The sequence below is a fragment of the Aquarana catesbeiana genome, linkage group LG11 (genome assembly GCF_042186555.1).
Source record: "Aquarana catesbeiana isolate 2022-GZ linkage group LG11, ASM4218655v1, whole genome shotgun sequence".
Taxonomy (NCBI): domain Eukaryota; kingdom Metazoa; phylum Chordata; class Amphibia; order Anura; family Ranidae; genus Aquarana; species Aquarana catesbeiana.
The window spans coordinates 154,589,258-154,661,346 of record NC_133334.1 but is presented as its reverse complement, the minus strand read 5'-3'; positions in this window follow the sequence as shown (position 1 = coordinate 154,661,346).

The window sequence follows — 72,089 nt, the reverse complement described above, 5'->3', positions numbered from 1 at the left end:
AGTGTCACTCGATCTCTGCTCCCTGTCATCGGAGCCGAGATCAGTGATGTCACCCACACAGCCCATCCCCCTACAGTTAGTAATCACTCCCTAGGTCACACTTAACCCCTCCCCGCCCCCTAGTGGTTAACCCCTTCACTGCCAGTGTCATTTACACAGTAATCAGTGCATTTTTAATCGCACTGATCGCTGTATAAATGACAATGGTCCCAAAAATGTGTCAAAAATGTCCGACATGTCCGCCATAACGCCGCAGTCACAATAAAAATCGCTGATCGCCGCCATTACTAGTAAAAAAAAAAAATTATTAATAAAAATGCCATAAAACTATCCCCTATTTAGTAAACACTATAACGTTTGCGCAAACCAATTAATAAACGCTTATTGCGATTTTTTTTACCAAAAATATGTAGAAGAATACGATCGGCCTAAACTGAAGACAAAAAATGTTTTTTTTATATATTTTTGGGGGATATTTATTATAGCAAAATGTAAAAAATAATGCGATTTTTCAAAATTGTCGCTCTTATTTTGTTTATAGCGCAAAAAATAAATATCGCAGAGGCGATCAAATACCACCAAAAAAAAGCTTTATTTGTGGGAAAAAAAGCACGTCAATTTTGTTTGGGAGCCACGTCGCACGACCGCGCAATTGTCAGTTAAAGCGACGCAGTGCCGAATCGCAAAAAACGCTCTGGTCAGGAAGGGGGTAAATCCTTCCAGGGGTGAAGTGGTTAAAATATCAGAAGATGAAGCTGTCCTTTAATCTGAGAGCTAGATGGCACCACTAACCATAATGCAGCTTCATTGCTCACACAACATCTCTCTTGCATTTTTCTCTTGCATCTCATTAAACTCAAAGCGATTGGATTGTTTATCTCGTTTACGCAACGCCTCTGTTATCTTTAGTGTGAAATTTAGCTTGACAACGATTAATGCTTTCTAAGCAGAGCTCAGTAAAAAGAGGGCTAGCATAATCCACAGCAGGAAGCCATAGTGGCTTTAAAGCTTCCTGTATGGCAAGAAAAAAATTCATACACTGTTTATTGGTCATACAAGAGTGTGCTTCAGTCTTAGCTACACAGAAGTAAAAGAATTGAATTATTTGTGTATTAATTATACACTTAGTTAATTGAATTCTGTAGAACTTTACGCATTAGGTTGGGCCTACCACAATAAACACAAAAGCTTGCAAAAGGAGAGTTTGAAATGGCCTATATCTTTTTAACCGAGTTTTTGAAATACGTGCACCTTAAATTCTATTTGTGTGTGTTTTAAACATTCTAATAATTGCTAAGTCTAAGCTTGCCATTATAATATTTAGGTGCTAGATAACATTTAGACCAGCAAACTGTCTGTTATTCATTCCAGGTTTGACAACCATTTAATGTAAAAACAACCAAGGAGAAAACTCCAAACTAATAAAACAGATTGTTTCTTGCAGTTGCAAGTGCCCTCAGTAACTATATTTTCCTATATGAGTGCTAGACGTGTGCGATTCGTTTCATAATGAATCAACATTCGGTCAAATTTTTCATCTTTTGGATATTCGGATGCATCCGAATGTCCGTAGAAAAAAAATAACAAATTTCAACTAACAGGAAAGAATATATAGCAAAAATAATGAATGGATTCAACATGATTCGTTCATTCATTAAAGGTCTAACGAAACAAAAGGTCAGTAAATCTTAGTGCCGGTTCACACAGGGGCGACCTGTCAGGTGACTTAGCCGCCTGACAAGTTGCGCTCCATGCATTGCAATCGATCCGTTCTAATAGGAGCGGGTCAAGTCACTCTTAAAAAGGTTCCTGTACTACTTTGGGGTGACTTTGAAGTGGCTTGCATTGACTTCTATACAGAAGTTGTTTTGCAAGCCACGCTAAAGTTGCGCTGTACAGGGCGGCTTCAGAGTCACCGACTTTGAAGCTTCCCCTGTGTAAACCGTACAGTCCAATAAGCTGATTAATTTTGTGCTGGAGGTTGGATTATTGGCAACGTGCATTCCTGAAAACTGAGGGAAAAGGGTGTTGTATTATATTTGAGCAGAGGAGAAGAGATATTGTCATTGTATGTGATAATGGATTCAATAAACAAACGACTTTTGTTATCATGAATATATATACATACATAAATATCAATTCAAATACAATATATATACGTACAAAATGAATCGATTCGGTATAACGAATATCAACACTCTACAGAAATAACAAATTATCCGGAAACAAATTAACATAGCATAACGAATATAACAGAACTAAATATACATTTTTTTACTTGTTTTCACAGATTTTATGGCCAACTTTAGGTATCCTGTATTTTTGCAGACTATCTGGGAAATTCTAGATGGACAGCCATGTTTCGACTCTCCAACAAAGTTATACAATAGTTTATTGGTATCTTGCAAACATGCATATACTGAGAATCAACATAGCAATATTATGAGTCGAGCAGTTTTAGTTTGACAGATTTAATTTAGTTCAGGGTGGGCCTTCTAAGAAAATTAGTAACACCCCATACACTACACTGGATAATGCAAAACAAAAATAATTAAGGTTATTATGTTCCCTAAGCTCTCTTAAAATCAACCCAGATGAGTTTTTTTTCAAATTTTAGAAAGATTCAGTAAAAGTATATTCATACAAACACCTATTATTTCAAGGGCTTTTGGCCCAAATATGCTATCGGTCCTTCTATTTCTGGGCAGTCCTTACTGCTTTGCATGGCACTCATGTTATGATATGTGGGTGTTGTGCAGTGCTATAATGCTCTGATCCTAGACAGCATGATGATTCCACCCCAAGGGAATGCTCCATGGCATCTTGGACAAAAGAGGTGAGGTAGTGGGTTGATTGATCCTACCCATTATTCAACACAAAAGACTTAGGACATCAAGTGTGTGAAAGGTAATGCAGGGAACAGCTCCACTTTTTTAACAATATTTTGGATTAGGTTCTGCTTTAAACTTTTATGTAAATTTCTGTACCAAAACCAGATGCACGTTACACAAATTACCTAAGAAAATGTAAAGTTTCCCAGTACACTGGAAAACCTTTTAGCCAGTTTCCACATATCTTACTAAGCCATTTTCATGTTTGCATCCCTTAATTGCTTTTGGAATTACTATTAGGGCTCATATTTCAAAACTGGCACCTTGCATAATTTGCCTGTAACCTATACATTGCTGTTCTGCTGTCAATATTGTAAATATCCTCCTGAATTCCAACTGAATTTAAAATAAGGAATGCAGCATTTACATGAGTCTTTGTAGAAGTCTGATCTGCATTAAGGTAATGCTTCCACTTTGTGACAGTGGGAGTCCTCTCCATTTATTTGTATTTATTTCAGGTACTTATATAGCGCCGTCAATGTATGCAGCGCTTTACATATACATTGTACATTGTACATTCACATCAGTCCCTACCCTCAAGGAGCTTACAATCTAAGGTCCCTAACTCACATTCATACATACTAGGGACAATTTAAACAGGATCCAATTAACCTACCAGCATGTCTTTGGAGTGTGGGAGGAAACCCACGCAGGCACAGGGAGAACATGCAAACTCCAGGCAGGTAGTGTCGTGGCTGGGATTCGAACCAGCGACCCTTCTTACTGCTAGGTGAAAGTGTTATCCACTACACCACTGTGCCGCCCATTACCATTTATCCAGCGGTTTTAATATTTGGTCAATCATAGATGAATATTTTAAATAGTAGATTTCCACCACTTTCCCACAGAAAGTATAATCCCAAATGATAAACCTTCTGAGCAGTTACTTTCTCTAAGAGGGACTTGGTGCTTCCCTGCCAACCACATGTAATCTGAATTCCCTTCCAGCCACTTGTTAATCTGACCATTTATATGATAACCAATATAAAATACAAACTCCTCAATTAAATTATAAAGTTTTGCAATTTGTGCTTCTGAGTCAGACGTATACTGAACCATGTCATCTGCATATAGTGATAATTTCAAGGTTTTGCATCTACTAATAAAGTAGGATTAACAATTTTTAAAACTTTGACAAATAAGAAATGAGGGAGAGGGGGGACATCCCAATCACACTCCCCTGTAAATCTCTATGGGTTCATAGGCTCTATTGTTTATTATTGTGTTGATGTTAACTTCTTTGTATTATCGCCTTATACACTGCAGGAAATTCCCTTTCAATTCAAATTTCCCCTTTGTATTACCAATATGTTTTCAGGAAGTGTTATCAATAGCATTTTTGGCTGAAGCTGGGAGATTCATTCTTCAAATACTTTTGCTATCCTATCCTGGGATAGAGTACTGCACTATCTTTATCTTTCATCCTTGAAAATTATCAATGTTTTTTTTTTTTTTTTTTTTACCAGCTCTGTTCTCATGTATTTGAAGTCTCACTTGCCAAATCTTTCTTTCACTGCCCATAGTGAACAACTATGCCTCCAGCTCATCCCTGACCTTTACATATTTATTATAGTTTTCCTTGATCTTAAATTTTTTTTCAACCTATAGTATTTATGCCTAACTTTCTCCCCCAACCAAGTGTAGTGCTGATTTCCTTTTTTTTCTATTGTAGAATTTCATATACAACAAACATAGTCCAACAACATGGATCTATGAATGTGGACTTTTGGGGTCCACCACTAAAAACATTTGTTTCTTTGGCTGACACTTTTACACACTACTTGCAAGTGTGACAACCATAAAAAACTTTCAGAAATGGGTGGGCACATTTTTATAGTCTGATAAGTACATACCATTAGTCCGTATGTTGAAATTTTGGCTCATCACAACAGGTAAGTTGCAGAAAATGTAGATGGTAATTCTATGTATTCCTTATTAGGAATAATAACTCGCTTGCTGAATCAAGGAATCTTCATTTTTCTTTTAAATATTAATAGATATTATGATAAATATTACAATATGTCAAAGGAATGCGACAAGGAGTTGTATTGGCTGAAATAAGCCCAGGTGTATTAGAAGCAGTAAGTCTGCTTTATACAGAATCCAAGCATTGTCTGCTTTTCCTCCGAGACTTTTTATAATGGAGCATCCAGCATTGTTCTGTAATCAGCTTGCTCTACACGCTTAACTTCCTAACGAGAGCCATGTTTATACAAGTGTATAAAACACATCTGTCCAGGCACTGGGACCTCAGTGCCTGTGACCGATTCAGCATCTGAAAGTTAAATTAATGGTAAAGAGTTTAATTGTGAGTAAACAATGCCATATTAACGAGTGTTAAGTACAGCAGTGGGGACTAGAAAGCGGCTGTTTGGGCACAGATGTGGCTTCTTTGGTGCGTTTTTCTTCCCCTCTTAATTATCCCATCTTGCTTTGTTTTTTTTTCTCATGACATACCAATTTATCAGAAGGTTTCCATAATTCTATTAACCATTCTATGGCTGAAGAAGCTACTGCACCCAATTTTTTTATATAGTGCCAGGGGCTTCACTCTAAAATAAGAACAAATTACATTTAAAAAAAATGAAAATGCCTTTATCCTAAAATATATATATAATTATTTTAGAAGGAAATTCATTTTTTACTTGATAGTTCATGTAATACATAAGACAGGAAGGTATGAACAAAATATTAAGCACAAAGCAGTGAATTAAGTTATAGTCGTTCAGTGCTAAAACACAACCAGTTAATGATGCCTATACTGTTCATTAAGCAGGCAGAACTGTAAACTTAAAATCAAATCATGGGGTATTAGCCTGCATTTTGTCCAATATATGTAAGTTCAGCACTCACACAAGAACCCTAGTGTCTGGAGGGTCTTACATCAACCTGTAAAGTACAAAAAAGGTTGTTTAACCCCCCTGGCAGTATTCCCGAGTGTGGCTCGGGGTGAGATTTCAGTACCATTGAGCCCATTAACCCTGAGCCACACTCGGGATTGCATTGCTGGATCCTGGAAGAGGTTACTTACCTTGTCCCTGGGATCCCGCAATGTACTTCCGCTGTTTACAGTGGCCGGATCTTCCGCCCGATGCACTGTGTGCCCTGGCTTCCATTCCCTGCAAGTGCCGCGACGCAGGGGGGGTGGCAAATTCAAAAAGTATAAAGCACAAACACACTGATACATTGTAATCCTATTGGATTACATTACTAAATAAAATAAAATTGACCTTAGTTTGCCCCCCAGAGCTTTCTCCAGTACCTTTGCCTGTAGTTTTACTGTACTTTCTGTCTGGAAACTGCAGAATGACCATGGCATCAAAAAAGTGCGCCTCTACCTCAAAAGCCGCATATGACCTGCTGGAAAACAGCGACAGCGATACAAAATCGCTTGCAGATTTGAGTGATAGCGAGTTCGCCATCAGGCACGGAAAGCGATTTCAGCAATGATCCTGCGACTGTGCCCAGTGATGTGCAGACTTGGTGCTCGATTGACTGCGGTACGGAGCACGTAGCATCCCCAAGATTCCTGTATACTGGAGCACCTGGTATCAAAGTGGAGGTTGAAGTTGACAACCCCTTGGCATACCTCCAACTCTTTTTGACCGATGAGGTTATAGAAAAAATTGTTACGGAGACAAATTGGTACCAGGAGCAACAAGCTACTACACATCAGAAGTTTGCAAGGAGCAAAAAGTGGGAACCAGTGACCAAAGAGGACATCTGGAAGTTTCTGGGCCTAATAATTCTTCAGGGAGTGGTGGGGAAACCTCTGCAGAAGTGGTATTGGACAACCAACAAATTATTAGCCACTCCTTTTTTTGGCACGGTCATGTCGGAGTACAAATTTTCTCTGATAATGAAGTATTTGCACTTTCAAAATAATGAAGAATTTGATGAGACTTCTCATCCAGCACCAAAACTGAAAAAGATTTGGGAGATATATCAAATTATTCAGAAAAATTTCCAGAAGACCTATGTACCAGATAGAGACATCAGTATCGAGGAAAGTCTAATGGCCTACAAAGGAAGACTCAGCTGGATATAGTATATCGCGTCTAAGAGAGCACGATTTAGTATAAAATCATTCATGCTGTGTGAACCATATTCAATGAAAGATTCAGTAATTATGGAATGGCAACTGCTTCAGTTCTTACTTTGATTGAGCCATTGCTGAATCAGGGCTACTGTGTAACCACAGACAATTTTTACACTTCTCCAGAGTTCCTTCTACAGCATAAGACGGATGCATATGGGACTGTTAGGGCTAACCGGCGTGACATGCTGCCAACCTTTGGCAATAAAAAGCTCAAGGCAGGAGAAATAGTTGCCTGGCAGAAAGGCAAAATGATGGCACTGAGATGGCTCGACAAAAAAGATGTGTGCCTAATGAGTACTCTTCACAGCACCTCTACTGTCATGGGACACACAAAAGGTGGAAAAGACATAATGAAACCACAAGTCGTGACTACAACAACACCATGGGAGGTGTTGACAGAGCTGACCAGGCCATGACATTTTATCCAGCGATGAGAAAACAACAAACAAAATTACAAAAAATTCTTCAGGCATCTTCTTGAACAGTGCCTGTGGAATGCCTTCATTCTGATAAAAAAAGTGACAAGCCTGTGGTTCATGCAGACTTTGTTTGGAAAGTTGACGAACTTATATTTCTCAAGCATCAAACACCAACGACTGTAAATAGATCTGGGCATCATGCTGCTGGCATTGTGAACCCAGAAAGTCTGACTGGTCGTCACTTTATGGACCACATTCCACCAACGGAAAAGAAGTCAGCACTCACAAGGATGTGTGTGGTTTGCTGCTCTAAGCGTGACGACACTGGAAGGAAAATCAGAAAAGAAACCAGGTTCTATTGTCCTGATTGTGACGTTGGATTTTGTGCTGTACTATGTTTTAAAATTTTCGATACTCGGGACGTTTACTGAAGCAATATGACTACTAATATTGCACCCTTGTTTGGCCAAAAAAAATGTCAGTGTTTTTGATTATATTATTTACTAAAATGTATTGAATAAAAAGTATTATTATTATTATTATTATTATATTATTTGTTATTATTTATAGTTATTTATTATATTATAATTTATGATTTTGTGTTTCAAACTTTTCATACCCAATATGTCTACTAGACTCTGGTTTGGACAGATTTAAGTGAGTTATTCCTATGAATTACAGGCCTACAATATAAAACGCCAAATTTCAATGCAAAATAATGGTACTGCTTTCAGCACCAAAAATCTGAAATAATCATACCGCCAGGGAGGTTAAATGCAATCTAATGCCTAATATTTAATATGTGTGTTTTGGTCTTTCGAGTAAAGTTTTTAATTATTTAAAGTGGGAGTAAACTTTCTTTGTTGTTTTATACCTACAGGTAAGCCTATAATAAGGCTTACCTGTAGGTACAGTAAATATTTCCTAAATGTGCACCATGTGCACCACTACGCTCTCAATTTACGACATGCTGTTCATTGAGAGAGCTGTGCTGCGGCTGTGACTCCCCGAGCATGTGCAGGAGTGATTTAATTGCGGCTGAGCCATTCAAATGGCCGGAAACTGCAAACCTGCAAGGAAGACCAGAAGAGGATTAATTCCCCATCAGCAGCGACATTGAACTACTTGAGGGGCCCATCTTTTAAGCAAGTCTGTCAGGAACTGCTATTATTGGGTTCACTTAGGGCTCTTGCACACGGGGCGGATCAGTGATGATCCGCCCCGTGAACACCCATTTGCTCAGCGGGGATTGCTGAGCAGGAAAATGACAGGTCCGTCGCTGCACACTGTGCAGCGACGGACCTGTCAGAGTGCTGCTCTCCCCTATGGGGGATCGGATGATGACGGACCGTAGAGTCCGTCGTCACCCAATCCGATCCGAAAATGGATGGAAAAGTAGGGTTTTCCTCTGTTACACTTTTCGGATCGGAGCGGGTCGGATGTCAGCGGACATGTCACCGTTGACATCCGACGCTCCATAGGGATACATGTATGTCCGTTTTTCATCCGAAAACGGAAGGATGTAAAACAGACATACGGATCCTCCGTGTGAAAGAGCCCTTACAGATTCCAAAACATCATGAAATGTGTTTAAAATTAGTGTATGTGCCAAAATTTGATGGTATCAGCATTTAGTATTTCCCTGCATAGCAGCATGCAGACTAGAACAGGGAAAGGCAGTCTAGGAGCCAGTCAATCATCACATCAGTCAATGTGCTGGCAAGGAATGATAGGACAAAAAAGTAAAGAGGTGACTTATACTGAAAAATTATATCACTCCTTGCTTGTCCTCTAACTGGCTAGGGGCATGGAGGTGACCAACTTGTATTGCTTAACTGCACAGAGAAAAGTAGGGTCACAAGCCTGGCTGTGTTATCTGCCAGGGCTGTGTAAATATCAGGACTGCACAGACAGAGATACAACACTTTTGACAGCTGTTAGCCTGGAATGAAGATGAACTATAAATTGTGATGAGTTATGTTTATCAGCAGGTACAGGTGAGCAACAACCATTACTGGCCTGTAGAACCCCATTGCAAGAGCCTCTTACCCTTATTCCCAAAGGTTTACATTATCGCACCACTTCCTTAAACTAAATCTCTCTAAAACTGAGCTATTAATATTCCCCCCCGCCCGTGCCCCCCTCCACGACTTTTCCATCAAAATCAACAATGCAACCATCTGTCCCTCCCCCCACGCCAGGGTACTAGGTGTAATCCTAGACTCTGAATTGTCATTTCAGCCTCAAATCCAATCGTTGTCAAAAGTTTGTAGAATTCACCTCCGTAACATCTCTAAAATTTGCCCCTTTTTAACAAATGAAACTACCAAGCTCCTCATTCACTCCCTTGTTATCTCTCGCCTTGACTATTGCAACTCCCTTCTCATTGGCCTGCCTCTCCATAGGCTATCCCCTCTTCAGTCTATCATGAATGCTGCTGCCAGACTTATCCACCTTACCAACCGCTCAGTGTCTGCCAGCCCTCTCCTCCAATCCCTACATTGGCTCCCAATCACCCAGGGAATTAAATTCAAAATACTAACCACAACATACAAAGCCATTCACAACTCTGCCCCAAGCTACATCACCAATCTTGTCTCCAAATATCACCCAAATAGTCATCTCCGATCTTCTCAAGACCTTCTACTCTCAAGCTCTCTCGTCTCCAGGATTTCTCCAGAGCCTCTCACATCCTCTGGAACTCGCTACCTCCGCCTGTCCGGCTATCCCCTACTCTTGCTACCTTCAGGCGGTCCCTGAAAACTAATCTCTTCAGGAAAGCCTATAATGTCTCTAACTAATCTTTTACCACTTCCATCAGCTCATTCCCCACATTTACAACCTTTTGTACCACCTGCCCCACCCTATTAGATTGTAAGCTCTTCTGAGCAGGGCCCTCTTAATCCTCTTGTATTTTATTGTATTATAACTGTATTGTCTCCCTTTTATATTGTAAAGTGCTGCATAAACTGTTGGCACTATATAAATCCTGTATTATAATAATAATAATAATAATAATTATTCCCTTCATTTGTACCAATGGAAGCAGTATTACTGTGTGTTTCAGAAGACTCATGCTCTCAAGTTAGGTTTGACATTTGTGTTTTATTCATATTAGGCTAATATGGATCTTATCCACATTTTGCCTTAAAGGATAAGTTCACCTTTTGAAACATGTGGACAGTCTTTTTAGGGGATCTCCATGTGGGAGGCCTTTTTTTCTTTTTCTGCTGGACACACATTATTGGGTAACTATACTGGATTTATGCACTATACGGTGGATGTAATTACTATTATATCAATGGAACCTATATATGTATACCAATTCTATCTATGTATATGTTTCCAGCAGGCTGACCCTCTGAAGAAGACCCAAAGCATAGGGGTCGAAACGCGTCAGGTTTAATATTCATGTTACCAAGCGTTGTTATGAATATATGTCTGCCAATGTATGTTCAGCTCATCTAATTTAATTGTATTTTAAGTGCCCCCCACTGGAGCTCATTGTTTTAGCTTTCATGGTACATACTTAATAAATTTGTTATACTTTTTTACATATTATTGACTCCACTTCGTCATTGTGCTGCCTAAAAACCCCACCCTGGGGAAACTCTTTCTTTTGTTTTCAGTCTTCAAGGGGTGAGCAGCAATCTTTTTTCTCTCTCTAGTGTCCCCTCCTTTTTACCTTTTGAAACATGTTACCTCTTCCACCCGTATTTAGGGTGGAACATTTAACATGTTCCAGCTCCTGCCCCCTCCCCCCCTTAGTGTGACAGCGGGTTCTTCTCCCTGTATCCACTGTCACTTTTCAAAAACAGCGCAGATGTGTGGGACTCTGCCCACATGGGAGCGTCATTCATTCACAGTTTCCTGTAAATGAATGAACTACAAGTATTGTAATGCCGCGTACACACGGGTGTACTTTCCGACCAGACTGGTCCGACGGACCGAATGCGGCGGACAATCCGACTGTGTGTGGGCTGCATCGGACTTCTGATGGACCGTTTCAGTCCGAAATCCGACGGACTTTAGATTTGAAACTTGCATCAAATCTTTCCGTCGTAACTCCGCCAGACTCAGTTCCTGACGAAAAGCCCGTTCGCCGCAATAGGAAATTTTTTTTTCCTATTGCAGCGAGCGCGAGATGCAGTACCCTGCCCTTGCGTCGTATCTGGTCCATCGCACCAGCATAGAGACAAATGGGCTTTCCGTCAGGAACTGAGTGCGGCGGAGTTACGATGGAAAGATTTGAAGCAAGTGTCCGTCGGATTTCCGACCGAAACGGTCCGTTGGAAGTCCGATGCAGCCCACACACGGTCGGATTGTCCGCCGGATTCGGTCCGTCGGACCAGTCCAGTCGGAAAGTCCGCCCCTGTGTACGCGGCATAAATGATTTTAACAAAGTTTAACTAGGCAGGGGTTCTCAAATACACTCGATGCTCAGCATTTCCTACATTTCATTTGTCTGACCACATATCTAGACTTGTCAAACAAAGATTTAAACTGTATTAGATTAAGCCAGCCATAAGTGGTTAGATGTCTACCTTAGAACAAAGGACAGGGAGGCATCTGGCTGTTCCCTCTACCGTTGAGACTCGCTGCTGTTGTGGGACTTGACAGAAGCAGAGCACATGCAGTATGGGGCTTCCTTCCCTGCTTTTACTGCAAAGAGAAAGAATAAACAACTTGTAAAACCTCTATAAGGGACAGTGGGGGAGATTTACTAAAACTGCTGCACACAGAATCTGATGCGGCTGTGCATAGTAACCAATCAGCTTCTAGGTTTTATTGCCAAACCCTAATTCGACAAGCTGAAGATACAGTATCTCACAGAAGTGAGTACACTCTTCACATTTTTGTAAATATTTTATTATATCTTTTCATGTGACAACACTGAAGAAATGGCACTTTGCTACAATGTAAGTAGTGAGTGTACAGCTTGTATAACAGTGTATATTTGCTGTCTCCTCAAAATAACTCAACACATAGCCATTAATGTCTAAACTGTTTCAGTATGTCACAGTACATGTTGGCATTCATGTTCCTTCAATGAACTGTAGCTCCCCAGTGCCGGCAGCACTCATGCAGCCCCCGGCCATGACACTCCCACCACCATTCTTGACTGTAGAGAAGACACACTTGTCTTTGTACTCCTCATCTGGTTGCCGCCACACAAGCTTGACACCATCTGTAACAAATACGTTTATCTTGGTCTCATCAGACCACAGGATATGGTTCCAGTAATCCATGTCCTTAATCTGTTTGTCTTCAGCAAAATGTTTGTGGGCTTTCTTGTGCATCATCTTTAGAAGAGGCTTCCTTCTGGGACGACAGCCATGCAGACCAATTTGATGCAGTGTGCAGCATATGGTCTGGACACTAACAGTCTGACCCCCCCACCCCTTCAACCTCTGCAGAAATGCTGGTAGCACTCATACGTCTATTTCCCAAAGGCAACCTCTGGATATGACACTGAGCACATGCACTCAACCTCTTTGGTCAACAATGGTGAGGCCTGTTCTGAGTGGAACCTGTCCTGTTAAACCACTGTATGGTCTTGGCCACCGTGCTACAGCTCAGTGTCAGGGTCGTGGCAATCTTCTTAAAGTCTAGGCTATCTTTATGTAGCAGCAGCGCAACAATTCTTTTTTTCAGATCCTCAGAGTGTTCTTTGCCATGAGGTGCACGTTGAACTTCCAGTGACCAGTATGAGAGAGTGAGAGCGATAAAACCAGATTTAACACACCTGCTCCCCATTTACACCTGAGACCTTGTAACACTAATGAGTCACATGACATCGCGGAGGGAAAATGGCTAATTGGGCCCAATTTGGACATTTTCACTTAGGGGTGTACTCACTTTTGTTGCCAGCGATTTAGACATTAATGGCTGTGTGTTGAGTTATTTTGAGGGGACCGCAAATTTAGACTATTATACGAGCTGTACACTCACTACTTTACATTGTAGCAAAATGTCATTTCTTCAGTGTTGTCACATAAAAAGATATAATAAAAATATTTACAAAAATGTGAGGGGTGTACTCACTTTTGTGAGATACTGTAGAAGCTGATGGGTTAATATGCACAGCTGCAACAGATTCTGTGTGCATCAAGTTTAGTAAATCTCCCCCAGTGTGTTCTTTCACCTTTTTTCCAATTAAATTGACATGAATCACAGCAAGCATAAAAGATGGTATTTCTAAAATTGGGCATCCAATAGATGTGGTTCTGTACCATGCCTATATGCCTTTCATTACCATTACTCAAGAGGTGAGCTTCAAACAATGGAGTTGTTTTACTAAAGGCAATTTGACTGATTACTTTGCGAGAGAATGTTCCCAGAACTTAGTGAAGGAGGTGAAGCTCTGCTGGCCTCCATCATCCAATCATATGCAAGCAAACATTTTTTTTTTTTTATTGTACATGTGTCAGGACTTGGTGGCACTGTGGTTACCTGGACAGAAGGGTTGTAGTTTCAGTGTCCACCAGCGGACCCCAGCAATCAGTTTCCACCTGATGTTGGCTGCTGAGAGTGTATTTAGGTCCTCACCTACTAAGTGCCTCTTGCTCCAGTGTTTTGCTGCTGCCAGATACTGTTCACCATATCCTGATATTCCTCTTTCCTGCTCCCCTTGTATGTGATCCCCATTCTATTTCCCCCTTCCAATCTGTTCCCTGCATGTTCAGGTTGCCCTGTTTATCCATGTTCCCCATTTTTGTATATATTGTATATAGTTAGTTGTTAGGCTTTCTGTTTGTTAATTGTTAGTCGTGTATTCTGTCACTGGGTTTTTGGCTCACTTATATTTTAATGTTTGCTGTGTGCTGGTGTTTGGATGGATTTTGTCTCAATGTAAATAAATCTCACTTAAAGCATATACTGTCTGGTCCCAGTTTCCTGAGTGTAGCAATGCAGATCTAGACAACTCTTCTGCTGATTCCTGACAAAATGATTTGGTATTCTGTGTAAAGTTAAATTTCACTAAGCTCTAGGGCAAATTTCCTTGTAAAGTGAACAGTCAGTTTGCCTTTAGTCATTAAACCTTAATGAGTTTGGCTGTCCAAACGAGCTTAGGAAGATTTTTGTTTTACTATTAAAAAATATACAGCATATATATATATATATATATATATATATATATATATATATATATATATACTGTACATGTCAGTATTCTTTTTCTTTTTTTACAAATAGACATTTAATACATGAAAAATAATTTCAACAACAAAAAAAAGCCCACAGAAGTTGTTGTGCCTGGTGCTGAGTCTAATTATGATTTTAGGGTTCCCTTATTGAAGCACCCATGTAATACTGCAGGGCATACAGGCTGGTATCAGCAGGGTGGTGTTCAAGGCCAATGTAATTCCAGGGGCAAAGGAGAGGAAGTGTACATTTTTCTCAGCTAATGGATATCTGGGTATCAGCCTGATGCACTATGGATCACTCATTTTTAAGTAGCAGTTTTTTCAAAGCACTTAAAACTGACCATGGGTTTCTAGAACATCTGATCACTGAAGAAGACAGCTTCTGTCACTGGCATATCTTGGATAAAGAATAGTGATCAGACAAGGTATTTAAGCTGCTCCAATCTTTGTCCTCCAAAGCGGTCAGCCTGGGGTTATCTGCTACAGCTGCTGCTATAGAAATTAGATCTTCATTTGATTATCTCCTGTCTTCTGACTGGGCTAAGATGATGGCTGTCTTACATAGGTATATATATATATATGTAGATTTAGTGATATTTTGGCCTTGCTGAAATGTGTGTTTTGGAGTGACTAGAATCCCTAAAAAGTATTTAGCAATAAACATAAATAAATCCATGTAAAGAAGAAGCCATGTATAAGAGCCCATTTACATTTTTGAGGTGCAATAATGCACATGCATCATGTTAACAATAATTAGCTGTGCATACACCAAATAGTTGCCAAAAATTAGATGTGTCATGTTTCCTCTAATGCAACACATTACCATGCTTTGCAATGCATTGTGGCACACTGCAAAGCAGGTGTGTTGCCTTAGGCCAGTGTTTCTCAACTCCAGTCCTCAAGGCGCCCCAACAGGTCATGTTTTCAGGATTTCCCTCAGATGAAACGGCTGTGGTAATTACTAAGGAAGTGAAACTGATCAAATTACCTGTGCAAAATAATGGAAATCCTGAAAACACGACCTGTTGGGGCACCTTGAGGACTGGAGTTGAGAAACACTGCCTTAGGCTATGCTGGAGTGTGTTGTGGTAAAGCTCCAGTTACATTATCAAAATGCATACCAATGCATGATTAGAGCATTTCCAGTGCCATTCATTTTGAATGCCATCCCAACACACTAAGGCAACACAGCACCAATGCACATGTGTTGCAGTCCACCACAATGCATGGCATCAGACTACCATGCATTTTGGTGTGCTACATTGCCAAAAATAATAATAATACATAATTTCTAGTTTTTCAGATGTTGTGGTGCATTGCCAGCCCATTCATTGAATAGGTTGCTTGAACACAAACCCCATTAGTGTGCAAAACAACATGCATGTGCATCAATGAAATCTACCCCAGGAGAAAAGTGTAAACCTAGCCTTATGCCGCGCACACACGATCGGACTTTCTGGCATACTTGGTACGGCAGACTTTCCGACGGACTTTGTCCGCCAGGTGCGCCGGACTTAAAAACGGACGGACTTGCCCACACACGACCGGACTTTCCAGCGGGCTAGGTCCGCCTGTCTTTCTGACGGACTTTCACCAGCGTTACGGCGGACTTTCAGAATGAACGGACTTCCCCACACATGGACAAGTCCGTTCATTTTGAACGTGACTCAGGTACGACGGGACTAGAAAAGGAAGTCAATCTTGCCGCTTTTATCGGCGAGATTGAAACCTTGCGAGCCCCGTCACGGGTCATACCAGGCCCTTAGGTCTGGTATGGATTATAAAGGCAAGCCCCTACGCCAAAAAAACGGCGTGGGGTCCCCCCTAAAATCCATACCAGATCCCGATCCGAACACGCAGCCCAGCTGGTCAGGAAAGGGGGTGGGGACGAGCGAGCGCCCCCCTCCTGAACCGTACCGGGCCGCATGCCCTCAACATGGTGGGTGGGTGCTTTGGGGGAGGGGCGCCCTGCGGGTGTGTTTTATTATTGACACTTTTTCCCTAGGTGAATGGGTAGGGGTACCATGTACCCCATACTCATTCACATAGGGTGGGGGGCCGGGATCTGGGGGCCCTCTTATTATAGGGGGCTCCCGGATTCCGATAAGCCCCCCACCCGCAGACCCTGACAACCAACGGCCAGGGTTGTCGGGAAGAGGCCCTTGTCCTCATCAACATGGGGACAAGGTGCTTTGGGGTGGGGGGCCCCGCAGGGCCCCCCCTCCCCCAAAGCACCCACCCCCATGTTGAGGGCATTCGGCCTGGTACGGTTCAGGAGGGGGGGCGCTCGTTCGTCCCCACCCCCTTCCCTGACCGGCCGGGCTGCGTGCTCGGATTGGGGTCTGGTATGGATTCTAGGGGGGCCCATGCCGTTTTTTCGGCGTAGGGGGTTCCCTTTAAAATCCATACCAGACCTAAGGGCCTGGTATGCCCCGCGCTTGCAGCAATAGGAAAATTTGTTTTTCCTATTGCAGCGAGCGCGAGATGCAATACCCTGCCCTTGCGTCGTATCTGGTCCGTTGGACCAGCATACAGACGAGCGGGCTTTCCGTCGGACCAGCACACAGACAAGTGGACTTTCTGTCAGAAACTGAGTCCGACGGAAAGATTTAAAACATGTTTCAAATCCAGGTCCGGCGGACGTTTGGGAAAAAGACCGCCGGAAAAGTCCACCTGAGCCTACACACGGTCGGATTGTCCGGCGGACTCTGGTCCGCCGGACCAAGTATGCCAGAAAGTCCGCTCGTGTGTACGCGGCATTAGTGTGCTGGGGTGTCATTTAAAATTAATGATGCAGCAAAGCATGTAACATTCCACACATTAATAAACTGCAAGAACATGTGCATTGCCACCACACAAAAATGTAAATGGGTTCCAATATATATCTAAATATCTGAAGCAGTTCAACGTGAACATTTCTATTTTTTCAAAAAAAAAATATGTTTTCCAAAAGAAAAATGTTATAAATAGCAATATCTTTTATAATACTAGTAGAAGAAAAAAGTCCTATAGCATAAAACAAACAAAAAAAGGTAATAGAGTCTTTAAAAAAAGATATAGTAATTAACACTCTTCAGATGTAATGCTTGTATTGGTTAAAAGCTCCTACTATCTTCAGACACTAAAGAAAACAACAAAAAGTGTTAACAGCTTTTACTCTGAAGCGCTGCACTGATACATTACCCATTATACTTATCTGCACACAAGGAAATGGCAAACAGGTTTGATCAATTAGATTTTAATGCAAAGTGGAACTGGGAAAGAAAGGCAGTCAGCTCAGAAGACCTTTGAGTTGCTAATGTGTCTGAAAAAAAGCACTTAATTGAGGTCATAATAATATTAGTGTTATCATCATCATCAATAATTTGGCTTTATTTATTGCTACATGGGAAAGCCTGTCGAAATCCAATGGTATGGTTTTTGTTCTGCGTGTTAACATGAAGCTAGCTGATGGATGAATGGGGAATATTTCAGCAGCTGCTTCATAAAGTAACACAGGACGGAATAAAAATGTTCATTAGCTGCCTTTCACCTTGAGATTATGAGATATCCATACAATTAAAATGCTTTTTGTTGTCAATAAGAATAGTTTAAACTTTACATCACATCATGATAATTATACATTTTGTTTACACTGTGTTCGAAATTTTAATGTATTAAGTATTTAATAAAAATACATGCATTTATTTGACCAATATAATGAACAAAATTATAATGTGGCAATAGATTTAAAGACAGCAACACATCCTATTCCCATATACACAATAAATGTTTCATATGCTTTGTTTAGGTCTTTTTTATAAGATTTAAAAATAATTTTTTTAGCTCTGAATGCATTTAAAAAAATATTCAGTTTTGAGTATACCTTCCTCTAACTTAGTCTGGATAAGAAGATTACACAATATGGACTTTTTTTTAACTGGTAGGTAAAATTTAGTTTTTTGCTTTGGATAGCGTGTGGGATTTTAGTCAAAATCTCTCCAAAATGAAGGGAAATCACACCTTTGGTATTTGTTATTCATCGGACTCTTTTTCAATGATAAACATAACATTTTGAATTTAACCTCACTTACCATCCTGGTGGCAAAGGTTACCATGACAAAGTGCAGCACAGCAGTTAAAACCTGACAGAGTGTCAGAGAGTTCCCTTGGGCAGATGCGCTGTTGGTGGGCATCGCGTGGGCGTTGGGGCGCGTCGGTGTGCGGGCGCGTGCGTGTGTGTGGGGGCGCGCGTCGGCGTGCGCGCGCGTCCAGTGTTTGGCGCCAACCTGCCTATTTAGGCCATCTGCACAGGGGGCTCGGTGCTGTCCGATCTTCAGCTCCCTGTATCCCTGCACCTGCTTCCTGCTTCCTGTTTCCTGTTGTACCCGATCTCCTGACCACCGGCCTGTCTCTGATTCTCCTTGCTTGCTGCCTGCCACTGATCCCGGACTGTCCAGATTACGAACCTGCCTGCTACTCTGTACTACGTTGCCCGCCTGCTGCCGACCTCTGCCTGTGACCCGACCTGCCTGCTCCACTCCTGCTCTGCATCCACTGCCTGTGCTTCAGTTGACTGGTGATCTCCAAAACCATCTTTACCGGGATCTTCCTGCAGCTAACCCACCAGGCTCTCATACCATTCTGTGCTCCCGTGCCTCCTGTCCATACTACCAGGGGCCGGTAACCAGATACGTAAGGGAGGCCTCCCCCTGCTACATCGGGCTCACCTGTCTGCTACGTGGAAGTCTGACAGTATCGGACAGCCATGTCCAAACCCGAGCAGGGAACCTCCCCCATGGAGGAACTGTGTAGACACCTGGCGGGTCTCACACAAGCTGTGAAGAGCCTCCAGGAAGGCTACACAAGGTTGGAAGAAGAAGTCCAGGTCCTGTCGGCTCCAACCCATCCACAAGCTGCTTCATCGGCCGGAGCGCCATCTGCAACCTCAGTAGTTATGCTACCTCCGGAGTCTAGGGTACCCGTACCTGAAAGATTTACTGGGGACCGCAGTAAATTTCGGGCCTTCCGCAATGCCGGCGAGCTATACTTTGCCCTGCAACCTCGCACTTTTTCCCTGGAGGCGACCAAGGTGGGCTTTGTGATCTCCCTCTTGTCTGGTGAACCACAGACCTGGGCTCACCGCCTCCTGGAACAGAAATCTGGAGCACTGGACAACCTTGATGCTTTCTTTACCATCATGTCCCAGCTGTATGAGGATCCCCAGGTGACAGCGACTGCCGAAGCCGCCTTGCACGCCCCTTCAACAGGGGCGTAGAGCCGCAGAGGACTATGTGGTGGAATTTAGGCGGTGGAGCTCCAACACTGGTTGGAATGATGTGGCTTTACGTTATCAATTCCGCATGGGGTTGTCTGATCCCCTGAAGGATGAGTTAGCACGGGTCGGTGTACCCCAAACCTTGGATGAACTCATCAATCTGTCTATCCAGATCGACCGACGCCTCAGAGAGCGTCGCTCCGAGAGGTCTACCAGCCAATTCCGCCCTACCTGGATGCTACCCAAGGTTCCAAGCTCTCCCAGCCAGTCCTTCCCGGCTCTGGCCACACCGGTTCCAGATACCTCTGAACCAATGCAACTCGGGCTACTCCGCCCCTCTCTCAATCCAGAAGAACGCCAATGCCGAAGAGTTAACAATCTCTGCATGTACTGTGGGGAGCCTGGACACTACGTGAGGTCTTGCCCAAACAAGACACGTAAGTCGCTTAAGTTGCTGCCCATCTCTTCAATTTGTGCATCTGCTCTCTCTAAACCTGTTAATCATCTTGCTCTCTCTATCACCCTACAGCTTCCAGGAAAGATTATTCCAGCTACAGTCATAATTGTTTCAGGAGCCTGCAGCTGTTTCATTGACCTGACCTTCGCTGCCAACCATCACATTCCTCTCCAGTCCAAAGTTCGGGGACTCTCGGTACATCTCGCGGATGGCTCCTCTCTTCGCTCCGGCCCTGTCACGCAGGAAACCATTCCTTTGTTAGCCACCATGGGCTCTAACCATCAAGAACTTCTGCGCCTGGATGCCATCTCCTCTCCCCTTTTTCCCATCATATTGGGGATGCCATGGTTACAGGCCCATAACCCCAGCATCGACTGGTCCAGTGGAAAAGTCAAGTTCTTTTCTGATTACTGCCGGCAACACTGCTTACATACAAATCCTGCTGAGTCCACCCAATTACTCTGTTTAGACACTGAATCCGAGCTTCAACAGGTGGTCCCTGCACCCAATTGGGACTTTCTGGACGTCTTTAGCAAAAAAGGAGCAGAGGCCCTACCTCCTCACAGGCCTTACGATTGCCCAATCGAGCTATTACCTGGAGCAGAAGTTCCCTTTGGGAGGATTTTCCCACTGACAGAGCAGGAGTTGGACACTCTAAAAATATACATCGACGAGAACCTGAAGAAAGGGTTTATCCTCCCATCTACCTCTCCGGCCGGAGCTGGTATATTCTTTGTGGAGAAAAAGGACCATTCCTTGCGTCCTTGTATTGATTATCGGGAACTGAACAAAGTAACAATCAAGAACCGTTACCTTCTACCTTTAGTGCCCAAACTCTTCCAGAGATTGGGATCCGCAGTAATCTTTACCAAGTTAGATCTCCGTGGTGCCTACAACTTGATCCGCATTCGAGAAGGAGATGAGTGGAAGACAGCCTTTCGCACCAGATTCGGACATTACGAATACCTTGTCATGCCCTTCGGCCTGTGCAACGCACCTGCTACGTTCCAACATTTTGTCAATGACATTTTCCGTGACTTCTTGGATCTATATGTTATTGTCTATTTAGACGATATCCTGATCTTTTCCTCCTCAGTCCCCGATCATCGCAGGCATGTTAGAAATGTGTTAGCTCATCTCAGGCAGCATGGACTTTATGCTAAACCAGAAAATGCCAATTCGAACTTCAAAGCATCCAGTTTTTAGGCCTAATCATTTCTGTTGATGGTATAAAAATGGATTCGCAAAAAGTATCAGCCATTCTGGAGTGGCCCGCTCCCTCCGATAAAAAAGGGGTTCAAAGGTTCATCGGCTTTTCGAACTTTTACAGGAAGTTCATTAGGGGCTTCTCTACAATAATTGCCCCCATCACTGAAATAACCAGAAAAGGGAATCCATTCCAGTGGTCCCCTGAGGCACAATCCGCCTTCGAAAAACTCAAGGAGCTGTTCAACACCGCTTCAATCTTAAAACACCCAGATCCTGCTCTACCATTCGTCCTTGAAGTGGATGCTTCAGAGGTCGCAGTCGGAGCTGTTCTGTCCCAACGGCAAGGCCCAAAGGCCCTTCTCTACACAGTGGCCTTTTTCTCCCGCAAACTCTCTTCAGCGGAGAGAAATTATGATGTTGGCGATCGGGAGCTTCTGGCCATTAAATCCGCCTTGGAGGAGTGGCGTTATTTACTGGAGGGTGCAGCACACCCTATCCTGGTCTATACGGACCACAAAAATCTGGAGTATCTCCGAACTGCCAAAAGACTGAAACCTCGACAAGCAAGATGGGCTCTATTTTTCTCCAGATTTCAGTTTCATATAACGTACAGACCTGGTTCCAAAAATACCAAGCCGGATGCTCTTTTTCGTATGTTCCCTGATTCCGGCAAACCTGTGCATCCGGACACCATTCTTCCATCCGGAAATTTTCTTTTACTCCAAGTGGATCTGCTATCCCGCATAAAACAAGCTTCTTTAAATTGGACCCCAAGTTCCGGAGAGGAGGTGAGGGCCCAGGATGGTCTTTTTTGGCACAAGGGTAAAATCGTAGTCCATGAAGATTTGAGGGTAGCAGTGCTAGAGCTCTGCCATGATCATAAGATGGCTGGACATTTCGGTGTGCTGAAGATGACGGAGTTAGTGCAGCGCACATTTTGGTGGCCTCTGTTAGTGAACGACTGCAAGAACTATGTAGAATCTTGTACCACCCGTGCCCGGAACAAAAATAGCCAGACTAGAGCCTGGGGTCTGCTAAAACCATTACCCGTCCCGGATAGACCATGGAAGATGATATCAATGGATTTCATTGTAGCGCTTCCCCAGGCAGAGGGCTTCGCTACCATCTTTGTCGTCGTAGACAGGTTAACCAAGATGGCTCACTTCCTGCCTATGAAGGGCACGCCTTCGGCCATGGAGACAGCAAGGGTCTTCATTAAAGAAATTGTCAGGTTGCACGGAGTCCCATCGAACATCATATCTGATCGTGGTGTTCAGTTCACCTCTCGGTTCTGGAAGGCTCTCTGTAATTCCCTGGAAATTGAGCTGGCACTCTCCTCCGCTTACCATCCCCAGACTAATGGACAGACGGAGAGAACTAATCAAACTTTGGAGCAATACCTCCGTTGTTTTTCATCCTTCTCTCAGGACGACTGGGTCTCTCTGCTGCCAATCGCTGAGTTCTCCTATAACAACTCTTTACATTCGGCCATTAAGCAAACACCTTTTTTTGCCAATTACGGCTTCCACCCGTCCTTTCTGCCCAGGTCTTTACCTGAATGTGCGATCCCTGTGGTCTCTGAGACCATGGACTTCTTTCTTTCTAACAACAAACTCCTGCAGGACACCATGGCTAAGACCCAAGAGTATAATAAGAAGATGTTTGACAGGAAGAGGCGGGGAGAGCTCATCCTGGAACCTGGCAACCAGGTTTGGTTATCCACGACCAATATAAGAATGGCCTGCCCTTCAAGGAAATTGGGCCCCAAATTCATGGGTCCGTTCTCAGTCAAGAAGAGAATTAACAATGTGGCCTACGAACTCAACTTACTCAATACTCTGAAGATTCATCCGGTCTTTCACATTTCATTGTTAAAACCTGTTGTACCCAACACCTTTGCTGGTCGAAGTACTGACCCACCGGAACCCATAATTGTCGATAGCAAGGAACAATTCGAGGTGGAGGCTATCTTGGATTGCAGGAAGAGACGCAACCAGTTGCAGTACTTGATCAAATGGAGGGGGTACGGACCAGAGGACAACTCCTGGGAGCCAGAGGGCAACTTACATGCCGAAGAGCTTCTGAGGTCTTTCAGGAGTACCCACGCTTCTAAATTGGCACAGTTGGACATCCGGAGGCTGCCCTTGAGGGGGGGCACTGTCAGAGAGTTCCCTTGGGCAGATGCGCTGTTGGTGGGCATTGCGGTGCGTTGGGGCGCGTCGGCGTGTGCGTGTGTGCGGGGGCGCGCGTCGGCTTGCGTCGGCTTGCGCGCGTGTCCAGTGATTGGTGCCAACCTGCCTATTTAGGCCATCTGCACAGCGGGCTCCATGCTGTCCGATCTTCAGCTCCCTGTATCCCTGCACCTGCTTCCTGCTTCCTGTTTCCTGTTGTACCCGATCTCCTGACCACCGGCCTGTCTCTGATTCTCTTTGCTTGCTGCCTGCCACTGATCCCGGACTGTCCTGACTATGAACCTGCCTGCTCCTCTGTACTACGTTGCCCGCCTGCTGCCGACCTCTGCCTGTGACCCGACCTGCCTGCTCCACTCCTGCTCTGCATCCACTGCCTGTGCTTCAGTTGACTGGTGATCTCCATAACCATCTTTACCGGGATCTTCCTGCAGCTAACCCGCCAGGCTCTCATACCATTCTGTGCTCCCGTGCCTCCTGTCCATACTACCAGGGGCCGGTAACCAGATACGTAAGGGAGGCCTCCCCCTGCTACATCAGGCTCACCTGTCTGCTACGTGGAAGTCTGACACAGAGGTTTAAACCCTTCCCCTGCTTTGCTCAGAACTAGAAAAAAAATGCCTTTGATTTTAGTGTGTTAGGTGTTTCTACATATGTCTTTTATCAAGCATAGAAATAATAATAACATAAATTCAAAACAATTTTAGATGTGTTTCTTAGCAAAGACAAGAAGACAATGTACACACATGCTCACACAACTCACACTTTGAACTGGATGGACTGAAGTCTTTATTCAACCTTACCAACTATGTAACGTACAGAGTATTGAGGTTGCAATGAGGATGCCAACATGGCCTGTATAGTGTTCAAACCTCTGTCCTATAGATGTCATTATTTACAGATGTTACAGGTGCAATATTTTCTATACTTTGTCCAAGTTTGTTCCAGTTTTTGTTATGATATACTCAGAACCCTACACATGTTTTATGGATGCCTGAACTTGTTAATAAAGCATTTTACAACTACTCTTCCTCCCAGACTACAGAATACAACAATATTGGTGACAAGCATGTCTGTTCTATCTCTACAGCAGCCTGAATATTTTCTTCCACACCCTGGAGAGCCTGTGATACCTTTTACTGCTTGAATGTATATATTTGAGAATGACATGCTTGATGCTAATCAGGATATTTCAGAGGTTTCATTTGATGCAGGACATTTTTCTTTTTTTTTTTACTGATTTAAAATCAAAATGGAGACCACTAATCCCAACCACCTAGACATAATCAAGGAATCAGAAGGTCTCCTGTGCTTACCAATGATTATACGATATAATTGAAATGCTGTACTGTTTTTGTGTATAATTCATTAGTTTGCTTGTAAGTAGATTATTGATGGATTACATGCCCCTTCCTGGGTCACTTGCTGTAAGCATATATTACCCTTCTACCTAAGGATCAGAAATATCCCACTCAATGCTTGAGTTTCCACCCAATCTCTTTAGTCAATGCTGATCTTAAAATATATGCTAAATTTCTAGCAGACAGACTTCAGTCGGTTATTTCTCCTATTATTAATTTAGATCAAGTGTGCTTCATTCCCACCCATGAAGCACGGGACAATACAATCAAAATACTGTTCCTTATCTCTTATTACCAGTCATGGAAGATCCCCCTTTGTCTTCTTTCACTTGATGCCGAAAAGGCATTTGATCGCCTCGACTGGGTATTCTTACAAGCAAAACTGGAACAAATTGGCCTGCCCCTGGATTTCACCCACAAAATAATGGCCCTTCACTCTTGTTCATCAGCCCACATCAGGGTGAATAGTTTAATCTTGGGCCCAGGCCATATTTCTAACGGGACCCGCCAGGGATGTCCTCTCTCTCTGCTTCTGTCTATATTAGCAATGGAGCACTTGGCAACTGCCCTGAATGATAATGACTCAATATGTGGTGTGGATATTGCAGGTAAGCAAGGTCAGCCTATTTGCAGACAACCTTTTACTCCACATTACTAACCCGTGAATAGCCGTCCCCTCGCTCCTAATGGAACTGGAACAATTTGGCACCTTTAGTAATTTCAAAATGAATGTGTTGAAATCATATTGCCTTGATATTTTACTTCCCCCAGGTGCTTGAGATTCGCTGTCCACTATACAGCAATGCCTTAAGAGTTGGTCATTAATGCGACATTCTTGGCTGGGACAGATGTTCCTCTTAAAGATGGATATCCTCCCTAGATTTATTTATGTCTTTCAAACAATCCTAATCTGGGCCCCATGCTCAGTTTTCTGATCTGTGCACTCTTCATTACTCAAATTCATTTGGCCCAGATCCTCTGGTAAATTTCAGTATGACATTTTGGTGAAGAGGCAGGACAATGGTGGTGTTGGTTTGCCTCATCTAGAACTATATCATTCTAAGGCACTACTTAGTAGGATGCTGGACTGGATTCATCATGATTTCCTTTAAGATGTTGATCTTGATTCAGATGTATCACTTGTTCACATCTATCCCGTGGGTGTTTCCCACCTTCAACACAGTTAACACCTTTGCTTTGCTCATTTCTATTCATTTGGGACAAGGCTAGTAGAGCATATAGGTTGTCATTGCGTCCGGGCCTTTAACACCAATATTGGGCAACCTGGGATTACCAGGGTTGTCCGAAAAAGTTTTTTTTTTTTTTTGTGTTGGCAACCACCATGTTTATCTCTCATTTGGCAAGCGCTTTGGTTATGTAATTGATGAAAAGTGTTTCTATTTCCGTCAATGTGCCATATCTCTCAATAAAACTTTATTCTATAAAAAAAATAGTTTAGATTGCTGATGGCTGTAATTTTTAATATTGAGGAAAAACACACTTTTTGTACCATGAGGGGAATGTGTTGTGTTCTTAGCGCTAGCTTGTAGATGTTATTATTTACAGTTGTTAATCTATAATATTTTCTATGCTCTGTACGAGTTCCAGTTCCTGTTCCTGTTTTAATATACTTCTTCTTTATTTTTTTTTTTTTAATATACTCTTAATAAAGCGCACTATGACTACTTTTTCCTCCAAGACTACAGGGAACAACAATCTGGGTCCTTTTCAATCACGAGGGGCAGGCTACTTAGCATGTTTTATTTTATAAATCTACTAAAGCAATACATGTATACAACTCTACTCATGATTGAAGAGAGTACCACATCAAACAGACATAATCTTTGATGCCTTCCTGCCTTTTGAAAAGATGTTGTTTGAGGCTAAACAAAAGACAAACCAGAAGTGTACAACGTTAAACTCTCCTTTGGAAATTATACAATTGGCGTGGACTCATTTTGTGTTAAAGTGGAATTCCAGGTTAATTTTTTGTTTTACTTTTTGTCCCCCTCCCCGTTTAAAAAAAAAAAAGGTTCCCAGGCTGTACTTACCCTCTCCATGCCCAAGCACTGTGCCCAGCTTGCAGCTGTGATCCCAGCCCATCACTGACAGACCCCTGGGGTGCTGCATCATCACAGGTTGAGCTTGCAGTACTCCAGGACTGAGCAGCACCAAGATGTGCAGAAAGTATAACATGTATTAATTTAAAGACCTTAGGAGCTTTAGGGGTTGGAGAGATCTCATGCTTAGTTGGACAATTAATGCTGGATTTTCACTTTAAATGATATTTAAGGTGTAACAAAAGCCCAAACTTTTTTTTTTTTTTTGCCAGGGGGATAGAGTAGGGATGGATTGTAACCCCTACTAGGTTTTTTTTTTGCGGCTGTGCTCTGGAAGGCGGATTCAGACTCTCTATTTGTTTTAAGGACCACTGTATCTTGGACTGAAAGTAAGATAAAATCCAAAATAATACCACCAGTACAGAAAAAGACTCCAAATCCTCCAAACAGACACTTGGACCAATGACAACAGGAAGTGAAAGATAATCTCCCAATGGGACATGTATGACAAAAAAATTATAGGGTTTAAAGTCTTAACCACTTAAGAACCAGAAGGATTTTCCCCCTTAATGACCAGGCCATTTTTTGCAATACGGCACTGCGTCATTTTAACCGACAATTACGCGGCCGTGCAACATTATACCCAAACAAAATTGACGTCTATTTTTTCCCACAAATAGATCAGCTCTGCGGTTTTTATTTTTTGCATTATAAACAAAAAAAGACTGACAGTTTTGAAATAAAAACAATATTTTTTTTCCTGTTTGCTGTAATAAATATCCCCCCACAAAATTTAAAAAAATGAATTTCTTCATCAGTTTTGGCCAATATGTATTCTTCTACATATTGTTGGTAAAAAAATTGCAATAAGCGTATATTGATTGGTTTGCGCAAAAGTTTTAGCGTCTACAATGTAGGGGATATAGTTATGGCATTTTTATTATTTTTTTTTTTTTTTACTAGTAATGACGGTGATCAGCAATTTTTAGCGGGACGGCCACATTGCATTGGGCAGTTCGGACACTTTTGACACTTTTTTGGGACCATTGACATTTATACAGCGATCAGAGCTAAAAATAGCCACTGATTACTGTATAAATATCACTGGCAGGAAAGGGGTCAACACTAGGGGCGATCAAGGATTTAAGTGTTCCCTAGGGAGGTGTTTCTAACTGTGGGGGCAGTGTACTGACAGGGAGTAGAGAGAGATCACTGTTCCTGATCACTAGGAACAGCAGATCTCTCTTTACTTCCCTGACAGAATGAGGAGCTGCCTGTTTACATTAACAGATCCCCGTTCTGTCTCTCTATGGAACGATCGCAGGTCGCTGGCAGACATTGCGGCCACAGGTCACGCGCATTGGCTCCAGCATCACGCGACATGTGCGTGCATGCCCCCTAGAGCACTTAAAGTGGCCAACGTACAGCTACGGCGATTCTCTGTGTTTTGAACACAGTGGAGAGGAATTAGAATACCTGTCAGGGATTTTTGCTTTCTGTGCTCCCTTTAAGGAAATTGACCCTCTCAATTTGTCATGTTTATTGTTATCATCAAAAGTCAAAGTAAAAGAAAATCCCACATTTTGGGCTGTCCTTGGAACAGGAATCATGGGGATATCTTCCAATAGGGACAATAGTTCTGGTGACCCTGGTGACAGCCCCGGATTCCCCTATTTTGTAGAAATTTTGTCTCACTTCCTGTTTAGGCATTGGAACAGGAAGTAAAGAGAACTCTCCTCAATGGAACACAGGAATCAAACTTTACAAGGGTTATAACCCACTTTTACACAGAAAAAAAACACCTTTAAAAGGATGTCAATATAGACTTTGTTTTTTATGTGTGTTTTATTTTGCTTAAAAGTTAACAAGAACTCCTAAGCAAATACTGAGAGACTTTCATAATACTAGGAAACATGAAAACAGTCTTTTCTTTCCATAATTTTTTTAATTGTATTAGGTTAGTTAATGTTATGTTTTTAGTAAAGTTAAAGTGGATGTAAACCCACCACTCACCCAGTATAAACGAATGGCACAGTATTATTGTATATATACATGCAAGCCTCCTGTATGTATCCCTACATTGCAAATGTCACCCCCTTCAGCAGTAGGAGCCCTGCAAAACTCTGGAATCAGTGGGTGGGCCTCTTTGCCGGAGCTCAGTGGGCAGAGTCATGATGTTACAAGACTCCCCACCCACCTCTACACTCTCCTACTCTCCTATTCCTGAGTTTTGAGTAACATCCAGTCAAAACTCACGAAAGGCACCACATGACTTCAGCATGCCCAATCATGCTGAGGTGTGGAGCAGCCAATTCTGGGAGAGCTGGAGAAGAAAGAAGGAGGGATGTGTAGCTGGAATCGTAACACACTCTCTCTCTCTCTCTCTCATGCTATTTATGAGATAAAGAAATCAGATGTCAGTCACAGCAGTGGTGGATGTGGCGACATTGGATGGATGTGGTGATATTGGGGGTCCCCCCCAATATCCATGCCAGACCCTTATCCGAGCAAGCAGCCTGGCAGTCCAGGAAAGGGGGGACGAGTGAGCCCCTCCTCCTGAACCATAACAGGCCGCTTGCTCTCAACATAGGGAGGGTGCTTTATGGTCCCCCAAAGCACCTTGGCCCAATGTTGATGGGGACAAGGGCCTCACCCTGACAACCCTGGCCATTGGTTTTCTGTGTCTGTGGACGGGGGGCTTATCAGAAACCCAAGAGGCCCCCAGATCCCTCCCCTCTTATGCAAAGGGGTATCATGTACATTGTACCCCTACCCATTCACCAAAAAAAGTAAAAACCACAAAAAATTTTTTTATAAAGATTCCTTTATTAAAAAGAAAATTAATAAAAAAGTGTCCCACGATGTCTATCCATCTTCAATCATGTTGCCTGATAGACCTGAAAAATATTTTAAAAAAAGCTCCGCCTCGATGGGAGGTGTCCTGCCGACAGTTGTTATATAGGCAAGGGCGGGGTCATCCGGTTACGTGATTGAAGATGATGGACATTGCAGGACACTTTTTTCTTTTTTAATAAAGGAATTGTCAAAAACTGTCTTTTGTGGTTTTTACTTTTTTTTGGTGAATGGGTAGGGGTATAATGTACCCCATACCCATTCACATAGGGGGGCGGGATCTGGGGGCCCCCTTGTTAACCAATGGCCAGGGTTGTCAGGACGAGGCCCCTGTGCCCATCAACATGGGGACAAGGTGTTTTGGGGGACCCCAAAGCACCCTCCCCATATTGAGGGCATGTGGCTTAGTATGGTTCAGGAGGGGGGGCACTCGCTTGCCCCCCCATCCGGTCCTCCAGGCTGCATGCTCAGATAAGGGTCTGGTAAGGATTTTGTCAGGGAGCCCCCACACCAATTTTCTTTTTATTTTGGCGTGGAGTTCCCCTTAAAATCCATACCAGACCTGAAGAGCCTGATATTGATTGGGGGGAATCCACGCCACTTTTTTTCCTTGATTTTTATCTATATTGCCGGGAGCCAGCAATATATTACAGCCGCAAGCAATTTTAAATGACATTTTTTTCCTTTAGAAATAACACAAATGTGCCACTTTATAGGCAGACCAAGGGGGCCCCCAGGCATGATATTTAAAGGAATATTTCATTTTTATTGTTTCACTTTAAGCATTAATAAAATCACTGCTCTTAAAAAAACGGTTGTTTTTAAAAAAAATTTTGCATTGATATATTTCCCCGGGGCAGTACCTGGGTCCCCATACACTTTTCTTTTTCGTACATCACGGGACACAGAGCCACAGTATTTACTGAATGGGTTATATAGGCACCTCTAGGTGATGGACACTGGCACACCGTAGACAGGAAGTTTAGCTCCCTATATAACCCCTCCCCTTACAGGGAGTACCTTGGTTTTTTCGCCAGTGTCTAAGGTGTTGGTCACGAGTAAAGATGTGCTGGGCTGAGCTCCGCTGGAGAAATCTTTGCTGGGGCAAGCCATGCAACTGGATCCATTAAAGTGTCTTTTCCTGGCTGAACTGAATGGTGCCCGTGCCTCGTGTCCAAATAAGAAAGGTTTTGCCTGTAACGCTTCTCTTTCTAGAGATTTGGACCCTGGAATCCAGTGTTTGGTTTTTTTCAGCCATATTTTCCTGGCGTGGTGCTTTACAGGCCCAGGAGTGTGGATCCCCCGATAAAAAGGGGCCCCAATTCCTGAAGGTTTTTTAACGGAACCGTGAGTGGTGAAGATTGGATCTGTTTGGTTTACCACAGAGCCCTGCAGCCGAATAAGGTAAGGGAGAATCCTAAGAATTTTTTCTAATTCTTGTGGGTTTTCTCCTTTAAAGTAAATGTTGCTATGCCTAAAGTCGCCACTGGGGGCTGTCAAGAGCATGTACTTGATTCCATGCTTGTCAGTCTTGCTCTGTGTCACAAGCTGCACGCTTCCTCTGAGCCCAAGCTCCAGGTAGGATGTGGGAAGGGTTTTTTTTTTCATTTTAGGAATATCCCCCCACAGCTTCCTTCCAGGCACTTTTTGCAGGTGCACACAGCTAAAGGAGGGACACAGAGCAAATGGATGGCATGTGAGTGTGGGTGACACAGGCATTCCCAGGCACGTTTACTTAGCATCAGACTGAGCCTTGATAGCAGCGGCAGTTGCTGAACTATTTTTCTCAGCAGTGGGTGCATTTCTGGTAGTACCTCTGCATTTGTGCTTAGTACTATGGGCAGAAGGGGAGGTACAAATACCCCGAAAAATAGGGGCTTAAAGGGATCTCCCTGAGGCTCTGAGGACCCCCCTCTGCAATGCCATCTCCCCCTGAAAGACCTAGGGAGGCTGGTCAGAGTGAGCCCTCGGGGTCAGGGGCTGCAACTGCTTCTGGCATTTCAGCCCCTGTATATATTACTCAGGAGGTTTTTTCCTCAACCATAAGTGGATTAGAGGAAAGATTAGTGGCCTTAATCGCATCTTCACAAAGTGGAAGAAAATGCATTAGGTTCCCTTCTACCACCCAGGACCCTCAAACAGAGGAACTCTGGGAAAGGGGAGACAAATCCCCCTCAGAGGACCGAGATGAGACTGATGACTCCTCTTCTGAGGAATCAAGTGGGGTGAACCATCTTCAGCTTTACAGGCTGAGAAATTGCTGGTGCATTCTCTTACTGAAATGGACCGCTCCACATTTAAGTTACCCGTAACTGAGTCGGTTGAAAAGCCCACTACTTCTTTGGGTTCACTGAAGCCTCCTCAAGCTGTGCATGCTTTTCCTGTTCATTGCTGAAAAAGCTTATTTATTCGGAGTGGCATCACCCAGATAAACATTTTTTCCCTCCTAAAAAGTTTTCAACACTTTATCCTTTGGAGGAAAAATTTACAAAGATGTGGGGTATACCAGCAATTGACGCTGCTATATCCTCTGTAAATAAAAGTTTGACTTGTCCTGTTGACAACGCTCAAATGCTTAGGGATCCAACCGATACAAAATTGGAATTCCTGTTAAAAAACATTTTTTCCTTGGCAGGTTCAGTAGCTCAACCTGCAGTGGCAGCAACTGGGGTATGTCAAACCTTGAGAGATTACTTGAAACAGGTGCTCAAGGATTTCCATGAACAGCAGGCCCAGGAGTTAGTTGAGCTGTCAGCGGCTTTGTGTTTTGCAGTTGACACAATCAGAGATTCTATCCTTCAGACCTCTCGCCTTACGCTTGGGTTAGTGCATATGCGTAGAATCTTATGGTTGAAAAATTGGTCAGCCGAAGCGCCATGCAAAAAGCTCCTGGCTGGTTTCCCCTTCCGTGGTTTAAGGTTGTTTGGGAATGATTTGGTCAATTATATCCAAAAAATATCAAGTGGGAAAAGTACCCTTTTGCCAGTTAAGACAAGGAGTAAATGTCCCTCATTTAAATTGGCTCTTTCACTAGTGCCAGGGGCATCAGCCTCCAGGAATTCGCGAAGGCCTCCACCGTCAGGTTCAAGAGGTAAAACTCAGAGTCAACCCCAGGAACAAAAGAAATCCTGGGGGAGGAAATCTACAAGACAAAACGCTAAAGCCTCTTTATGAAGGGATGCCCCCGCTCGTTCTAGTGGGGGGTGACTGCTACAGTTCTCAAGGGTCTGACAGGAGGATTTTCAGGACAGATGGGTGGTCTCCACAATAACGCTAGGTTACAAACTAGAGTTCAGAGAATTCTCGTCTCCTCGTTTCCTGAGATCAAAAGTTCCCAAAGACCCAGAAAAAAAGAAGTCTCTCTTTCAAGCGTTGGAGCGACTTTTGTCACAAAAAGTAATCACGGTGGTTCCCATGGAAGAGCAGGGGTTGGGGTTTTATTCAAACCTTTTCGCGGTGCCAAAGCCAAATGGAGATGTCAGACCCATTCTAGATCTCAAAGATCTAAACCGGTTTCTAAAAATTCGATCTTTTCGCATGGAATCAATCTGATCAGTAGTCTCCATCCTACAAGGAGTAGAACTTCTGGCATCAATAGACATCAAGGATGCATATCTGCATTTGCCTATTTTCCCAGCGCATCAGAAATATCTATGTTTTGAAGTGGAAAAACTTCATTTTCAGTTTGTAGCTCTACCTTTGCAGTCTAGCTACTGCATCTCGGGTATTTACAAAGGTCCTGGCCCCTCCTCTGGCCAATGAAGGGCCCAGGGTATAACGATTATAGCGTACCTAGACGACCTGCTCTTAATAGACCGGTTGGTAGCCCACTTAGACCAAAGCTTGGTCACCACAGTCAACTACCTGGAATACCTAGGTTGGGTCCTCAACCTAGAGAAGTCTTCTTTAAAACCAGTAAGGTGTCCGGTTATAGATAGAAACCCAGAAGAGGGTGTTTTTACCCCAGGCAAAAATCAGCACCATAAAGGAGCTGGTTCAGGTAATGAGGGCGAAGAAGGGTCCTTCTGTTTGCCTTTGTATGAGGTTGTTGGGAAAAATGGTGGCTTCATTCAAAGCAGTTCCCTATGCTCAATTTCATTTGAGACTGCTGCAAAACAGTATCCTGTCTGCCTGGAACAAGAAAATCCAGGCGTTAGATTTTCCAATGCGTTTGTTGCCAATAGTGCGTCAGAGCCTCAGTTGGTGGTTGGTACCCAAGAATCTGCGGAAAGGGAGATCCTTTTTACCAGTTACCTGGAAGGTGGTAACAACAGATGCCAGCCTTTTGGGTTGGGGAGCAGTTCTGGAAGAGATGACTGTCCAAGGAAAATGGTCCAAAACCGAGAGGACCTTACCCATCAACATTCTAAAGATTCAGGCAGCGTACCTAGCCCTAAAGGCCTGGACATTCAGGTTGCAGGGTTGTCCTGTCAAGATCCAATCCGACAGCAGTGGCTTATATCAATCACCAAGGGGGCACCAGGAGTCATGCAGCCCAGGCAGAAGTAAACCAGATCCTAACCTGGGCAGAAAAGCATGTGCCGTGCATATCGGCAATCTTCATTCCAGGGGTAGAGAACTGGCAGGCAGACTACTTGAGTCACCAGCAGTTGTTCCCGGGGAATGGTCTCTTCACCCCGACATCTTCCTGGCTATATGCCAAAGATGGGGGATCCCGGACATAGATCTGTTTGTGTCCAGGTTCAACAACAAGATCGACAACTTTGTGTCAAGAACAAGGGATCCACTCACATGCAGAACAGATGCGTTGGTGACCCTGTGCGATTCGTTCTCACTGATTTATGCATTCCCTCCTATTCTGCTACTACCACGACTTCTTCGCAGGATCAAACAGGAAAAGAAGTCAGTACTTCTGGTGGCCCCAGAGTGGCCCAGAAGATCTTGGTATGCAGATATAGTAAAGATGGCGGTAGGGCCCCCATGGACCCTACCACCACGTCTAGACCTGCTATCGCAGGGACCAGTGTTCCATCCTACCTTACAGATGCTAAATTTAATGGTTTGACTATTGAAACCCACATTCTGAAGAATCACGGGCTTTCAGGCTCAGTAATATCTACCTTGAATAATGCAAGGAAGCCAGCTTCCAGAGTCATTTATTATAGAGTCTGGAAGGCATATGTTTCCTGGTGTGAATCCAGTGGTTGGCATCTCAGAAAGTATGTCATAGGTAGAATCCTTGCTTTTCTGCAAATGGGGTTAGACATGAAGCTGACCTTGAGTACTATCAAGGGCCAGGTCTCGGCCTTTTCAACGTCCGCTTGCTTCGCATTCTTTGGTCCGAAGCTTTATACAGGGGGTAACGAGGCTTAATCCACCGATTAGAGCTCCCCTGAACCCTTGGGACTTGAATTAAGTTCGGTTGGCATTACAGAAACAGCCTTTTGAGCCGATACAACTTATTGCCTTGGTCCTTTTGACAAGGAAGCTAATTTTTCTGGTAGCCATTTCCTCTGCAAGAAGGGTATCACAATTGGCGACTTTTTCTTGTAAAGAGCCATATTTGACTATTCACAAGGATAGAGTAGTATTGCGTCCTCATCCTTGATTTCTACCGAAGGTGGTTTCAGGTTTTCATCTAGACCAGGATATTGTTCTGCCTTTATTTTTTCCAGAACCCTGTTCTATAGAAGAAAAGTCCCTACATTCTCTGGATGTAGTGAGAGCGGTCAAAACCTATTTGGAGGTGACTGCTCAGATTCGGAAAACAGATGTTTTGTTTGTGTTGCCTGAAGGTCCTAAAAAGGACAGGCAGCATTGAAATCTACTATTGCTAAGTGGATTTAACAGGTAATTATTCAAGCTTATGGTTTGAAGAGGAAAGTACCACCTTTTCAAATCAAAGCGCACTTCACCAGGGCTGTTAGTGCTTCATGGGCAGTGCATCACCAGGCCTCCATGGCTCAAATCTGCAAGGCCGCAACTTGGTCTTCAGTCCATACATTCAGCAGATTCTATCAGGTGGATGTGAGAAGGCATGAGGATATCGCCTTTTGGGCGCAGTGTGCTGCAGGCAGCAGTATAAGGTCCTCAGGTCTGATTGCACCCAACTTTTTGTTTGTGACTCCCTCAGATAGCATTGCTCTGGGACATCCCATTCAGTAAATACTGTGGCTCTGTGTACCATGATGTACAAAAAAGAAAATAGGATTTTTATAACAGCTTACCTGTAAAATCCTTTTCTTTAAGCACATCACGGGACACAGAGGTCCCTCCCCTCTTCTAATACAAGTATATTGCTTTGCTACAAAACTAAGGTACTCCCAGTAAGGGGAGGGGTTATATAGGGAGCTAAACTTCCTGTCTAGGGTGTGCCAATGTCCATCACCTAGGGGTGCCTATATAACCCATTCGGTAAATACTGTGGCTCTGTGTCCCGTGATGTACTTGAAGAAAAGGATTTTACAGGTAAGTTGTTATAAAAATCCAATTTTTATAGCAATAACTTGCATATAAGCCTTTAAAATTAGCACTTTTGATTTTTCATGTTTGTGTCCCATAGACTTTAATAAGGTTTGCATGTTCGCACAAATTTTTTGCCTGTTCGCACGTTCTGGTGTGAACCAAATGGGGGGGGGGGGGGTGTTCGGCCCATCCCTACTTAAAAGTTAACAAAGTAATCATGTCCTTCATTCAAACTTAAAAATTTAACTTTAATGGTGGGGAAGCTAAAGTGTAAGTTTGATATTGTTCCTTGGAAATGTTTGATGTGTAAAAGGTAAATTAAGGTTAATTAAGGTAGATTGGTTAAGATAATACAGTATTTTATACAGTGTGATGCACCTCAGGCAGACCTGTTCCACATATTCTAGTCCTGCCCCAAGCTAGATAACTTTTGGACCCAAGTGCATTCAATGTGCGTACATCACAATTAATGTGTCTCTTCCTACCAATACCATGGATATTGAGATACTGTAACTGAATACTTTTCAGGCATTTAATGCTGAATGAAAGACATTGAACGTAATGAGGCTATGTGGGTATGAAGCTGTATAAAATTTTCTTTAACTTATTAAAAAGTGGTAATGTGGGGGGGCAGGAGGTGGAGCCTAGCGGAGCAGACATGCATTGTTAGAGCTCCACACCGCTGAGGAGAGAAGAGAAGGACAAAGCGGAGCCTGCGGTATCCATTTGAACCTTTTTGCCCCTGGGAACAAACTGTGAAAGTTTGGGCAGGAAATATGGTACTGGGAGGAAACCGTGGCAGAAATAAAAATCACCTCACAAGAGCTCACAGGCACTCACTGCAGCTGAAGCAGCTCCAGTCACCTCACAATATACAGCATCAGGGCGCTCTCACAGACAGAAAATGTCACAGCAAGACTCTCCATTTGAGTCAGATACAGAACAAATCCTCTCACAAACTTCTCCACAAGCCTCTTCAGCATCCCCAGTAATATTATTACAATTTGAAAAGATGCTTCATAAGGCTTTAAAACAAACCTCAGACCAAATAACAAAAAGCCTAACCAAAGAAATAAGAGAGCTGGGAAACCGCACCGCAGCCCTAGAAATAAAAATGGATGAAATTGAAATTACAACCCAAGAAAATATAACAGAATTGGAACAATTAAAAAAAGAGAATTTAACCACTTGACGACCGCCTCACGCCGATTTACGTCGGCAAGGTGGCACGGACAGGCAAAATCACGTATATATACGTGATTTGCCTTCCGCGGGTGGGGGGTCCGATCGGACCCCCCCCGGTGCCCGAGGTGGTCGTCTTTGGTCCCACGGCGATCGGAGGTGAGGGGGAGGCCATCCGTTCGTGGCCCCCCCCTCACGATCGCCGCCGGCCAATCAGATAACTTCCTTTGCTGCTGTATGCTAAACAGCAGCAAAGGAAATGATGTCATCTCTCCTCGGCTCGGTATTCCGTTGCAGCGCCGAGGAGAGAAGACATCACTGTGAGTGCACTAACACTACACACACAGTAGAACATGCCAGGCACACAAAACACCCCGATCCCCCCCCCGATCGCCCCCCGATCCCCCCCCAATCACCCCCCCCCTCCCTGTCACAAACTGACACCAGCAGTTTTTTTTTTTTTTTCTGATTACTGCATTGGTGTCAGTTTGTGACAGTTACAGTGTTGGGACAGTGAATATTACCCCCCTTTAGGTCTAGGATACCCCCCTAACCCCCCCTAATAAAGTTTTAACCCCTTGATCACCCCCTGTCACCAGTGTCGCTAAGCGATCATTTTTCTGATCGCTGTATTAGTGTCGCTGGTGATGCTAGTTAGGGACGTAAATATTTAGGTTCGCCATCAGCGTTTTATAGCGACAGGGACCCCCATATACTATCTAATGAATGTTTTAACCCCTTGATGGCCCCCTAGTTAACCCTTTCACCACTGATCACCGTATTACGTGTTACGGGTGACGCTGGTTAGTTTGTTTATTTTTTTTAGTGTGAGGGCACCCGCCGTTTATTACCGAATAAAGGTTTAGCCCCCTGATCGCCCGGCGGTGATATGCGTCGCCCCAGGCAGCGTCAGATTAGCGCCAGTACCGCTAACACCCACGCACGCAGCATACGCCTCCGATCAGATCTATACTAGCGTCCCCAGCAGTTTAGGGTTCCCAAAAACACAGTGTTAGCGGGATCAGCCCAGATACCTGCTAGCACCTGCGTTTTGCCCCTCCGCCCGGCCCAGCTCAGCCCACCTAAGTGCAGTATCGATCGATCACTGTCACTTACAAAACACTAAACGCATAACTGCAGCGTTCGCAGAGTCAGGCCTGATCCCTGCGATCGCTAACAGTTTTTTTGGTAGTATTTTGGTGAACTGGCAAGCACCAGCCCCAAGCAGCGTCAGATTAGCGCCAGTACCGCTAACACCCACGCATGCAGCATACGCCTCCCTTAGTGGTATAGTATCTGAACGGATCAATATCTGATCCGATCAGATCTATACTAGCGTCCCCAGCAGTTTAGGGTTCCCAAAAACGCAGTGTTAGCGGGATCAGCCCAGATACCTGCTAGCACCTGCATTTTGCCCCTCCGCCCGGCCCAGCCCACCCAAGTGCAGTATCGATCGATCACTGTCACTTACAAAACACTAAACTAAACTGCAGCGTTCGCAGAGTCAGGCCTGATCCCTGCGATCGCTAACAGTTTTTTTGGTAGCTTTTTATTGAACTGGCAAGCGCCAGCGGCCTAGTACACCCCGGTCATAGTCAAACCAGCACTGCAGTAACACTTGGTGACGTGGCGAGTCCCATAAGTGCAGTTCAAGCTGGTGAGGTGGCAAGCACAAGTAGTGTCCCGCTGCCACCAAAAAGACAAACACAGGCCCGTCGTGCCCATAGTGCCCTTCCTGCTGCATTCGCCAATCCTAATTGGGAACTCACCACTTCTGCAGCGCCCGTACTTCCCCCATTCACATCCCCAACCAAATGCAGTCGGCTGCATGAGAGGCATTTTCTTTATGTCCTCCCGAGTACCCCTACCCAAGGCCCCCCAAAAAAGATGTTGTGTCTGCAGCAAGCGCGGATATAGGCGTGACACCCGCTATTATTGTCCCTCCTGTCCTGACAATCCTGGTCTTTGCATTGGTGAATGTTTTGAACGCTACCATTCACTAATTGAGTATTAGCGTAGGGTACAGCATTGCACAGACTAGGCACACTTTCACAGGGTCTCCCAAGATGCCATCGCATTTTGAGAGACCCGAACCTGGAACCGGTTACCGTTATAAAAGTTAGTTACAAAAAAAGTGTAAAAAAAAAAAAATATATATATAAAATAAAAAAAAATAGTTGTCGTTTTATTGTTCTCTCTCTCTCTCTATTCTCTCTCTCTTGTTCTGCTCTTTTTTACTGTATTCTATTCTGCAATGTTTTATTGTTATTATGTTTTATCATGTTTGTTTTTCAGGTATGAAATTATTTATACTTTACCGTTTACTGTGCTTTATTGTTAACCATTTTTTTGTCTTCAGGTACGCCATTCACGACTTTGAATGGTTATACCAGAATGATGCCTGCAGGTTTAGGTATCATCTTGGTATCATTCTTTTCAGCCAGCGGTCGGCTTTCATGTAAAAGCAATCCTAGCGGCTAATTAGCCTCTAGACTGCTTTTACAAGCCGTGGGAGGGAATGCCCCCCCCCCACCGTCTTCCGTGTTTTTCTCTGGCTCTCCTGTCTCAACAGGGAACCTGAGAATGCAGCCGGTGATTCAGCCAGCTGACCATAGAGCTGATCAGAGACCAGAGTGGCTCCAAACATCTCTATGGCCTAAGAAACCGGAAGCTACGAGCATTTTATGACTTAGATTTCGCCAGATGTAAATAGCGCCATTGGGAAATTGGGGAAGCATTTTATCACACCGATCTTGGTGTCATCAGATGCTTTGAGGGCAGAGGAGAGATCTAGGGTCTAATAGACCCCAATTTTTTCAAAAAAGAGTACCTGTCACTACCTATTGCTATCATAGGGGATATTTACATTCCCCGAGATAACAATAAAAATGATTTAAAAAAAAAAAATGAAAGGAACAGTTTAAAAACAAGATAAAAAAGCAAAAAAAAATAAAGAAAAAAAAAAAAAAAAAAAAAGCACTCCTGTCGCCCCCTGCTCTCGCGCTAAGGCGAACGCAAGCGGCGGTCTGTCGTCAAATGTAAACAGCAATTGCACCATGCATGTGAGGTATCGCCGCAAAGGTCAGATTGAGGGCAGTAATTTTTGCAGTAGACCTCCTCTGTAAATCTAAAGTGGTAACCTGTAAAGGCTTTTAAAGGCTTTTAAAAATGTATTTATTTTGTTGCCACTGCACGTTTGTGCGCAATTTTAAAGCATGTCATGTTTGGTATCCATGTACTCGGCCTAAGATCATCTTTTTTATTTCATCAAACATTTGGGCAATATAGTGTGTTTTAGTGCATTAAAATTTAAAAAAGTGTGTTTTTTCCCCAAAAAATGCGTTTGAAAAATCGCTGCGCAAATACTGTGTGAAAAAAAAAAATGAAACACCCACCATTTAAATCTGTAGGGCATTTGCTTTAAAAAAATATATAATATTTGGGGGTTCAAAGTAATTTTTTTGGAAAAAAAAATATCTTTTTCATGTAAACAAAAAGTGTCAGAAAGGGCTTTGTCTTCAAGTGGTTAGAAGAGTGAGTGATGTGTGACATAAGCTTCTAAATGTTGTGCATAAAATGCCAGGACAGTTCGAAACCCCCCCAAATGACCCCATTTTGGAAAGTAGACACCCCAAGCTATTTGCTGAGAGGCATGTCGAGTCCATGGAATATTTTATATTGCGACACAAGTTGCGGGAAAGAGACAAATTTTTTTTTTTTTTTTTGCACAAAGTTGTCACTAAATGATATATTGCTCAAACATGCCATGGGAATATGTGAAATTACACCCCAAAATACACTCTGCTGCTTCTCCTGAGTACGGGGATACCAAATGTGTGAGACTTTTTGGGAGCCTAGCCGCGTACGGGACCCTGAAAACCAAGCACCGCCTTCAGGCTTTCTAAGGGCGTGAATTTTTGATTTCACTCTTCACTGCCTATCACAGTTTCGGAGGCCATGGAAAGCCCAGGTGGCACAAAACCCCCCCAAATGACCCCATTTTGGAAAGTAGACACCCCAAGCTATTTGCTGAGAGGTATAGTGAGTATTTTGCAGACCTCACTTTTTGTCACAAAGTTTTGAAAATTGAAAAAAGAAAAAAAAAAAAGTTTTTTCTTGTCTTTCTTCATTTTCAAAAACAAATGAGAGCTGCAAAATACTCACCATGCCTCTCAGCAAATAGCTTGGGGTGTCTACTTTCCAAAATGGGGTCATTTGGGGGGGTTTTGTGCCACCTGGGCATTCCATGGCCTCCGAAACTGTGATAGGCAGTGAAGAGTGAAATCAAAAATTTTCACCCTTAGAAATCCTGAAGGCGGTGCTTGGTTTTCGGGGCCCCGTACGCGGCTAGGCTCCCAAAAAGTCCCACACATGTGGTATCCCCATACTCAGGAGAAGCAGCTAAATGTATTTTGGGGTGCAATTCCACATATGCCCATGGCCTGTGTGAGCAATATATCATTTAGTGACAACTTTGTGCAAAAAAAAAAAAAAAAAAGTGTCACTTTCCCGCAACTTGTGTCAAAATATAAAATATTCCATGGACTCAATATGCCTCTCAGCAAATAGCTTGGGGTGTCTACTTTCCAAAATGGGGTCATTTGGGGGGTTTTGTGCCACCTGGGCATTCCATGGCCTCCGAAACTGTGATAGGCAATGAAGAGTGAAATCAAAAATTTACACCCTTAGAAATCCTGAAGGCGGTGCTTGGTTTTCGGGGCCCCGTACGCGGCTAAGCTCCCAAAAAGTCCCACACATGTGGTATCCTCATACTCAGGAGAAGCAGCTAAATGTATTTTGGGGTGCAATTCCACATAGGCCCATGGCCTGTGTGAGCAATATATCATTTAGTGACAACTTTTTGTAAATATTTTTTTTTTTTTTTTTTTTGTCATTATTCAATATTCAATGGGTTCAACATGCCTCTCAGCAATTTCCTTGGGGTGTCTACTTTCCAAAATGGGGTCATTTGGGGGGGTTTTGTACTGCCCTGCCATTTTAGCACCTCAAGAAATGACATAGGCAGTCATAAACTAAAAGCTGTGTAAATTACAGAAAATGTACCCTAGTTTGTAGACGCTATAACTTTTGCGCAAACCAATAAATATATGCTTATTGACATTTTTTTTACCAAAGACATGTGGCCGAATACATTTTGGCCTAAATGTATGACTAAAATTTAGTTTATTGGATTTTTTTTATAACAAAAAGTAGAAAATATCATTTTTTTTCAAAATTTTCGGTCTTTTTCCGTTTATAGCGCAAAAAATAAAAACTGCAGAGGTGATCAAATACCATCAAAAGAAAGCTCTATTTGTGGGAAGAAAAGGACGCAAATTTCGTTTGGGTACAGCATTGCATGACCGCGCAATTAGCAGTTAAAGCGACGCAGTGCCAAATTGGAAAAAGACCTCTGGTCCTTAGGCAGCATAATGGTCCGGGGCTCAAGTGGTTAATACTTTAAACTAAGCTCGAAGATTACGAAAATAGAGCCAGACGTTCAAACTTGCGCATAAGGGGAATACCTGAAACTGTGACAGACCTGCAATCTACTATTACTGCTCTATTACAAGAACTAAAGCCAGATATCCCTATTGAACGTTTAGAACTGGACAGAGTACACAGAGCCCTCACAGCCAAAAAGAAAGATGGACCCCCACGTGATATAATCACAAAATTTCATTATTACAGAACGAAAGAACAAATACTAATTGCTGCAAGAGAAAAAAGGAACTTAATTTTCAAGGACACAATTATCAAATTTTTGCTGACCTATCCCAACTTACTATTACTAAAAGACGATCCATGAAACCCCAACTAATGGAACTGCAACGCCACAACATTATGTATCAATGGGGCTTCCCCTTTTCAGTCAGATTTAACTACCAAGGTACAATTTACAGAAGCAGATCAGCAGATGAACTACAACAAACCCGTTTAAAATTAAATCTGACAGAACCCACAAGCAGCAACACTCCCACACGCAGAAGAATGGCATCATCTTCACCTTCAGGCAGCACCCAGAAAATTTCAAAACAAAATGGGAATCATCATTCTCACAAAAGAGGCCGTTATGCCACACCATCCATGGACCAAGAAGATTCAATGGACTGACATCCTAATTCCTGATATCTCTTCATTTATTATACTAAGAGATGGTTCTCTATAAAAAACCTGTATTTATAACTGAATGTAACTGCATTCTGATAGTCACACACTGTGTGGGATCATGTTACATTCCAGTTATATTTCTTATTACTTCTGATTCATATAGCCTTAGAATATATAAGTGAAATAAGGAAATTCTTGTTCAGTTATATATTATCAGGTAATAACAATAGATTTATTACTTTTTAGGACAAATATGTTCAATAATCCAGAAGTAATGGAAGCTTTTTCTTTCTTTTCTTAAAACAAATATATTATTACCTAAGTAGTTCCTAGAACTATGTTTTTGTTTATTCTAATCTGAAGCAATACAACCTCAATTTTATGAGTTAACATATCTAAACAGTTACATATGAATAAAATATGTAATTGTTTACTCTAAAAGGGTTAAAATCCCAAAATAATTCAAACTATCTTCATCAATACCAAAGTTATTAACAGTACCTTTCTAACTGAATTATTTAGCCTAGGGCAAGACTAACCATATACAACCACCCTGGAATAAATAATTTCAACAAAAACTATATTCTGCACTCCAATTAATGAAACATCATTTTGATGTCTTTTGACATAGCACTTCTCTCCTGTAAGCGGAAGATCCGTGTACCCCCATTAGCCCTCCTCATTCTCCCAACCATATTATGTGGGAGTGTGACGAAGGCACTTATTCCCCTGAGAGAGATATTTATTCTCTTTCACGGGTAAATTGTGATTACTTGCAAAAAATAATTTATACAATGTATCATCTAATCTCATATGTTTTTTGTTTACTCTTTACTCCAGAATTCACTGGTTTCTTTTCTATCTATTCATCTCTTCAGTCCACACAGGTTGATCTGCGCAGTCAGCTCTGCATAACAAAAAGTAAGTCAAAACTATTTGATCTATTGCCATGGCACCACTGAATATACTTTCCCTGAATGTTCAGGGAATAAATGTCCCTCAAAAAAGGACCAAAGCCTTCCGTACTTTCCATAACAAGAAGGCTCACATAATATGCCTCCAAGAAACACACTTCACCAAAGATTCTACTCCAAAATATATTTCTCCTTTTTATCAACAAATTTACATGGCTTCTGCCTGTACCAAGCAAAGGGGAACTCTAATTGCATTTCACCGATCCACACCATTCACCTTATCATCAGAAATTAAAGACCCAGAAGGTAGATACTTGATACTCATGGGTTATATAATGGATACAGCAATCACGGTGATTTCCTACTACGCTCCTAACAAACAACCTACACCATTCCTCTCACATATATTACAAGTGATTAATACACACAAAATAGGAACAGTGATAATGTGTGGGGATTCGAACCAGGTCCTCCTCCCATTTCTAGATAAATCACCTTTTACACCATCCAAAATAACCTCTAGATTACCTTTTTCTCAACTTCTTTCCAAATACAATCTAGTAGATTCGTGGAGAGAAAGTAACCCAATGAAAAAGAAATTCACTTATTTCTCGCACCCTCATCAAACCTTCACCAGAATAGATCATATTTTTCTAACAATAGGAATGATACCAGAAATTATTGCATCAGATATAATTCCGATTCCGTGGTCTGACCATAATGCAGTATACACTACTATAGCCTCAGCCATACCAAAAGCGCATGACCCAACGTGGTACTTACCAGACATAATGCTCAAACACCCACTACATCAGATGGCCATTGAACAAGCTTTAAAGGAATACATATCAATTAATAATACAACAGACATCTCCCCAATAACACTGTGGGAAGCTCATAAGCCTGTCTTGCGTGGTACAATACAAAGACAAATGGCACTATTTAAACGGGAACGCAAAAATCTAGCAAAAAAACTAGAACTCAATTTTAATGCAGCCTACATATCATTTCAAGATAATCCATCTCAGAGTACAAAATCTCATCTGGAAAAATCTAGATTGGAATACGATCTATTTCTCACTGAGTCAGTTGATAAATCCCTCAAACGCTCCAAACACAATTTCTACATGAATACAAACAAACCAGGTACATATTTGGCTCGGGCATTAAATTCAACTAACAAATCTTTCAAACCAATACGTTTGAAATGATCAAAAAATGTTTACACTTGTAATCCAGTTAAAATAGTCCATAAATTTCACTCACATCTCGCAACTTTATACAAGACAAACAATGAATTTAATCCTACAGAGGCTGAATCCTTCTTCGCAAAAATAACCTTACCTGAGTTATCTCAGAATCAAAAAAGCAGTTTGGATGAGCCTATAACTATAGATGAAGTTGCTAACGCCATAAAAGACCTAAAACTTAACAAAAGACCAGGCCCAGACGGCTACTCGGCTTTATACTATAAAACATTCTCAGAAATACTCTCTCCCATTCTCACTGAAACTTTTAACAAACTTCTAGATGGACATTCTTTTCGGCAAGAAACACTAATGGCAATTGTTTGTATGATCCCAAAACCCCTTTCTGATGATACTTCCTGTGTGAATTATCGGCCTATCTCTCTGTTAAACCTCGATATTAAATTATTAGCAAAAATAATAGCAAAACGCCTTAATAGCATTATAGGAAAATTAATACATAGAGATCAAGTAGGCTTCATGCCAAATAGACAGGCAGGCGATAATATACGCAGGGCAGTGTTATTGGCACATATTGCTAAAAAACGGAAAATCCCTTTATGTTTTCTATCTCTCGATATTAAGAGGGCATTTGACACAGTATCCTGGCAATATATGCAATATTCATTACAAAAATGGGGTTTTGGACCCCACTTTTTAACATGGATCAAAGCATTATATAATAAACCCAAAGCCTATATAAAATATGCTGGATACAAATCTGAAGCCTTTAATATCGAAAGAGGTACCCGACAGGGTTGCCCATTATCTCCCTTATTATTTGCCCTTATACTCGAACCCATGGCCCAATACATCAGAACAAACCAAACTATAACTGGCATTGAAGTAGGAGGTATTACACACAAATTATGTATATTTGCAGACGATATATTACTTTTTCTATCATCACCACAGGTCTCTGGTCCTAACTTAATACCAGCTCTTGATGGATTTGCAGCCCTATCCGGCCTTATGATTAATCCTAAGAAATGCCTAATGCTTAATATTTCACTCACAAACATGGAATTGATCCCGGCTAGGGCTGCACTCCCATTCACATGGGCAGAAAAATCAATCCCATATCTTGGAATTCATTTAACAGCCTCTCATTCTGACTTATTCTCAACCAATTATCCTCCTGTATTAAGACAGATCACAAATCTAATAAAACAATGGTCGCAACTTCCTTTATCCTGGATAGGGAAGATTAATGCAATCAAAATGACTATTCTACCCAAATTGCTTTATCTATTCAGAGTCCTCCCTATTCCAATTCCTTCCTATTTTTTGAGAATAGTACAAAAAAGAGCAACTTCGTTTATATGGGGCTCTTCTAAACCACGTATACCTATACACACACTACATCTTCCCAAAAATAAAGGAGGCCTGGGATACCCTAATTTTACTAACTACTACAGAGCAGCACATTTGGCCAGTCTGTCCAAATACCATGCAAAACAGGAAATCCCATTATGGGTATTTATAGAGGCTTCAGAAAATGATCCTCTATTAATATCAAATTTATTATGGCTTGATCCTAAAGACCGCTTTAAAATTCATAATCCCATAACTAAACACTTCTTATCTCTCTGGGATAAACTAAAAACCAAATATCAGTTACAATCTCCACACAATCCTCTCCTTTCTTTTATCAGAAATCCGGCCTTTTATCCGGCATGGATCTACCCAAATTCTTTTAAAGCTTGGACAACATCAGGCATTCAGACACTAAATGACTTCATAGCATCTAAATCATTCCTTTCATTCCCATCGCTTAGAGAAAAATATGATCTACCAAACTCTGAGATATTTAGATATCTCCAAATCAAAAATTTCTATACACCATTCCTAAAGGGGGATACACCATTATCCCAATTATCCATTTTTGAATCAATCTGTACAAAAGATCCATTTGCTAAAGGTACAATTTCATCACTTTATAATCAATTATATGGAGTAGCAAATCTTAATAGACCCTCTTACGTTCAGAGGTGGGAGGAGGACCTGGGACGAACTTTAGAAGACACGGACTGGTCTAACATATGGCTCACATCTAAGTCATCTTCACCCAACATCTTAGCACTGGAGACAAATTATAAAGTCCTAACTCGCTGGTACCTTGTACCCGTTAGAGTGGCAAAATATTCACCTAATACCTCAGCTCTTTGTTTTCGAGGATGCCCAGAAATAGGCACATATTTACACATATGGTGGACGTGCCCAGTAATCCAAACCTTCTGGAAGGAAGTCTTCGTGATTGCATCTAAAATATTTAAAAAAATAATACAACCAGATCCATATTTAACTTTACTTAATCTAAAACCGGAATGGTTAACACTCTCTCAATTCAAACTTATGATCCAACTAATAACGGCTGCAAAACAAACAGTGGCCAAGGCATGGAAATCTCCTACATTGGTACTAGCAGAAACAATTCACAGAATGAATAATACAATGTCCCATGCTAAGATGGTAGCCATCGATCAAAATCAAATTCCAAAATTTGAAAAACTTTGGCATCCTTGGATAAAACAACAGTTCCTGTCAAACTTCAATGACTCTGTCCTGTTGCCATGGTAACAGATTAAATGACTTACAGAGACACCCATTCTAAGGCTTCAAAGAGAACTAAAAAGAATAATAAACTGACGAGCGGGACAACCTTGTGGACCATACCTCTACCTTTCAACCCTTTTTCTTCTTTTTCTTTCCTTTTCTCCACCTTACGATTAAAGCTCATTATCAGAATTTATTTGACCTATATACACTCTACTTGTAAACAATATGTATAGTAGGTATAAATCATTTAAATACCTACAAAAGTAACTAAGGAAATGATATATATCTTTAATTTACGTAAACCCAATGTTCAATATTTGAAATTTCATGATATTTACCTATAGAAACCCTACTGTAAAACAATGAGCTTACTTTATAGATCCTTGTAAACTTACTTTATGTATCTTTATAACATTGTATACTCAATAAACTTCTTTTGACAAGGAAAAAAGTGGTAATGTTTCTGTCCAGACATACTTGTTAATCACAGCCATCTGATGTTCAGTCTCTTTTTGAACAGCTCAATATTAAATATTATCTATTTTCATCTAGCAGGTAAAGGTCTAGGCACCTTGTTGCACATTTAGAAAACTATTTTTAGCTGAATTACTGAAAGATACTGTTTTTACAAAGTTTAATGGTTTAATTTCAGATTTACCTGTGAGGAGTGCCCTATACCCTTCTCTCCCCCTCACTTCCTTCCCCATATAAACAGGAAACTTCTTTGAAAGTAGAACTTAGAGAGTCTAAAAGAAAACAGCTTCTGCTTTTCTGTCTCTTTAGAAAATCCATTCCTTCCAGTGTCATAGATGAACCTTCTTTGTCTGTTGATAGGACTTTTAAGGTTGCCAAAATACATCTCTTACACAAAAAAACAAAAAACAATTATGCTTTTTTTTAGTCTCTAAAGATGATCTATTGATCCTTAAAATACACACATTCCCTTGTATTAATGTGACTGTTTGGCTCTATTTTGTTCTGGAATAGAGTTGGGCCAAACGACCCCCTGTTCGGTTTGCGGCAGAACTTTAGAACAACGCAAACATTTGAAACCAAATAACGAACCCTATTGAAGTCTATGGAACCCAAACTGGAAAAATCCAACATGCCCATTTTTACTTTTTTTTGCAATTAATTGGGCATCCAATGGTTATGGGGGTCCGGGTACTGCCCTGGGGGACATGTGTCAATGAAAAAAAAGTTTCTAAAAAACATAATTTTAACCATTTCAGAGCCGAAAGAATTTACCCCTTTCCTGACCGGGCCATTTTTTGCTATACGGCACTGCGTCGCTTTAACTAACATTTGTGCTGTCATGCGACGCTGTACCCAAACAAAATTGATGTCCTTTTTTACCCACAAATAGAGCTTTCTTTTGGTGGTATTTTATCACCTCTGCGGTTTTTATCTTTTGCGCTATAAACAAATAGAGCGACAATTTTGAAAAAAAAACACAATATTATTTTTTACTTTTTGCTATAATAAATACCCCCAATTTAAAAAATATATATATTTTTTTTTTCCTCAGTTTAGGCTGATATGTATTCTTCTACAGATTATTGGTAAAAAAAATCACAATAAGTGTATATTGATTTGTTTGCGCAAAAGTTATAGAGCCTACAAAATAGGTTATTGATTTATGGCATTAATATTATATTTTTTTTTTACTGGTAATGTCAGCGATCTGCGATTTTTTTATTGTGTCTGCGACATTGCGGCGGACAGATCGGACACTTTTGACACTTTTTTTTAAATAGCCACCGATTACTGTATAAATGTCACTGACAGGGAAGGGGTTAACACTAGGGGGTGATCAAGGGGTTAAATGTGTTCCCTCACTGTGTCTTCTAACTGTGGGGTAGGGATGAGCCAACACCCCTGGTTCAGTTCGCACCAGAATATGCGAAAAGACAAAAAATGTTTTCGAACACACGAACACCGTTATAAGTCTATGGGACACGAACGTGAAAAAAGTGCTCATTTTAAAGGCTTATATGCAAGTTATTGCCATAAAAAGTGTTTGGGGACTCGGGCCCTGCCCCAGGGGACATGTATCAATGCAAAAAATTTTTTTAAAAAGGCCATTTTTTCAGGAGCAGTGATTTTAATAATGCTTAAAGTGAAACAATAAAAATGAAATATTCCTTTAAATACCGTGCCTGGGGGTGTCCTTAGTATGCCTGTAAAGTAGTGCATCTTTATAATAGTGCCACAGCAAAATTGAATTTCTAAAGGAAAAAAAGTCATTTAAAACTGCTCACGGCTGTAATGTATTGTCGGATCCCGGCAACATAGATAAAAAATAAATAATAAAAATACCAAAAAAAAAATGATGTGGATGTCCCCCCCAAAATCCATACCAGACCCTTCAGACCTGGTATGGATATTAAGGGGTACCTCGCACCCAAATTTTTTTTAAAATGGCGTGGGGGCCCCCTGGCACTATATACTCTGAACAGCAGTATATATACTATACGGCTTGCCCTACTTACTCTGCAGAAAATTGGACCTTAGGTGTTGGTGGTACCAGAACACTGTAAGCCCTCACAGTTACTTTGTTGGGCACAGGAACGGGCCCTGCTGTGAAATATCATGTCAAAATATGTAACTACATGCCCCTGTTAAACAGGGGCAGAAAAATTGGGTCTTGAGTGGTGGTGGTGGTGGTGCCACAACACTGTAACCCCTCACAGATACTCTTGTTGGGCGCAGGAACGGGTCCTGCTGTGAAACATGACTGCCAGTTTTTTGTCCTTCTGTGGCACCCCCTCTCTCTAGGCTCACGTTACTCCCCTCCTCAACACAGGAACCAACATCAGAGCCTTCAAATAGCTGCGCATCCTTCAGCAGCATATAACCGACATGGTCAAATAACTCTAGGGACTCCTCCGTGCATGATAGTGGGGCTACGAAAGGAGTGACTGTGGACAAGGAGCCGGTGGAATAGGCCGCTTTGGCAGCTGTGTTGGAAGGCAAACTACTCTGAGCCTGGGTGACAGAGGATGAGGATGACTTTGTTATCCACTCCACCAACTCTTCTGCATGTTGTGGCTCAATAAAATAGCCAGCAGAAGCAAAAAGGGACAAGCGTGCCCCATGGCCACCTGCAGAGGATGCACCATGTCCATGACCACTACTGTTGACTGTAGACACAGAGGCTGCTTGACCTCTTTTAGTGGCCTCTGAGCATCTGCCTCTCCTTGGTGGCTTTCCGGACATGATGTATTTTTTGTTTTGCAACACCACACTACACTGTATTAGATACTGTGTACACTGCCTGAAGTGTATTAGAAACAGTACACCACTGAATGCACTGTAGATATAGGCTACACTGAATGCAGAGTGTGTATATATATATATATATACTAGACTGTGTGTGTGTGTGTATATATATATATATATATATATATATATATATATATATATATATATATATATATATATATATATATATATATAATAATACACTACCTGATGTCTATTAGAAACTGTACACACTGTATTAGATACTGTGTACACCACCTGTACTGTATTAGTAACTGTACAATGGCTGCACTGTACTATATACTGTGTATACCATCAGAAGTGTATTAGAAATTGTACACATTGTATTAGATACTGTGTACACCAACTGCACTGTATTAGCAACTGTACAATGACTACACTGTATTATATACTGTGTACATCACCAGAAGTGTATTAAAAAACTGTACATACTGTATTAGATACTGTGTACACCGCCTGCTCTGACTGAATACCTGGGACACCCTGCATTATAGCATCATCCCTGTCAGTGGGGGCTGCTGAGAGGTCATGAATTATAGTGAGGGTAGACCTGAAAGGTGTGGAGTGAGGAGGAGCAAAATTGCATCCCTTTTGTGCGGCTTTTCAGGTGCTCATGCCAATGTGCTCAGTGGTGGGAGGTTAAATGCCTTGTCAAGCATGTGGTACCCAAATGGCTGCTGTTTTTGCCACACTTGATGTGCTTGAGGCAAAGTTTGCAAATTGCAACAGTGCAATTAGTTGCAAATGTGCTAATAAAGGCCCAAAACAGCTGTGCTGTGGGGGGTGGGCTGGGGGAAAAGAGCTCCACAATCTGGTGGAATAGGGTGGCTGCTCTCTACTCTTCCATGATGGCTGCCTCTTTGGGGTTGAGCCTCACCCTCACTGCCTGATGTCTATTAGAAACTGTACATACTGTATTAGATACTGTGTACACCACCTGTACTGTATTAGCAACTGTACAAGGGCTGCACTGTACTATATACTGTGTATACCACCAGAAGTGTATTAGAAATTGTACACATTGTATTAGATACTGTGTACACCAACTGCACTGTATTAGCAACTGTACAATGACTACACTGTATTATATACTGTGTACATCACCAGAAGTGTATTAAAAAACTGTACATACTGTATTAGATACTGTGTACACTGCCTGCTCTGACTGAATACCCGGGACACCCTGCATTATACCATCATCCCTGTCAGTGGGGGCTGCTGAGAGGTCATGAATTATAGCGAGGGTAGACCGGAAAGGTGTTGAGTGAGGATGAGCAAAATTGCATCCCTTTTGTGCGGCTTTTCAGATGCTCATGCCAATGTGCTCAGTGGTGGGAGGATAAATGCCTTGTCAAGCATGTGGTACCCAAATGGCCGCTGTTTTTGCCACACTTGATGTGCTTGAGGCAAAGTTTGCAAATTGCAACAGTGCAATTAGTTGCAAATGTGCTAATAAAGGCCCAAACAGCTGTGCTGTGGGGAGTGGGCTGGGGGATAAGAGCTCCACAATCTGGTGGAATAGGGTGGCTGCTCTCTACTCTTCCATGATGGCTGCCTCTTTGGGGTTGAGCCTCACCCTCACTTTCCTCCTCTGCTTTATCTGGAACCCAAGTTGCGTCAGTGACCTCATCATCATCATCCTCCCCTCCATCCACATTACCACCTTATCACTGGAGACATCTTGACAATATGATCATTGGACCATGGGTATTACAATAATGTATCTCAAATACATAGACGCATAAGGGCTCACTGCACATAAATACAGATGCACATATGTGATGTTTTTACCTTTTTTTGATTATTCTATGTAAATCTAAATAAAATTAATTGTTTGCAATAGATTTTCTCTTTATTATTTCTTAGCCTAAAAAGTCCGCTATTTTGGTAATACTCAGTACTACCTTATTTTTGTTCCCAACTTGGCAACACGCTAAGGCTGTGGGAACATGACTGCCAATTTTTTTACCAGTGTTCACCCCTCTCTGTAGGCCCATGTTCCTATCTCCCTCAATCTCAGAACCAACATCAGAATCAAGTAATGTTGTACATCATCAAGGCGCAAGTGGCTGACGCTGTGTTCAAATAACTCAGCTGACTCATCAAGCCTGGGGCTATGGCAAAAGTAGCTGTGGACAAGGAGGCAGAATAAGCCACTCTGACAGCTGCAGTGGACTGCGCACTAGTCTCTGCTTGGTTTACGGAGGATGAGGAGGATGATCATGATTTAGTATGCCAGTCCACCACCTCCTCTGCATGTTGTGGCTGGATGGCATGGGCAACATCACTAAACAGAGAAAATGATGCCCTGCCTAAAGACAGACTATGTCCACCTTTGCCTGTGAACACATACGCTGCTGGCCCCCTCACAGTGCTATTGGAACATCTGCCTCTCCTCGTTGGCCTCCCAGAGATGATGAGGGGACACTTATTACCAAAATGTAATAAAGATGTATAAATGTGTAAGTGCATGCACTTTATTCAATAGAAAGTGGTGTTTGGTGCAATTTAACTTGAGTACTCACTACACAGACACACGCCACTGACACACTACAATATACTGCAGTAAAACTGTATTGACGCACTGCAATATACTGTGGTAAACGTGCACTAACGCACTGAAATATACTGCATTTAATGTGCAGTAACGCACTGAAATATACTGCGTTAAACGTACAGTAACACACTCAAATGTACTGCAGTAAACATGCAGTAATGCACTGATATATACTGCAATAAACATGAATTAACGCACTGAAATATACTGCGTTAAACGTGCAGTAATGCACTGATATATACTGCGTTAAACATGCAGTATTGCACTCTTGTATACTGCATTGAACATACAGTAACGCACTGAAATATACTGCGTTAAACGTGCGCTAACACACTGATATATACTGTGTTAAATGCGCAATAACGTGCTAAAATATACTGCATTAAACATGCAGTAATACACTGAAATATATTGCATTAAACATGCAGTAACGCACTGATATATAGTGTGCTAAATGTGCAGTAACACACTGAAATATGCTGCGTTAAACGTACAGTAATGCACTGAAATATACTGCATTAAATGTGAAAAAACACACTGATATATACTGCATTAAACATGCAGTAATGCATGCAAATTTGCTGCATTAAACATGCAGTAAGGCACTAAAATATACTGCGTTAAATGTGCAGTAACTCACTGATATACAGTATAGTGTATTAAACCTGCAGTAACACACTGAAATATTATTAAACATGCAGTAATGCACTGATATATACTGTATTAAATGCGCAGTAACGCACTGATATATACTGTGTTAAGCGTGCAGTAACACACTGAAATATACTGCGTTATACGTGCAGTAACGCACTGATATATACTGCGTTAAATGTGCAGTAGTGCACTGAAATATACTGCATTAAACATGCAGTAATACACTGAAATATACTGCGTTAAACGCGCAGTAACGCACTGATATATACGGTGTTAAGCATGCAGTAATGCACTGAAATACACTGTGTTAAATGCGCAGTAATGCACTGATATATACTGCGTTAAACGTGCAGTAACCTACTGATATATGATGCGTTAAATGTGCAGTAACGCACTGATATATACTGTGTTAAGTGTGCAGTAATGCACTGATATATACTGCTTTAAACTTACAGAAATGCACTGATATATACTGCATTAAACGTGCAGTAACGCATTTATATATACTGCGTTAAATGTGCAGTAATGCACTGAAATATACTGCGTCAAACGTGCAGTAACGCACTGATATATACTGCGTTAAGTGTGCAGTAACACACTGAAATATACTGTGTTAAATGTGCAGTAACGCATTGATATATACTGCGTTAAATGTGCAGTAATGCACTGAAATATACTGCGTTCAACGCACAGTAATGCACTGATATATACTGTGTTAAGCGTGCAGTAACGCACTGATATATACTGCGTTAAATGTACAAAAATGCACTGATATGTACTGCATTAAACGTGCAGTAACGCACTGATATATACTGAGTTAAATGTGCAGTAACGCACTGATATATACTGCAGAAAACCTGCCCTGATCAAATTACTTTAGTAAAAATGAATGGTAACACTACACTCACAAAAACTGACACTAAAGTAAAAATGAATAGTCACATTACACTCACACTGAACTATCACTAGATTCACACTAAACTGATACTCTACACTGACAATAGACTCACAATAGTACACTATAGCACACTAACTCGCTAGAAGCACTGAACAAAGCCCTGTTCTATCTCTCTCTATTCCAATACTCCAGAGGTGGTTCTGGCAAGCTCAGTAGATTGCTTTAAGAAATAGTAGATTGCTTTAAGAAATGTACAAATATAACTGGGTACTAACATTCATAGGTAAAGTTGATCCAGGGAAAAACCAATTGCCTCTCACGGATCAGGAAGGAATTTTTTCCCCTGCTGTAGCAAATTGGATCATGCTTTGCTGGGGTTTTTCACCTTCCTCTGGATCAACTGTGAGTATAGGATTGGGTAAATGGGATTGCAAGATAATATTTTTTTTATTATTATTTATTTATTTATTTATTTTTATGGTTGAACTAGATGCACTTGTGTCTTTTTTCAACCTGATTAACCATGTAACTATGTAATATCACACTGCAAATGGCTGCTATGGGGAGAAAATTTTTATAGTGTGGGGTGAGACAAAGAGTAATGAGCCATGATTGGACAGAGTCATCATTACTTTCTCCAATCATGGCTCTGACAGTGCTCTGTGCTTTGGTTGGGCAAAGCTTTCATTGCTTCAGCCAATCAGGGCTTCCAATGCGCAGTGCATTGTGGACATTGGGCGGGCTGAACAACAGGTCGAATGCCCTGATAATTCGGGTGTTCATCGAACAGGGGAACAGCCAATTTGCGGCCCAAACTCATTTTTGCTACACTTAATGAGGAAGGTCAGGATGAAAGTCAGGATGTGACTTTCATCATATTCACAGCAGAATCTTATCTGTGGGTGCCAGGCACTGGATGTCCGCCGCCACCCAACGATCAATGGTAATACACACAGATTGTTGGTAATAGTCACAGAACTGAGATCTGCCCTATGTAAACAAGTCAGATATTAGTTCTGACAGGAGGGAAGGAATGGATTTTGTGTTCCTGCAAAGCAGGGAATAAAATCCATCTCTTGCCTTAGAAAAAGCACATAACACAGTACATAAAAACACTCGTTGGGTGCACTGTTAACCTTTTAATTACCCTAGATGTTTAGCCCCTTCCCAGCCAGTGTCATTAGTACAGTGGCAGTGCATATTTTTAGCATATTATTTCTATTATTTTTCACAATATTTCAGTCCTGCATTAAGTTGCTGATTGCCGCCATTACTAGTATAAAAAACAATAATTAAATAAAAAATCCATTGATATATCCCATAGTTTGTAAATGCTATAATGATCGTGTAAACCAATATACGCTTATTGGAATTTTTTTACCAAAAACATGTAGCAGAATACATATTGGCCTAAATTTGTAAAGAATTTTTTTTTTTAATTGGATGTGTTTTATAGCAGAAAGCAAAACATATAGTTTTTCTTTGTTTAGAGTGCAAAAAATGAAAAATGCAGTGGTGATCAAATACCACCAAAAAAAAAACTCTATTTGTGGGAAAATGAAGAAAATAATATTTTTGTGGGTACATTGTCGCACAGCCACGCAATTGTCAGTTAGAATAACTCAGTGCTGTCTCGCAAGAAATGGCCTGGTCATGAAGGGGGGTAAATCTTCCAGAGGTCAAGTATCAGTTAATCATTTTACAATTATAATAATTGTTTTAAAATGTTCTTTTGCATCAGAGATATGCAGTATATTGGCATCTTCAAAGTTCTATCAACAGATATTGCATATATGTAATAACAGTTTAAACACACACATATATATGTATATTGTGCATACAGGGCTGGCGCTACCGCTAGGCGAACTAGGAAGCGGCGCACTGCTGCCTAGGGTGAAGCAATGGCTGCTGGTTTCCCTACTCTTTGCCTGCTTCGTAACATTTTGCCGATGTTCCCCACACTCTGCACCAATGTTTGGCATACCACTGCAGGATTGGATGATGTTAGCTGGAGATAAAGCCATCTCCTGCAAACTTCAGCCAATCTGTGAAGAAGCGGTATCCAGCCAATAAGTTGTCGCACAAGCCGTTCTACGCGCAACATCACTTCCTCCCAGTCAGTCTCCACAAGGAGCCAATGTTGGCAAGGGTTTGAGAAAGCATCCCTGTGGGGGCAGGAGGCGGAGCCTAGCGGAGCAGACATGCATTGTTAGAGCTCCACACCGCTGAGGAGAGAAGAGAAGGACAAAGCGGAGCCTGCAGGCTCAAAAGGTATCCATTTGAACCTTTTTGCCCCAGGGAACAAACTGTGAAAGTTTGGGCAGGAAATATGGTACTGGGAGGAAACCGTGGCAGAAATAAAAATCACCTCACAAAGAGCTCACAGGCACTCACTGCAGCTGAAGCAGCTCCAGTCACCTCACAAGATACTGCATCAGGGCGCTCTCACAGACAGAAAATGTCACAGCAAGACTCTCCATTTGAGTCAGATACACAACAAATCCTCTCACAAACTTCTCCACAAGCCTCCTCAGTATCCCCAGTAATATTATTACAATTTGAAAAGATGCTTCATAAGGCTTTAAAACAAACCTCAGACCAAATAACAAACAGCCTAACCAAAGAAATAAGAGAGCTGGGAAACTGCACCGCAGCCTTAGAAATAAAAATGGATGAAATTGAAATTACAACCCAAGAAAATATAACAGAATTGGAACAATTAAAAAAAGAGAATTTAACACTTCAAACTAAGCTCGAAGATTACGAAAATAGAGCCAGACGTTCAAACTTGCGCATAAGGGGAATACCTGAAACTGTGACAGACCTGCAATCTACTATTACTGCTCTATTACAAGAACTAAAGCCAGATATCCCTATTGAACGTTTAGAACTGGACAGAGTACACAGAGCCCTCACAGCCAAAAAGAAAGATGGACCCCCACGTGATATAATCACAAAATTTCATTATTACAGAACGAAAGAACAAATACTAATTGCTGCAAGAGAAAAAAAGGAACTTAATTTTCAAGGACACAATTATCAAATTTTTGCTGACCTATCCCAACTTACTATTACTAAAAGACGATCAATGAAACCCCAACTAATGGAACTGCAACGCCACAACATTATGTATCAATGGGGCTTCCCCTTTTCAGTCAGATTTAACTACCAAGGTACAATTTACAGAAGCAGATCAGCAGATGAACTACAACAAACCCTTTTAAAATTAAATCTGACAGAACCCACAAGCAGCAACACTCCCACACGCAGAAGAATGGCATCATCTTCACCTTCAGGCAGCACCCAGAAAATTTCAGAACAAAATGGGAATCATCATTCTCACAAAAGAGGCCGTTATGCCACATCATCCATGGACCAAGAAGATTCAAAGGACTGACATCCTAATTCCTGATATCTCTTCATTTATTATACTAAGAGATGGTTCTCTATAAAAAACCTATATTTATAACTGAATGTAACTGCATTCTGATAGTCACACATTGTGTGGGATCATGTTACATTCCAGCTATATTTCTTATTACTTCTGATTCATATAGCCTTAGAATATATAAGTGAAATAAGGAAATTCTTGTTCAGTTATATATTATCAGGTAATAAACAATAGATTTATTACTTTTTAGGACAAATACGTTCAATAATCCAGAAGTAATGGAAGCTTTTTTTTTTTTTTTTTTTTCTTTCTTTTCTTAAAACAATTATATTATTACCTAACTAGTTCCTAGAATTATGTTTTTGTTTATTCTAACCTGAAGCAATACAACCTCAATTTTATGAGTTAACATATCTAAACAGTTACATATGAATAAAATATGTAATTGTTTACTCTAAAAGGGTTAAAATCCCAAAATAATTCAAACTATCTTCATCAATACCAAAGTTATTAACAGTACCTTTCTAACTGAATTATTTAGCCTAGGGCAAGACTAACCATATACAACCACCCTGGAATAAATAATTTCAACAAAAACTATATTCTGCACTCCAACTAATGAAACATCATTTTGATGTCTTTTGACATAGCACTTCTCTCCTGTAAGCGGAAGATCCGTGTACCACCATTAGCCCTCCTCATTCTCCCAACCATATTATGTGGGAGTGTGACGAAGGCACTTATTCCCCTGAGAGAGATATTTATTCTCTTTCACGGGTAAATTGTGATTACTTGCAAAAAATAATTTATACAATGTATCATCTAATCTCATATGTTTTTTGTTTACTCTTTACTCCAGAATTCACTGGTTTCTTTTCTATCTATTCATCTCTTCAGTCCACACAGGTTGATCTGCTCAGTCAGCTCTGCATAACAAAAAGTAAGTCAAAACTATTTGATCTATTGCCATGGCACCACTGAATATACTTTTCCTGAATGTTCAGGGAATAAATGTCCCTCAAAAAAGGACCAAAGCCTTCCGTACTTTCCATAACAAGAAGGCTCACATAGTATGCCTCCAAGAAACACACTTCACCAAAGATTCTACTCCAAAATATATTTCTCCTTTTTATCAACAAATTTACACGGCTTCTGCCTGTACCAAGCAAAGGGGAACTCTAATTGCATTTCACCGATCCACACCATTCACCTTATCATCAGAAATTAAAGACCCAGAAGGTAGATACCTGATACTCATGGGTTATATAATGGATACAGCAATCACGGTGATTTCCTACTACGCTCCTAACAAACAACCTACACCATTCCTCTCACATATATTACAAGTGATTAATACACACAAAATAGGAACAGTGATAATGTGTGGGGATTCGAACCAGGTCCTCCTCCCATTTCTAGATAAATCACCTTTTACACCATCCAAAATAACCTCTAGATTACCTTTTTCTCAACTTCTTTCCAAATACAATCTGGTAGATTCATGGAGAGAAAGTAACCCAATGAAAAAGAAATTCACTTATTTCTCGCACCCTCATCAAACCTTCACCAGAATAGATCATATTTTTCTAACAATAGGAATGATACCAGAAATTATTGCATCAGATATAATTCCGATTCCGTGGTCTGACCATAATGCAGTATACACTACTATAGCCTCAGCCATACCAAAAGCGCATGACCCAACGTGGTATTTACCGGACATAATGCTCAAACACCCACTACATCAGATGGCCATTGAACAAGCTTTAAAGGAATACATATCAATTAATAATACAACAGACATCTCCCCAATAACACTGTGGGAAGCTCATAAGCCTGTCTTGCGTGGTACAATACAAAGACAAATGGCACTATTTAAACGGGAACGCAAAAATCTAGCAAAAAAACTAGAACTCAATTTTAATGCAGCCTACATATCATTTCAAGATAATCCATCTCAGAGTACAAAATCTCATCTGGAAAAATCTAGATTGGAATACGATCTATTTCTCACTGAGTCAGTTGATAAATCCCTCAAACGCTCCAAACACAATTTCTACATGAATACAAACAAACCAGGTACATATTTGGCTCGGGCATTAAATTCAACTAACAAATCTTTCAAACCAATACGTTTGAAATGATCAAAAAATGTTTACACTTGTAATCCAGTTAAAATAGTCCATAAATTTCACTCACATCTCGCAACTTTATACAAGACAAACAATGAATTTAATCCTACAGAGGCTGAATCCTTCTTCGCAAAAATAACCTTACCTGAGTTATCTCAGAATCAAAAAAGCAGTTTGGATGAGCCTATAACTATAGATGAAGTTGCTAACGCCATAAAAGACCTAAAACTTAACAAAAGACCAGGCCCAGACGGCTACTCGGCTTTATACTATAAAACATTCTCAGAAATACTCTCTCCCATTCTCACTGAAACTTTTAACAAACTTCTAGATGGACATTCTTTTCGGCAAGAAACACTAATGGCAATTGTTTGTATGATCCCAAAACCCCTTTCTGATGATACTTCCTGTGTGAATTATCGGCCTATCTCTCTGTTAAACCTCGATATTAAATTATTAGCAAAAATAATAGCAAAACGCCTCAATAGCATTATAGGAAAATTAATACATAGAGATCAAGTAGGCTTCATGCCAAATAGACAGGCAGGCGATAATATACGCAGGGCAGTGTTATTGGCACATATTGCTAAAAAACGGAAAATCCCTTTATGTTTTCTATCTCTCGATATTAAGAGGGCATTTGACACAGTATCCTGGCAATATATGCAATATTCATTACAAAAATTTAACATGGATCAAAGCATTATATAATAAACCCAAAGCCTATATAAAATATGCTGGATACAAATCTGAAGCCTTTAATATCGAAAGAGGTACCCGACAGGGTTGCCCATTATCTCCCTTATTATTTGCCCTTATACTCGAACCCATGGCCCAATACATCAGAACAAACCAAACTATAACTGGCATTGAAGTAGGAGGTATTACACACAAATTATGTATATTTGCAGACGATATATTACTTTTTCTATCATCACCACAGGTCTCTGGTCCTAACTTAATACCAGCTCTTGATGGATTTGCAGCCCTATCCGGCCTTATGATTAATCCTAAGAAATGCCTAGTGCTTAATATTTCACTCACAAACATGGAATTGATCCCGGCTAGGGCTGCACTCCCATTCACATGGGCAGAAAAATCAATCCCATATCTTGGAATTCATTTAACAGCCTCTCATTCTGACTTATTCTCAACCAATTATCCTCCTGTATTAAGACAGATCACAAATCTAATAAAACAATGGTCGCAACTTCCTTTATCCTGGATGGGGAAGATTAATGCAATCAAAATGACTATTCTACCCAAATTGCTTTATCTATTCAGAGTCCTCCCTATTCCAATTCCTTCCTATTTTTTGAGAATAGTACAAAAAAGAGCAACTTCGTTTATATGGGGCTCTTCTAAACCACGTATACCTATACACACACTACATCTTCCCAAAAATAAAGGAGGCCTGGGATACCCTAATTTTACTAACTACTACAGAGCAGCACATTTGGCCAGTCTGTCCAAATACCATGCAAAACAGGAAATCCCATTATGGGTATTTATAGAGGCTTCAGAAAATGACCCTCTATTAATATCAAATTTATTATGGCTTGATCCTAAAGACCGCTTTAAAATTCATAATCCCATAACTAAACACTTCTTATCTCTCTGGGATAAACTAAAAACCAAATATCAGTTACAATCTCCACACAATCCTCTCCTTTCTTTTATCAGAAATCCGGCCTTTTATCCGGCATGGATCTACCCAAATTCTTTTAAAGCTTGGACAACATCAGGCATTCAGACACTAAATGACTTCATAGCATCTAAATCATTCCTTTCATTCCCATCGCTTAGAGAAAAATATGATCTACCAGACTCTGAGATATTTAGATATCTCCAAATCAAAAATTTCTATACACCATTCCTAAAGGGGGATACACCATTATCCCAATTATCCATTTTTGAATCAATCTGTACAAAAGATCCATTTGCTAAAGGTACAATTTCATCACTTTATAATCAATTATATGGAGTAGCAAATCTTAATAGACCCTCTTACTTTCAGAGGTGGGAGGAGGACCTGGGACGAACTTTAGAAGAAACGGACTGGTCTAACATATGGCTCACATCTAAGTCATCTTCACCCAACATCTTAGCACTGGAGACAAATTATAAAGTCCTAACTCGCTGGTACCTTGTACCCGCTAGAGTGGCAAAATATTCACCTAATACCTCAGCTCTTTGTTTTCGAGGATGCCCAGAAATAGGCACATATTTACACATATGGTGGACGTGCCCAGTAATCCAAACCTTCTGGAAGGAAGTCTTCGTGATTGCATCTAAAATATTTAAAAAATAATACAACCAGATCCATATTTAACTTTACTTAATCTAAAACCGGAATGGTTAACACTCTCTCAATTCAAACTTATGATCCAACTAATAACGGCTGCAAAACAAACAGTGGCCAAGGAATGGAAATCTCCTACATTGGTACTAGCAGAAACAATTCACAGAATGAATAATACAATGTCCCATGCTAAGATGGTAGCCATCGATCAAAATCAAATTCCAAAATTTGAAAAACTTTGGCATCCTTGGATAAAACAACAGTTCATGTCAAACTTCAATGACCCTGTCCTGTTGCCATGGTAACAGATTAAATGACTTACAGAGACACCCATTCTAAGGCTTCAAAGAGAACTAAAAAGAATAATAAACTGACGAGCGGGACAACCTTGTGGACCATACCTCTACCTTTCAACCCTTTTTCTTCTTTCTCTTTCCTTTTCTCCACCTTACGATTAAAGCTCATTATCAGAATTTATTTGACCTATATACACTCTACTTGTAAACAATATGTATAGTAGGTATAAACCATTTAAATACCTACAAAAGTAACTAAGGAAATGATATATATCTTTAATTTAGGTTTACGTGAACCCAATGTTTAATATTTGAAATTTCATGATATTTACCTATATAAACCCTACTGTAAAACAATGAGCTTACTTTATAGATCCTTGTAAACTTACTTTATGTATCTTTATAACATTGTATACTCAATAAACTTCTTTTGACAAGGAGAAAGCATCCCTGCACAGGGTGCATTTGCCCAGATGTTAAGAAATTTATCAGTAGTTGGACTGTAAATCATATGCCTTTTTAATACAATGGTATCATATGTGATACCATATCATCATGGTGTTGTGGAAAATTTTATGTTAATGTATTGTCATAAGAGTCTCCCTGTTTCTGTTCTCTCGCAGCCCACTCTAAAGAGAAGGTTAGGTAGTGGAAAACTTCCTGTTGTTTGGAGAGAGGTGTTTGCGGAGAGGAGACATGTCTGCCAGCAAAGGGCCCCTGTGCAATACACAGAACGATCATCTGGTGGGGGTGTGATCGCTCTGCAAAGACATTATCGGTTTAGTGATTGTTTGCTCGTGTCACCCCGGTATGCCTGATTAACATATTTGGGGTGCCATGACGTACACCTGCAGATAATCTCCCATCCATGTGGAACTGTAGTCATCGTTGTTTGGTTAATTGGATGTTGTATTTTGCTGTGTTGTTAAATCCTTATATGGTCATTCACATCCTATGTTCATATTCTGTGAGGTCATATCCTGTGAAGGAAGCGATTGGCTGTTGGGGCCAGGGCTTCCTGTTTGGGATTGCTTTTGTTGTCTTTGAATAAAGAGCCAGGACACTGCTCGGCAGGCAGAGTGATGCTGTGTGGGTTTTTAGGTAAGATGCATTTATTTCATTAGACTAAATTGGTATGATATCATAAGATGGAAATGAGTACTTATTAGCACAGGAGATATGGCTGCGTGCATAGCTAACAATGGTAATATATTTTTTATAAAGGCACAAAGTGAAATAATAAAAAAGTGCCATTATATATAAAAAAAAAAAAAGACACTGTGACAGATTGACACACAATACACACTGGTATCAGTGATCAAAGAGTGTATTGGGCTGTTATTTAATGATACTGCCATTCAGTAACAGCCCTTGATTGGCTGTCCAGGGCTTTCTGATGATGTCTATGACAGAAGCCCTGACTGAAATCTGATCCCATCATTCCAGTGCATACTGGGACCAACTGTAACTGAACTATTACTTTCTGTCTCGAAATTGGGACAGCTAGTAATAGCAAAATACCATACTTTGCCATGGACTTTGCCATGGACTGCCTGTCACAATTATTGCCTGGTAGAAATGGCACTGTTGGCATTGTTGGGGGTTGCAAGTAGCTGGTTTTGCCTACGTGCAAGATAGTCTAGCACAAAAGCCCTGTGTGCATATACTGTGTATATATATAGATATATAGATATATCTATATATCTATATATATAGATATATAGCTAGATATACTGTATATACAGTATATATATATATATATATATATATATATATATATTACAAAAAAACAATAATTTATTCTTTAAAATATGACACAATTATTGAAACTGAGTATTTGAGAAATTAAAATATCCTTGCAGGAGTAGTATTATATTAAAGGCTAGTGAACAAATTATAACTCACGTTCTCCAAAAACTATTTACATTCTTCCTGACTACTTGACTCAGACAGGCCTTATCTCAGTAACTAAAAACAACATCCCAGGAATTCAGTCTATCTCCTTCCCCAACTCTCAAATAAATATTATCTGAGCCCAGCAGTAATGATGGACATGTTAGTTCCGAGAGGGAATAGACCACCAAGCTTTGCCTATTTTAAATACATTTTAGGAGATTTTTGTTTTATATTTCATGTATCCTAACACACTTCTAGTAGGTTTTATATATTAAAACAGAGTACATAAACACATTGTTTATTCTCTACACTTGTACCTCATTTCCACTGAGTGGATCGGTTCGGGTCGGTACAGTTTGAATGGCCTAGAATGGTCCGGTCTATTCTGGTGAGCATTTCCACTGCAAGTGGGACCACAAGGGACCATACAGGGTTTAGAAAAAATGCTAGTGTGATGTCATATTAGTGCGACAAGAAACATAGTTACATAGTTACATAGTAGGTGAGGTTGAAAAAAGACACAAGTCCATCAAGTCCAACCTATGTGTGTGATTATGTGTCAGTATTTCATTACATATCCCTGTATGTTGCGGTCATTCAGGTGATTATCTAATAATTTCTTGAAGCTTTCAATGCTCCCCGCTGAGACCACCGCCTGTGGAAGGGAATTCCACATCCTTGCCGCTCTTACAGTAAAGAACCCTCTACGTAGTTTAAGGTTAAACCTGTTTTCTTCTAATTGTAATGAGTGGCCACGAGTCTTATTAAACTCTCTTCTGCGAAAAAGTTTTATCCCTATTGTGGGGTCACCAGTACAGTATTTGTAAATTGAAATCATATCCCCTCTCAAGTGTCTCTTCTCCAGAGAGAATAAGTTCAGTGCTTGCAACCTTTCCTCATAACTAAGATCCTCCAGACCCTTTATTAGCTTTCTTGTCCTTCTTTGTACTCGCTCCATTTCCAGTACATCCCTCCTGAGGACCGGTGCCCAGAACTGGACAGCATACTCCAGGTGCGGCCGGACCAGAGTCTTGTAGAGCGGGAGAATTATCGTTTTATCTCTGGAGTTGATCCCCCTTTTAATGCATGCCAATATTCTGTTTGCTTTATTAGCAGCAGCTTGGCATTGCATGCCATTGCTGAGCCTATCATCTACTAGGACCCCCAGGTCCTTTTCCATTCTAGATTCCCCCAGAGGTTCTCCCCCCAGTGTATAGATTGCATTCATATTTTTGCCACCCAAATGCATTATTTTACATTTTTCTACATTGAACCTCATTTGCCATGTAGTCGCCCACCCCATTAGTTTGTTCAGGTCTTTTTGCAAGGTTTAAACATCCTGCGGAGAAGTTATTGCCCTGCTTAGCTTAGTATCGTCTGCAAATACAGAGATTGAACTGTTTATCCCATCCTCCAGGTCGTTTATAAACAAATTAAATAGGATTGGTCCCAGCACAGAACCCTGGGGAACCCCACTACCCACCACTGACCATTCCGAGTACTCCCCATTTATCACCACCCTCTGAACACGCCCTTGTAGCCAGTTTTCAATCCATGTACTCACCCTATGGTCCATGCCACATGAGAAACATGAGAAAACATGAGAAACAACAACAATGGAGGTCATCCAGCAGCTCATCGTTTCTCTAGCTGCCTTTTGGTTCTTCATATTTAAAAAACATGCCGCACTGTATGAGAGAAGGTTGCGAGCGGCGATGAGAAACACAGCAGAAAAGAAAACTTCTAGCTTGGGAATGTAGCCAAGAGGAGAAGTACACCTTTGTGAGGCAAAGACAAAGACGGCAGCGCTATAGGGTAAGCAAATGACCCACCTACCTGACACACACTGACCCACCTACCTGACACACACACTGACCCACCTACCTGACACACACACTGACTCACCTACCTGACACACACACTGACCCACCTACCTGACACACACACTGACCCACCTACCTGACACACACACACTGACCCACCTACCTGACACACACACACACACACACACACACACACTGACCCACCTACCTGACACACACACACACACACACTGACCCACCTACCTGACACACACACTGACCAACCTACCTGACACACACACACTGACCCACCTACATGACACACACACTGACCCACCTACCTGACACACACACACATTGACCCACCTACCTGACACACACACACACACTGACCCACCTACCTGACACACACACTGACCCACCTACCGGACACACACACTGACCCACCTACCTGACACACACTGACCTACCTACCTGATACACTCACACACACTGACCCACCTACCTGACACACACACTGACCAACCTACCTGACACACACACACAGACCCACCTACCCGACACACACACACACACTGACCCACCTACCTGACACACACACACTGACCCACCTACCTGACACACACACACAGACCCACCTACCTGACACACACACACACACACTGACCCACCTACCTGACACACACACACTGACCCACCTACCTGACACACACACTGACCCACCTACCTGACACACACACACATATACACTGACCCACCTACCTGACACACACACTGACCCACCTACCTGACACACACACACACACTGACCCACCTACCTGACACACACACACACACTGACCCACCTACCTGACACACACACACTGACCCACCTACCTGACACACACACACTGACCCACCTACCTGACACACACACACACTGACCCACCTACCTGACACACACACTGACCCACCTACCTGACACACACACTGACCCACCTACCTGACACACACACACTGACCCACCTACCTGACACACACACACACACTGACCCACCTACCTGACACACACACTGACCAACCTACCTGACACACACACACACTGACCCACCTACATGACACACACACTGACCCACCTACCTGACACACACACACATTGACCCACCTACCTGACACACACACACACTGACCCACCTACCTGACACACACACTGACCCACCTACCCGACACAAACACTGACCCACCTACCTGACACACACACACACACACACAGACCCACCTACCTGACACACACACACACACACACACACTGACCCACCTACCTGACACACACACACTGACCCACCTACCTGACACACACACACAGACCCACCTACCTGACACACACACACACACACACACAGACCCACCTACCTGACACACACACACACACACACTGACCCACCTACCTGACACACACACACTGACCCACCTACCTGACACACACACACAGACCCACCTACCTGACACACACACACACACACTGACCCACCTACCTGACACACACACACACACTGACCCACCTACCTGACACACACACTGACCCACCTACCTGACACACACACACACACATACACTGACCCACCTACCTGACACACACACTGACCCACCTACCTGACACACACACTGACCCACCTACCTGACACACACACACACAAACACACACACTGACCCACCTACCTGACACACACACACACTGACCCACCTACCTGACACACACACTGACCCACCTACCTGACACGCACACACACTGACCCACCTACCTGACACACACACTGACCCACCTACCTGACACACACACTGACCCACCTACCTGACACACACACACACACTGACCCACCTACCTGACACACACACTGACCTACCTACCTGATACACTCACACACACTGACCCACCTACCTGACACACACACACACACACACACACTGACCCACCTACCTGACACACACACTGACCCACCTACCTGACACACACACACTGACCCACCTACCTGACACACACACACTGACCCACCTACCTGACGCACATACTGACCCACCTACCTGACACACACACACACACTGACCCACCTACCTGACACACACACTGACCCACCTACCTGACACACACACACACTGACCCACCTACTTGACACACACACTGACCCACCTACCTGACACACACACTGACCCACTAACCTGACACACACACACACACACACACAGACCCACCTATGTGACACACACACTGACCCACCTACCTGACACACACACACACACACACTGACCCACCTCAAGGATGACGATATACATTTTTTGATGCCAGGATGAAGTTCTCTCAGGACCTGCAAGCTTCTCAAGTCCCTTTAATGAAACAAAGATACATCAAAAGAGATGGATAGGCCAATACATTGCCAGAATGTAATAAAGCAAAAAAAAAAAAAAAAACAAAGTTAATATTTAGATATTTACACACACTGACACACACACACAGACCCACCTACCTGACACACACACACACTGACTTACGTACCTGACACACACACTGACCCACCTACCTGACACACACATACACACTGACCCACCTACCTGACACACACACTGACCTACCTACCTGATACACTCACACACACTGACCCACCTACCTGACACACACACACACTGACCCACCTACCTGACACACACACTGACCCACCTACCTGACACACACACACACTGACCCACCTACCTGACACACACACTGACCCACCTACCTGACACACACACACACTGACCCACCTACCTGACACACACACTGACCCACCTACCTGACACACACACACACACTGACCCACCTACCTGACACACACACTGACCTACCTACCTGATACACTCACACACACTGACCCACCTACCTGACACACACACACACACACACTGACCCACCTACCTGACACACACACTGACCCACCTACCTGACACACACACACTGACCCACCTACCTGACACACACACTGACCCACCTACCTGACGCACATACTGACCCACCTACCTGACACACACACACACACTGACCCACCTACCTGACACACACACTGACCCACCTACCTGACACACACACACACTGACCCACCTACTTGACACACACACTGACCCACTAACCTGACACACACACACACACACAGACCCACCTACGTGACACACACACTGACCCACCTACCTGACACACACACACACACACACACTGACCCACCTCAAGGATGACGATATACATTTTTTGATGCCAGGATGAAGTTCTCTCAGGACCTGCAAGCTTCTCAAGTCCCTTTAATGAAACAAAGATACATCAAAAGAGATGGATAGGCCAATACATTGCCAGAATGTAATAAAGCAAAAAAAAAAAAAAAAACAAAGTTAATATTTAGATATTTACACACACTGACACACACACACAGACCCACCTACCTGACACACACACACACTGACCCACCTACCTGACACACACACTGACCCACCTACCTGACACACACATACACACTGACCCACCTACCTGACACACACACTGACCCACCTACCTGACACACACACACACACTGACCCACCTACCTGACACACACACTGACCCACCTACCTGACACACACATACACTGACCCACCTACCTGACACACACACTGACCCACCTACCTGACACACACACACTGACCCACCTACCTGACACACATACTGACCCACCTATCACACACACACACACACACACACACACTGACCCACCTACCTGACACACACACTGACCCACCTACCTGACACACACACACACACACACACTGACCTACCTACTTGACACACACACACACTGACCCACCTACCTGACACACACACTGACCCACCTACCTGACACACACACACACACACACACTGACCCACCTACCTGGCACACACACTGACACACACACACACACAGACCCACCTACCTGACACACACACACACTGACCCACCTACCTGACACACACACACTGATCCACCTACCTGACACACACACACTGACCCACCTACCTGACACACATACTGACCCACCTACATCACACACACACACACACACACACACACACACACTGACCCACCTACCTGACACACACACTGACCCACCTACCTGACACACAATGACCCACCTACTTGACACACACACTGACCCACCTACCTGACACACACACTGACCCACCAACCTGACACACACACACACACAGACCCACCTACCTGACACACACACACACACACACTGACCCACCTACCTTACACACACACTGACCCACCTACCTGACACACACACACACACACTGATCCACCTACCTGGCATACACACTGACACACACACAGACCCACCTACCTGACACACACACACACACTGACCCACCTACCTGACACACACACTGACCAACCTACATGACACACACACACACAAACTGACACACCTACCTGACACAGACACACACACTGACCCACCTACCTGACACACACA